This window comes from Hakea prostrata, chromosome 4 (genome assembly GCF_041222555.1).
Source record: "Hakea prostrata isolate BN-2017 chromosome 4, UWA_Hpros_2, whole genome shotgun sequence".
Classification (NCBI taxonomy): domain Eukaryota; kingdom Viridiplantae; phylum Streptophyta; class Magnoliopsida; order Proteales; family Proteaceae; genus Hakea; species Hakea prostrata.
In genome coordinates, this window is record NC_142603.1 from 37,245,986 (window position 1) to 37,318,074 (window position 72,089).

The window sequence follows — 72,089 nt, forward strand, 5'->3', positions numbered from 1 at the left end:
CGCTCGGGAGTTCCTCGACCCACATTGCCCGATTATCCTCCAACCTTTTTTTGATCCCATCGAGAAGCGTCTGTTGGTGACCTCCACTTGTCCATTGCTCTGGGGGTAGGCAACCGAAGCGAATCGATGTTCTATATGGTACCTCATACAAAAGGATTTGAACCCTGCGCCTTCAAATTGTTTGCCATTGTCCGTCACTAATATCCGGGGTACCCCGAACCTATATATTATCTTCTCTTCAAAAAACTTTTCCATCTTGTTTCTCCGGGGGGGGGGGAAAAGGGCCCCCCCCCCCCCCCTTTTTGGAGAAGATTTTTGCCCCCCCCTAAATCCCCCCTTTTTGGGTGGGTTTGGGGTGTTTCCCGGTCCCCCCCCCCCCCCCGCGGCGGGGGGGGGGGGGGGGGGGGGGGGGGGGGGGGGGGGGGGTGGGTGGGTTTTGGGGGTTTGGTGGTTTTTCCCTTTTTTTTTTTTTTATGTTTTTTTTTTTTCCTCCTTTTTTTTTTTGTGTGTTTTTTTCCTCTCTTTTTTATTTTTTTGTCCCTTCCTTCCCCTCCCTTTTGGGCCCCCTTTTGCTTTGTGGGGTTGTGGGGGGGGGGGTGTGGGGAGGAAGAGGAAGAAAAAAGGGGGTGGGGGCAAGTAATATAATGATAAAAGATCGATCCCTCGAAGACTATAGATTAAGTACCAAATTAATTATACCAATTTTATTTGAACAAATAATAAGAAAGATAATTATTCTAGACTATATTGCAAATTGAAAGTTAAATTGAGATTATTAATTGCTAAAGACCTAGGGGTCAGATTTCACCATAACTAAGCATTCCCACCCTTTTCTCCCTCTTTATAATTTGAGAAATATTTTCCTGATTGATAGTCGAGATTCCCTTTCCTATCTATTAGTCTCTCTCGAGTACTAATAGAAATTCCCTCAATTGCTAACCCACTATATTTCTATGTGGATTACAACAACTGAGAAATCATTAAATTCTGTGGATTCCCATGTAACAACTACACAAACCATGTAAGTATATCTCTATCCTACATGTAATTCATGGCTTTTACTCCAATGAACTAAACACATAAATCCCCTCTCAGTTCATTATGATTAACAAATCAGTTGATTAGTGGCCAATTAATCAAAAGCATAAAGAATAGAAGTAAAAACTCAATCAAAGGAAACAATATTCAAAATTATATTGATGAAGTCAAGAGTGAGAATTCAAAGATAGGCTACATCTGATCCCTAGAAAAACTAAATTAGTTCATACTAGAAACTAAAAACATTACAGAGGAGTTCAAGAACATTGAAAGAAGATGAAGAAAAACTTATTCCCAAGCTTCAGATCTCCAAAGCCATCCAAAGTCTTTTGGTTCAACCTCCACGCTCTTCCAAAGCTCCCAAAAACGTCCTCCTCCTCTTCCTGGAGTTTGATCTCCTTTTATAGATTAATTAAACTCAGAGTTTGAATCAAACTCAGAGTTCTTATCTGACTTAACCAAGGAGTGTTTCGACATATGAATCGGACTAACTTAGAGATCTCCAATGCATAATCCCACCGTTGGATTTGAAAACCAAGAAGTCGTGAAGCTCTCCTCCAAAAATCAGCTCGATCGGACACCATATGACCATCCGATGAAGATCTTGATCAAAACTGGACAGAGACACTCAAAATCGGGATTCTTCTATCCTTCTTATTTGAATTGGATTCTTCTTCCTCTTTTCCCTTCTTTGATCAAATCCTAAATAGGAAATAAAACATAGAAGCATGCAAAGACTCATTCTCTTTATGTTTTTGACTTGAGGTAGGACTCTTGCAATAATACCCGGATTTGATTGATAATTTCCTACATGTAAAAGTAATAAATCTTTATTAGAATTTGTTAGGAAATATATAAAATCACCAAAATTATAGAAATTAAAGGAAAGGGTGCAACATATTCATTTTCATATCATATTAGGGTAAATTGATATAAAACAATTGTAAATACATGGAAATATAATAAATTAATCATATAAAATAATATGTATGAAATCAACTTATCGGGGCCACAGGGGGGCCCCCCCCCGGCGGCCCCCCCCCCCCCCCACCCCCGCCCCCCCCCGATACTCGGGCTGTTTAATTCTTCAATGTAAACCGCCGAGTCCAAGTTTTTGTAGCTTGCCATTGACAATCGGGAGAGTTCATCTGCATTTTCATTCTCTTTTCTTGGTATCTGTCGGTATGTTACCCGTTCGAAGAAAGTTTGAAACTGTCCAACCTTGACTAAATACTTAGCCATTCTTTCATCCTTTGCTTCATACTCCCCCTTGATTTGGTTGACAACCAATTGAGAATCACTTCTTACTTCCAGCTCCCGAACCCTGAGGGCTCGGGCCACTCGCAAGCCTGCTATGACAGCCTCATACTCGGCTTCATTGTTTGAGGCTGGGAATTTAAACCTTATAGCATAGCTAATAGTGAAGTTTTCGGGACTACAGAGGGTCAAGCCTGCTCCCGACCCAGAAACATTGCTCGAACCATCAACATGCAGAATCCACAAGTCGGATACTCCAGCCGTTGGCATTTGGTCGTTCCTCTGTGGTATAGTGCTTTCGACAACAAAGTCGGCCAATACCTGGGCTTTTATGGCCGTCCTCGGTCTAAATTCGATCTGGTACTCGCTAAGTTCCACGGACCAGCCGACCATCCTCCCTGCTACATCAGGTCTTTGTAGTATTTTCTTTAATGGAAAATTAGTCGGGACTATTATCGGGTGTGATTGGAAGTAGGGCCTTAGCTTCCGTGATGCCACCAGGAGCGCCAACGCCTGTTTATCAATGTCCGGGTACTGCTTCTCAGCATCTATAAGCACATGGCTCACATAGTAGATCGGGTTCTGAATGGTATCACCCCGAACCAAAACTGCACTGACCGCCATTGGCGAAATTGCCAGATAGATCGTAAGGACTTCCCCAGCCAGGGGTCGGGCCAAAACAGGTGTTGTCCCGAGATAAGTTACAAGATGATCAAAAGCTTGTTGGCATTCTGATGTCCATGTGACTGTTCCCGAGCTTGACGTAGTCTTCAAGGCTTTGAAGAACGTGTTGCACTTTTCTCCAGCTCGGGATATGAACCGGTTTAAAGCGGCTACCCTCCCGGTTAAACACTGGATTTCTTTTATTGTAACAGGTGGTGTCATCTCGATCAGTGCTTGGATCTTTTCTGGATTAGCCTCGATTCCTCTTTGAGAAACCATGAACCCAAGAAACTTTCCCGAGGAAACCCCGAAGGCGCATTTTTCAGGGTTTAGGCGCATTCGATACGTTCTGAGCACATCAAATGTCTCTTCTAAGTCAGCCAAATGCCCTGCCCGAACCAAGCTTTTTACAAGCATGTCGTCTACATAAACCTCCATGTTTCGCCCGATCTGCCTTTGAAAAATTCTATTGACAGCTCTCTGATAAGTTGCCCCTGCATTTTTCAAACCGAACGGCATTACTCGGTAATAATAACTCTCCCGATCAGTCATAAAGGAAGTGTGTTTCTCATCCTCCCGACTCATCAAGATCTGGTTATATCCCGAGTATGCGTCCATGAAACTAAGGACTTCGTGACCAGCTAGTGGCATCGATCAGAAGATCAATCCTCGGGAGAGGGTAACAATCCTTAGGGCAGGCTTTGTTCAAGTCAGTGTAGTCGGTACACATTCTCCATTTCCCGTTTGCTTTCTTAACCATAACTACATTGGCCAGCCAGGTCGGGCATTCGATTGGTTCTATGAAACCCGACCTCTCCAATTTTTCAACCTCGACCCTGATTGCCTCATGCTTTTGAATCGCAAAATTTCTTCGTCTTTGGATGACCGGGGTTGCATCCTTCTGTATCCAGAGTTTGTGCTCTGCTACCCGTCTGTCTATCCCGGGCATATCATTTGCTGACCATGCGAAGATATCCGCATTATCACACAAGAACCGGGTAAGTTCCTCCTTGAAATCGTTTGGCTGCTCTGAGCCAATAAACGTTCCTCGGTCAGGAAGGGATTGACTAAGTTGGATCCTTTCCAGCTTTTCCACGCTGCTCGTGGCATGCTCTCCTCATCATGATCGTCCCGAACCTCAACGTTCATGGCTGTTCCCGAACTCTCTGGCTTACGCTTTTCCTTCAAGTAGTTGTATAACATTGGCGGGAAGCCGATTGATCTGAGCAACATTCCCCGACTCCTGATTCGGTCGGGAACTTCAACTTCATATGTCTGGGAGACACGACTGCTTCAAGTGCATTCAATGTTGGTCGTCCCAGAATAACATTATATGCCGACAGCTCCCTGACCACCATGAAGTTCACCCGAACCAAGGTATCTCGGGGCGACTTGCCAACTTTGAGATCCAGATGGATCGTTCCTTCCGCCACTGTAGATGATCCTGCGAAACCATATAGTGGCGTTGATGACGGTGTCAACAAATCATCAGCCAACTTCAATCTTCTGAAGGCATCATACGAGATGAGGTCAACAGAGGACCCGGTGTCCACCAGGACTCGGTGAACCTCCCGATTTGCTATTTTAACTTTTATGATAATCGCGTCGTCATGTGGCGACGTGACACCATCTAAGTCCGCGTCCGTAAAAGTTATTGGTTCGGGACATACCGGATTTTGCCTTTTCTTAGGCAAATGAACAGCCCCTACGAACTGAGCCTTTTGCTTTGCCTTTCTGATTGATTGCACAGTCGGTCCCCCCATAATCACGTACACAGGTGTTTCTTCCCGATCAACCTTTTCCTTTCCCTTGTCTGCTTTTTTGACAAGCTCTTTTGGACTTGGGGATCGGCCTCTTCTCTTTGGCGCTGGTGAATACGCTCGGCTCTTCCCCGATTGCTTTACATACTGTCCCAACTTTCCTTGCTGAATCAATTTCTCTATTTCAAACTTCAGATTCCGACAAGCATCCGTATGATGGCCGTAATCTTGGTGGAATCGGCAATATTTCGTCATATCTCGATCCTCTGGAGGTGCACGTATCTTCCCGGGCCATTTCAACTCCTTTTTATCACGAATATTCATCAGAATTTCTGACGGCTTCGAGTTTAAAGGAGTATAGTTCACTTGTTCACACTTCCAGTTACTTTTTGACCTCCGATGCTTGTCACTCGGGGATGGTTTATCCACGTCCCGATCTGATCTTCTGTCCCGATCTGCTTTGACTCTAGCATTTATCACTTCATAAACACTGGCTTGCTTTTGACACCTGCGTAACAGCATCCCGTACGTTCTTGGCTTGTCCGTCAGCAAGACTTCCAGAAGCCTTTGGTGGGTAATGCCACTCCAAAGCGCACTGTATGCAACTTGATCATCAAGCTCCTCGATCTCGATGGCAACTTCGTCGAATCTTTTCAGATAATCCCGAATGGACTCATTTCGTCCTTGTCGTATGCCAAAGAGACTGTCGGACGTCTTTTTACTCCCGATCGCGCTGCGAAATCGGGCTATGAATTTCTGGGCCAACTCCCGGAAATTATTTATTGATGCTGGTCGTAGACTACTAAACCATTTAATAGCCGGGCCCTTGAGTGACGCTGGAAAAGTTCTGCAGAGCAATTCATCCTCCCGACCTAGCACAGTCATCACTGATTTAAAGTAGCTGATATGCTCCTTTGGATTTGTTTTCCCTTCAAAAGGGGTGAAGGTCGGCATGATGAAATTTCTAGGGAGAGGCATGTTCATGATTTCATCCGAGAACGGCTCCCGATCTACTACGTCAAGATCCTCGTCATGATCCCGGTCTTCCAGCTTTCGTTCGACCTCGGCCACTCGCCTTCGCTGTCACATCCTCCCAGCCGGTACCCTAACTGGCATACCCGAGAGTGTGATCCACAGCCCTAAAGATCAAGTTTAGGAACGATCATATCCATTTCGCACAATAACATAATCAAAAGCAAGAACAAATCATACTGTTCAAGTAATTTATAATAAAAGTCAAGAAAGGATCTCAGAAGGATCACTAAGAATATCAGAGTGCAGAAAACAAGATACCAAATCAAAAGACAACTGTAGAGTATAGCGGAAATATACTCCACAACATATGTAGAAGGTAGATCGAAATCTAAGTAAAGCTCTAAGCTAATACAAGTAAAGTAAAAGATAAGTCTAGAAGAAACAAGAGAAATCTAATCCACATCTTCAGTCTGCTCTTCTTCATCTTCAGTCTTCATCTTCTTCACCTTGCCCTTCCTTATATGGACCGTCATCATATTTCAAACCTGCAGAGAAGTCTAACAAAAGATATGGTACAAAAGGAGTGAGTTTCGAAAGAAACCCAGTAAGGCAGTTAAATCCATAATAACATAAATGGCAGGATTTCAAAACAAACATAAATGCAATATGGTATGAGACAAACAATGAATGTATGAATCTAACTCTATGTATGCTGGTCTCTATTGGCAGACATGCTTTAAGTCATAGCACCATACTTCTTTGGGTAGGTCAATCACACAACGCCTTTCGGTAGTGGGTCCGGCATCCCTCGGGACATTCCATGGCTGGGGGTTAAGTCACCGCTCTCTCACATCACCGTTTGGTCTAAGTACTGGCGCATGTAAGGGTAAATCCTAGCCAAATGCAAGTCTTCTACTTAGTTATATCAAGTCAGATCCAGATACGTCCATTCCTCGTCCCTGACGATCCTTTCCGGTATCCTTCACACTAGAGTCCTCATAGTCCCCGAATACGGACTCATCAACCCTACCGGTTATCCACATATGGTAAACGGGAAGCTCTCACGTCCTCTCACGGGTTGGTTACCGGTCTTAAGCGCCCGTGAGCCCAAGTCTATCCATATGCAACCCTACCAATAAATGGCCCCCACAATGTGATTCCTGTCCTCTCACGGGTTGGTTACCGGTCTTGAGCGCCCATGAATCCCCATTGCTACCACGGGTCGTTCGGCCTCAATACCCTTCCGAATCGGGTCTGATATAACGGGTTATTCCTAGCCAACACTGCTAGACAGCCCTAGGTATGAAAATCAATAGTTCAAGAAGGTGTCAATGGGCATCTTAGGAGAATATCCCATACTATTCCCTTCGATGTCCAAGGACAGAAGTGTCAAAAGGAAACCTCTCCTTCCCAAACCATACTTAAGCATACACATGCATCAATTCATATCATCACATATATGGTAACTTCATATATGGAAAGAAATCAATAATTACAATCACTTGTATGTGATTGGTAAGTAAATCATACATGAATCAATTTAATATGAATAAGTAATGCTACTGTAATCAAAGTTATGCAACAGTAGTATATCATTGTAAGAATCTAATTTAGGAAACATATCAATGATATTCAAATATAGAAACTAGATTCATGCTATCTATGTAATTAAGGAAATAACCATCCTTACCTTTTATAACTCGCAAAGGAATCCTAAGAAATCAAGTAAGATCTTGGCAAACTTGAGAAGAAGGTCCTAAACAAGTGTATACAACATATTAGGAAAGATCCCTAACAGAAAAGATACCAAAACATCCAACACAGACCAATTCTGGAGTTGTTGTACTCATTGGTCGAGTGGATTGGTCGACTGGTCCAGTCGACCAATCAGTCGACCAATGCAGACAGTAGCCTAAAAAAAACAGAGTTTTAAGATATGAAATCCGAATTTGGTGGTTCAAAAGGGTACTAATCAAGGGGTAAACTACATCAGTAGTATTCTAACATATAGGGGACCTCAAAACACTAATTCAATGAAGACATCAAGATCCAAATTAGGAAACAAAAAGTTACCATAATTAGATCAACCATGGATCTTGATGAATTCGAAATAGAAATCAAAGACAAGAACAATAGGAGGATGTATCATTGCTTCAGGTAAAGGTATCATGAAAACATACTTAGATCTTCAAGGAAATAGGCTTAAAAGCATAAATCTAAATAAGGAAACAAAACCTACCATATATGTAACTACCATGATTCATGAAGAACACATAGTATGGTAGAAGAGAACAACTAGAGATTGATAGATCATGGATCATGAAGAAAACACAGCAATTAACTACTAACATGATCAATATTGAAGATCCAAGGAGATCAGAATTCAAATCAGAAGTTTAACAAGATTAGATCATGGTTTGATCATGATTCCTTCAAAAGCTTGCAATGATCATGGTTAAGATCATTGTTCTAGCCTCTAATCCTTAGGATGATCATGAGAGACAAGTCCAGAGATGTTTGCAACAGAGAATGCAGCATCTCCTCTCTGTCTCAACTCAAAAAGGAAAGAAAATAAGAGATAGAGGAGAAGAAGAGAGTGTAGACATACCTTTTGATGCAAAAGGAAGAGTTTCGACGAAGATCCGTCAAGAAAATCACCAAGGATGCAAGGGAGATGACTTGCAAAGGTCTTTGGTTCGTTCCAAAGAGTTTGGAGGCAGCAAATACGAAGTGGACTCGAGATTGGACTTAAATAGATCAAGAAAAACCTAATTGCCAAAGACAGCACTCATTGGTCGAGTGGATTGGTCGATTGGTCCAGTCGACCAATCAGTCGACCAATGCTGACAAGAAATCCAAAACAGGGAATTGAAGGCCCAGATCAAATCCAATCCTAAAGGGGTTTTGCACACATGTCAAATGACTTACCTAATAGGTAGAAATGCCTTCAAACCAAGATAGAGAGCACTCCAAGTCCATCAACTAATCCGATCTTCATCAAGATTCAGTTTCCATAAATAGAACTTCATCATCAACTTTCATGGATTCAAAGCCAGACACCAAGTCCTCCACTGGGATGGCCCAAAGCTGACTTCTTACTTTACTTCGGGTCATCGGACCTACAAATAACAAGGTTTCCGGGTCAAGGTTAGGGCTGGGTTTTACATTCGCAGCCGGTTTTGCCTTGTTCCATCTTCATCGGATTCGACACGCTCCCCCCTTGACCGAGGGGTTGTAGTCTCCTTCCTTTGGGATGGTGCCCGAGAGGTCGAAATTCTCGACCTTGAAGGTTGGGGTTGGCTTTCCCCTTCTTCCTCCTTATCCACGATCTCATCGACCTCTTCCAGACGATCCCTGGGGGGCAAGGATCCTGTTTTAGGCGGCAACGAAATGCGCTCTAAAGCACTGATCCTTGTCCCATTAGGCGTGGTTTGGCGCTTGCTACGATCGGGTTGTACTTCCCTTTGTTCCCGAGTATTTTTTGTTCTCGGGATGCGCCTTGGATGTCGGGCTCCTCGTACCGTCCTGAAGGCTTTCATTAGCCTTCCGGACTGGGTATTACGCCTTGGTCCTTGTTCGACCCCAATTTGATGCACTAAACCGCGTAATACCCCTTGCATTTCGAGCATACCTTTGCGTATCTCGTCCATATCTGCCATAATGGCCTGGTCCCGGGGACCTCGCGATGTTCCTTCTTCATTCGGATCGTCCAGAACCATGTTGTCTGGAAGTACCTCTTGTTCCTCGTGAACCGATGGATTAATCATTTCTTCGGGAATTACTCGATCATCCCCTGTACTTTCTTGTCGGGAACGTCCGTTAGTTCGTCGCACCATGACTTCCAAGCTTTGTCGTTCCCACAGACGGCGCCAAACTGATGCGGATCAATTATGCTTTTGGATCCGACTGAGCCTCCTCTCGTATCCGGGACGATGAGTCCTGCAAGAAAGGTTAGATGCGGGCCGGCTTGTGTACCGGGCAACCGCCTCCGATGGCAAAGTCAGATGACGAATAGAGTGAGGTCTCGAGCAAAAGCTACACAAGATTATGCTCAAAGTGTATTGGTTACCTACCGGAGGGGTAGATCCTTGTATTTATAGTGTGGGTGTTACCTTGTATGTATTTGGTAAGTCAGCCAGACAAGGGCTGATGTTTCTCCTCGGATCATGCTCCCTTGTTGTTAGTCCCATTCAATCAGCTGCTGAGTTGACCTTCTATAACAAGGATGATTGCCATATCTGTGGCGTACGTTATGCTTTTGGTCATGGATGATCGGCATCCTTCCCGATTAACTGTCATATGGAGCCCAATTCGGGCAAGACCCGATCAGGTTTTGTCCTGTTGAAACCGGGTGGAACCCGGCTAACATGACAATATATAACATTCGGGTTATACCCGTTTGGTGCTCATCTTTCCGTATCATCTATAATTTGAACAATTCAGAACTGGGGTATATCTTGGGTTGCTTACAGTTGTGATCCAGTTCAACACCCAATCTCCTCCACAAGTTGATGAACATGCCAGGCTTTACAAATGGAGTTGTCATCATCAGTAAGGTTTTCAGAGAATGTGATACCTGTAGGACTAGCTGATACTTGTTGTTGATATATTTTTGTCAGAGCTAGGTTGGCATACAAGTAGGACCAGATGATACCTGATGTTGATGTACATAAAAGAGAAACCTTCTTCCAAGGGGAAAAAATGTGAGTTTGTTAAACTTGCTCCTAAAGAATTTATCTGAACAAGAACTAAAGTTTATCAATGGAAGGTATATTAACTCCATACGGTCCATGGAAGATCTTCATAGACCACTGGCTGAACCATAGGTTAACTCTTATTCTGAGGGAATACCAAAGAACAGATAAACCAACCATAAATTAGAAACACTCTGGAAATTTTATGTGGATTTATCCACCTGTCTTGGGTGTGAAGCATCAGTCTAGGGCAGCATACAAGAAAGCTAGTTTGAAGAGATCTATGGGAGACATGCATGTCAGAAAAAAGCTACATATGTTAAAAAAAAATAAAAACCCCCCGGCAGATCCTTCAAACATTTAGGTAATTTGTCCTTTCTCTTACAATAACTCTGTTCACTCTTCTATTTTTCATCTGAATTCCACCCATTCCAGTCAGGAACCCTCTTCAACCCTGGAGTTTGGATGATAAGGCCATAGTAATCCAGGTTCTGGTAGCAAATCCTCTAAATAATTGGTTTGGATCATAAGAGATCGACTTCCCACATCCAGGTCCTGAAGCACTGCTTCCAAATGACCAGCTACCACAGCTGCAAGTAGATGGCCCTGATTAAAAACACTACACAGAAGTCTCAATTGACTCTGTGGATTAACCTGCAAACGTAAGCACTGGTCAGCCACTACAGGCCATTGAGGTTCAAAAATATTAAGCTGCATGTTACAGGTTTTAGCCAAAAGAAAAATGTAGAGAGTATAGTAGTAGGAGTTACCTTTATTGATTAAACAAAATTTTTTTTTTTATCTCTTTGAGTCCCAGATACAGTAGCAATTGATAACCAAAACAGTCATGAACCACTTCAAAAGCTTAGATCAGAGACAAGAAAGCAGCAGACCTGTAAAAACACATGAAACAAGGAACAAAAGAAACCTTACTTATTCTGTTAAATCAAACCATATAGGTGCAGCCAGGAACACCTACTTGTTCTCAGTTGGTTGATGGCTTCCCAATAAAATGCATGATAGAACAATGTCTAACCAACGCCAATTGACATCTTGATGGTATTCATGGAACCTGTTATTCCTGATGACCATATCAGAAAATTGTCACAAGAAACTTTGAATCTGTTAACCCTGATAGACAACATTATAGGTAGTGGAAATCTAATAAGATTTCCATTGCTAAAAAGAGCCAAGTGCCTCAGAGCATCATCTATCTTAACTTGCAAGAAGTCTCACAGAAAAGGATGCAAAGAGGGTTGGCCTAAGAGAGGGAAAGGGCTATACGTTATTCTAAAAGTTCTCAGTACAGAAAATAAAGTAAAAGTCAAAAGAAAAGAGCATCTGCAAGCAAAGAAGATGCAAATATCAAGGCAAGCTATACACAGTAACAAAGAATTTTGCAAAGTAATGATAATGTGTCTTTCATGAAAGAAATATTTAGAAAACAAAAATTTCATCCAACAACATTTTGGATAAAGCTATCAAATGTGATAATAAAATATTGTTCAAACGTACTCTGCTTCATCATCCGTTGAAGCCACAGACCAAAGAAAATGGCGTTTCAATTCATATTTTTTACTACCAAGTACCAACCCTGACTCCTATTAGCATATTGAAATGTAGAAACTGGAACAGAGTCCCATACACAATCAATCCGAGGAATCAAAGTCAATATAAGAACAAAAATACAACCCCGAAAACTAGCATTTTTTTTTTTACTTCGCAAGTACACTCTATATTATATCATTGAAAACCAAAAGAAAGGGAGAATATGCCTTTGAGCTGCAAACATTAAATTTTCTTGAAAGTATGCTATGGAGATGATAAAGCCTATGATTTTTGTGTGGCATACATACAGATTTCAAATCTTGGCACAGATTGTGATTTGCAAAGTAGGTCATAAGTTCCACATCAAATTGAGTCTACCTTTTATAGAAATATGTGTCGAACCAGTTATATTAAAAACAGATTGAGTGAGTCTGGAAAAGTTACATATTATTGAATTAAATTCCGAATTTCTTAAGCAGGGAAAAAGAAAAAGAAGAAGAAAACAATCCTCATAAGAGAATTACTAACTGACTTGGATCAGTTGGCATAGTATTTTCGACTTCATTCGGAATTCCTTCACTTAAATTTAACATGTAATTAATAAAGATATAAAATCAGAGAATAAAGGAACCAAAACCCAAATGCTTTCTGCTTTCTGCTTTCTGTTAGGAATAACCCATGTGGGAAGGGAAGGGAAGGGAAGGGAGTTCGTTGGGTCTCTGGGGCATGGGCCTATATAACGTCAGAAGGTAATTAAAAGGGAGAAGTGGGGAATGAGTTCAGCTTCTGGGGGCAAGCGTGGCTACATAACAACTTGTTTGGGATCTTAGAATTGACTCTCAAAAAACGAGAAGGAGAAATCTACAGAATTGATGAATCGATTTAAATGCAAATTAACAAAGTCAGATTTAGTTGAGGCAGAGGCAAAAGTACCTTGGATAAATTTGTCATGACAAAGCCACTTGGAACTTTGAGCACCCGCCATCAATCAAGAGTCTTATTCGATCGGTATCAGTTAGGTTCATGCAGGAAACACCATTTAGACGATCCAATCCCTTTGAGAATACATAATCTGGTACTTTTTCCAAGGATATACACCCCCTAACATCCAATGCTCTCAAATACTTCAATGGATTGTTACCAGCTTGAATTGCAGTCAGCTTTTTGCAGTCCTTGACTACTAGGCACTCTAGTATTTTCAAGTTTGAAAGATCGAGTGATATTATTTCTAAGGACTCACACCCAGTTACGTGCAACTCCTCCAATGCTTCCAATGCATCAACACCCTGAATCTCAGTAATATTCCCGCAGTCATTAATTTGTAGCAATTGCAACCTTTTAAGGTTAGACAGATCTGGTAATACTTTCAAGGACTCACACCCAATTATGAGCAAATCCTCCAAGGATTCCAATGTGTCAATACCCTGAATCTTGGTAAGATTCTTGGAGCCTTCAATTCTTAAGTTGATCAACTTTTTGAAGTTAGGCTGATTGGATAATATTTCCAAGGACTCACACCCAATTATGTCCAAAGAGCACAAGGATTCCAATGTCTCGACACCCTTAATCTTGGTAAGATTTTTACAACCTCCCATACGTAGCCTTGTCAATGTTTTAAGATTTGACACATCTGTTACGCTTTCTAAGGACTCACAGCCAACTATACCCACATCTTCTAAGTTTTCCAATCTATCAATTCCATGAATCTCTGTTAGAATCTTACAACCTTCAATTAGTAACTCCTTCAACCTTTTCAAATTTGACAGATCTGGTAATCTTGTTAAGGACCCACAGCCACTTATATCCAAATGCAATAAGGATTCCAATTCGCCAACACCGAGAATCTCGTTTAGATTGTGGCAGCCTTCAATCTCTAAATGCGTTAACTTGTTGCAGTTTGACAAATCAGGTAATCTCTCCAAGGATTTACAGCAACTGATATTCAATTTCTCCAAGTTCTCCCATGATCCATCGATGCCATGAATCTTTAGTAGATTCTTGCAACTTTTTATTGTCATTGTTCGCAAGGACCTCAATCTATCAAGGCCTGGAATTTCGGTTAACTCACCTAGATCTTCAATCATCAACTTTTGTAATGATTCACAGTTCCTAAGGCACCCAATCTCTAATATTTCTGGACAATTTGTGATTTCTAGTATCCTCAGCCTTTTCGAATCCTGCAGGTATGGTATTTTCCTTAATGAGTGGCAACAATGTATCTTCAACTTCCCAATCTCGAAGGACTCCAAGGATGCGTTAACGTCGTCAAAGCCTTCAATTTCTTCTAGGCTCTTGCAACTATAAACATTCAATGTCTTTAAATTTCTCAAGCCTCTTGATGTACTTGATACTTTTACCACTGACGAGCACTGTTTGACTTTTAGACTAATCAAACTTGAGGGAAGACCTGAGATATTCTGAATTGAAATGCAGCTTTCAACACAAAGGCTAGTCAAGCTTAGGGGAAGACTTGAGATATTTTTAAGTGAATTGCACAATTTAACAGAAAGGCTAGTTAGGCTTGGGGGAAGACTTGGGATATTTTCAAGTGAATTGCACCCACAAACAAAAAGTCTAGTCAAGCTTGGGGGAAGACTTGAGATATTTTTAAGTGAATTGCACCAAGAAACAGAGAGGCTGGTCAAGCTTGGGGGAAGACTTGAGATATTTTTAAGTGAATTGCACCAAGAAACAGAGAGGCTGGTCAAGCTTGGGGGAAGACTTGAGATATTTTTAAGTGAATTGCACCAAGAAACAGAGAGGCTGGTCAGGCTTGGAGAAAGACATGACATGCTCGTCAAACTAGTGCATGATGATAAATAAAGTCTTCTGAGAGCAGTCATCTGAGAAATTTCAACTAAGAGGTCCATTACACTCCCCTCATGCCACAATGATAAATCTAAATCAAGGTCTATCAAGGATACCATTCGGCCCAAATTCTCTAGCAGCTTTTCTAGAGTTATGCCATCTAAATCGAGTTCTTGGAGGTTAATCAAATTACTCATTTGATGTGGCAGAACTCTTAGCGCCTCGCAATGATGCATGTCTAATATGAGCAAATTTGTGAGATGACAGATGGATGTATCAATCTCTTCCAATTCCATACAACTCCCAAGATGCAGCTTCTCCAGAAGTTGATTTTCTGAAAGATCAGGAGTCCTAGATAATTGTTCACATTGTGACAAATCTAGAACTTTTAAATTTTTGGCCATTTGCAAAAATTGTGGGAAGAAAAATATATGAGTTAACTTCTCTAAATATAACTTAAAAAGGTATTTTTAATTTATATACACTTTTGATGTAAACAAAGAAACAAACAAATAAAAGAGAGAGAAGTTTCTGCCAGACCTTGATGCAGTCCCAACCCTTCCAATCGGCAGTGATATGACTATAAGATAGATCAAGAACCACCAATTTCCTTGGACAAAAAGTAATTTGGATGCATTGCTTGGGACATCCTTTCCAACTAAGCCACCTTAATTCTGATAAAGGATAGGAGAAATTCCCAGAAAACTTTGCATAGTCTATTTGGAGTAACCTTAAACATGGCATTTTAACAAATCCTTCACTCCTTAACCCTTCATTCTCAGAAATACTTCTAAAATCAGTGCCAAATCCAATGACACTGCTTGTTCCCTACACAAAAAAAGGGGGTGGGGAAAAAAACTTAAATTATTATCCATCCAACGCTTAAATCCATTAAAAAGAAAAATCACAAGGTCTTCATAGAAAAATTATTTAATTATATTCAATACCTACCGTTTGTGTATCCAATACTGTCAAGACATCCTCTTGATACCATATTCGTGTGCGTTTCCCTGGCTCATTAGCATTCTGTTGACAAACAATACTCCTTCCAAGATCCCGAAGCAGATCATGCATCCCTAGCATACCTTCTTCGGTAATCGTTATCAAAGACTTTTCAAAAAGAGATTCAAGCCCTACTAAAGGATGAAAACCACAACCTTTCCATATGTAAGAAACAATTTCCTTATTCATGCCAATGAAAAAACAAGCACTATCAAGAAACATTTGTTTCTCCTCATTATCTAATCCATCAAAACTTATTCTCAACCTCTCCATGACATCATTATTTGGAAGTTTATGCAGCTTCTCAAGCATGTCTTTCCACAGTGGTTTTCTCTTTAAAAATAAAGATGAACCTATAACTTTAAGCGCTAAGGGAAGTCCTCCAGTAGTTTCTACCATAGCATTTGATAGATCCAAAAAATCATATGGAGGTTGGTGGCTTTTGAATGCATAATGGTTAAAAAGTTGAAGAGAATCATTTAAGTCCATTGGTAATGGCTCATAAATTCCATCTGATTCCCAAAACTCTAAAATAGACTTGTCTCGGGTTGTGATAATGATTTTGCTTCCCACACCAAACCATTCACGGTCCCCTACAAAGTATTTTACATGATCTTTTTTATCCACATCATCTAGGACAATAAAGACCTTTTTGGAACACAACCTTTGGCGGATCACATCAGTCCCAACATCCACGCTAGTAATATCTTGAACTGCAGACTTCAATGTATCACGTAGAAGTTGTTTTTGCAAAACAACTAGTCCATTATGTTGTTTACTAGCTTCTCGAACATTTGCAATAAAGCTACATCCATCAAAGTGATTGAAGACATCATGATAGACAGCCTCAGCGATCGTCGTTTTTCCAATGCCTCCAAGGCCATGAATCCCAATAATTTTTTTGTTGTTAGATTCAATACTAAGAGCATCAACATTTCTCTTATGTGAGATTCTGCTCCAACTAGACTGTTATTTTCACTAAAACGTCTCTTGTTCACTTTATCATAAATTTCTTTAACAAGATGTTGTATCATCTGTCCTTCAGGCCTATATAATCCAAATAAATAAAAAATATCAATACTATACATAATAAATTGAATAAAAGAATTCAACTTAGAATGAAGCACTTGCGAGTTATGCTATGGAATGACTACTTTGCAGTTGTATATTATTATTATTATCATTACTTTTCTTTTTATAACTACTTTGTATTATCTCATGCCTTCATGATCACTTATAACCTAATGGCTCTCCAATTTGAAATCATTTCATTTGTTTGGATCGTCGCATGTAAGATTAATTGAAAACTCGCATGGAAACTCGGAAGTTATCATTATACAAATCTAAGACATCTTGGAACCTTGCATGGAAACTCAGAAGTTATCGAAACTCATATTGCATTATTTTCCCAATAATCCATTAAAATATATTCCTTTAAACTATCAACTAACGCAAATTTTACACATGAACAGAAATATATAAATAATCTAAGTTCCTTTGGTTGGTGATTAATCATGATATTGAGTAAATGTAACTATTGGACTTACGTTTTATCCGTGACATGCCAACCATTCAATTCTCCAACCTCTTTCTTGGCATCTCTCCACTTTTGTACATCTGCAGGTACCTTATTGGTAAGGTGTTGTTCAAAGGCTTCCTCATATTTCTTTTTCTGGCCTCGTACTTCCCTTGGCTCAACCTTAAAAAAGATGGGCATAACTATTTGCTTTAGTGTTCTTCTGCATTCACATATATAAGCTAGCTCTTTGAGACACCACTTACTGAATGCATAATTCTCCGACAATATGGGAATGGAGATCTTTGATTGTTGGATTGCAGTGAATAGATCCTCCTCAATGTTGTCTCCTTTGTGGAGTTCTTCAGAGTCCCTGAAGGTCGGAATTCCACCTTTAATTAAGACAGTGTAGAGGTGGTCGGCGAAATTGTTGCGAACATCTTTGCCATAGAAGCTTAAAAACACTTCATAATTGATCTTAGAACCAGCAGAAATGGTTGAAGAAGAAGAAGAAGAAGAGATCTGATGAGTTTGCTGCCATTGTTTCTATCAAATTGCTCGGAGAATGCTTTCCTTCAAATCTGAATATGGATGTATTTGCAAAGCAGCAGCGTTTACATCTAGAGCATATGAATATCAAAAAGAAATAAAAATGATAAGAAAGATGCTTTTTAATTTTCGGAAAGTTCCTGATAACCACTTTTGACTTCCTCACTTCTTCCCATATTCGAATATTCGCATGGCTTTTACTTTAGACACGCCATCACATTGCTTTCCTATTTTGCCAAGCACCATCACATGGTTCTCTCTATTGGATCAAAAAAAAGAAAAAAAGAAAGATTGTACATTTGTAAAAAATGAAAGAGAAAGGAAAATTGATAAGTCAAATAAATTTTCTTCATGTTAAAATTTTCAATTGGTGACTAACTAAGTATTTTGGATTTCAAACTCATGATAGAGTGGGGTTCATGATCGGTTAATCGACTAAAATTAAGGATGTAAAGTCGTATGGTATGATATGAGTTCGATGCAAAATTTTAGTGCCTAAGATCAAAATTGTACAGAAATATTTTGAACGAACATCTACATACCAATACCATAGCGATGTAATATGGTTTCAATATATTTTTTTGGTAAACATTTATGGTTTAATATTAAAAATCGTATGAAATAGATGATAAAACGGTACAAAAATATTTATCACATGGTTTTCTTAATTTTATTTCAAAAGAAAATTTTATCAAATTACTTTTCTAAAGAACCAAATAGTGATTTTGTCCGGAACCATCACATGGCGCTCTCTCGCTCTCCATTGATAAATGATTGATGCACAAAACTGATATTTTAAAATAACTCCAAGCGACTTTCTCACCCGTCACATGGGTTTGTCTGGTAGGCTCATTAAAAATAGGTTTTAGTGGACCACTATGTGTTTTTTTCTATTAAATTATTGACAAACTCTCCTAGTTGCAAGATAAAGAAAAAAAAATTCCACCAAAAATAAATAAGAAAGAAAAAAAAAAAATCTAAGAAACTCACACAATTCTCTGTAAATTGCTAAGCCTCGAAGTGTTCACTTTGGCTTTAGGTCAAGGTCTTGAATAAGCAAATGAATTGGCTGTGGGGTCATTAGGAAGTAAAAAAAAAAATTATACTTTTAGATACTCATAAAAATTTGTTGTTTTAGAAAAAAGGGTTAAAAATTTGTTGTTTTAGAAAAAAGGGTGAGAAAACAAAATGAGTGAACACGTACCATGTGTTTTGAGATTTCGTTGCATCATCCTAGCAAGTGCATGAGGTTGTGTAAGTAATATAGTGAAAATAGAAATATTGTCCACGATGATCAAATGAGACAATACACTTATAATTATCTAGATGAGCTAATTATCGAAATTAATTAGAAGTAATCTATTGACTAGCTTAGTTACTACTTTATCCTCTATATTTTTTGAAATCACTAATCCAACCGTGGACTTTTCTTGTAATGACTAATACCCTAATATATATATATATATATATATATATATATATATTAGTAATGACGCACGTGCAATAAGAAACTTTCATATGCAATTGAACTTTGTAAGCAGTGTCAAAACCAAATATCATTGCCATCTCCTGTTCATCTTGATAAAGTGAAGCATGATTAGTGCACAACACATCTTATAACCCTTCTTCTGAAAACATTGATTAATCCTCTCCCATCCCAACCAAAGTGGGTTGGAAAAAGGAACTACTTTCGTAGTTCATTTTTCTAGAGTGTATTTTAGGATATCAAATTGGGACTGGGAATTATCAAATAAAATGGTTAGCCACAAACTCGGCAAAATAACTCAAATTTCTATAGAAATCATGATGTACAAATTAAATTGATATCCTAAAATATATCAAGTCATACAAAATTCACTAAGTACAAAAATTACCTTAGGTTGAGCAAATTCAAGACTCTCGAACAATTTAGGATGTTTGATTGGAAGTTCAATGACCTACAAAATTCAAAGCAAAGAAAACATGCAATTTAAGTCATGGATTGTTTGAGGAACCCCCTTCATTTCAGTTCGTGTTTGGGATAACGATGGTGAGTTTCTTCTCATCGAAGCAGCTTTCTCTCTCCCCCGCTGGATTAAGCCGGATAACAGTTTGAATAGAGTTTTCGTAAGGCAGGGGGAACTTCACATAATTCCCAGAAAAAGGTTCCCTTCGAATCCGAGCTTGTCTGAGTCATTGTTCCACATCCTCTTCATACGGGATGGTTCCTTCATAGGAAACCAATTCATCTTCCTGTACAATTCCTTCTTCTGTGCAGGCTAATAAACATATACAAAATAAAGGAGTGAGTTCTAAAGAACTCAGTAAGAACAATTACAATTCCCATCAATTATCCAACAAAGCATAAATGCATAAATAATATGAATGAGTGCAAGGTATGAATAATACTATGATTTCTAACTATGCAGGTCTCTATCAGTTGACATGCTTTAAGATATACACCAACTCTCCTCTGAGTAAGTCTAGTCACTCTGATCCGGCAAGGACTAGTTACCTCTGTAGGGATCTTGGGCAAAAAGGAAAAGTCCCACCCTGGCTCTCAAACCATGGTTGGGGTTAAGTCAACACTCTCTCACCACGACCATTGGTAATGAGTACTAGCGCATGTCGGAGTTTCTAATCCAATGCAAGGTCATACTGGTAACATGTCTACATGAAGTCAAGATACATCCCCTATGGCACCAACCAACTCGGTTCAGTATCCTTCACAACCTAGGAATGAGAATCCTCACGGACCGCTATTGTACTCCACTCCTTAACCCCATGGTCATCCACATATTATTGGGGCGGAAGCTCTCATGACTCCTCACGACACCCGTCCGTTCCTTGGACGTCCATGAGCCCAACCCTAACATATGCAACCCTACCATTTATATGACTAACAGTGGACCAATGTCACATCACTGTCATCACGGGTCACTCGGTTTCAATCCCCCTACCGAAATGGTAGTACCATGTGGGGTACCTAGCCATGCAATTCTAGACTCTACCTAATAATGTCATCAAACATTCATGACAATGCTGGAGACATCAGCAGGCACGTGTCCCATTCCACAGTCTTCTGATATCCCAAGCTAAGATATCCCAAAGGAATACTTCATCCATCAGAACCTCACACTATGTATCATCAGTATATTACAATCATAACCAACAAAGTATATATGTAAACAAAACAAACAGCAGTAATATAACAAGGTTAATATATAAGACATGACTACAGCAACATATATAAAGAAATACTAATTCTAACAGACACTGGACTAGCATGTTCAAGTTTATTCATAAGATAGGATTGAATGTCCTTACCTGCATACAAGTAGATTGTCCGTAAAAAGAGATTCGTAAACTATTACAAGACTTTCTTTTCAAACAGAGTATACCTAAACACAGGATTACAATAATATATAAGTTAATTGAATCAAGGTGGATCAAAACCAAAAGTCAATTGGTCATTGTTTACCAGCCGGTCGCTTAGGTTGAGCGACCGCCACTAGTGACCGCCCCAAAAACAGAGAGTTTCAATCCGAAACTCAGGCTTCTGATCACCTTTTTTCAATCCGGATTTCAAGTGATCATGACCTAAATCTCGAATCTAACACTCCTAAAGCCAAAGCGTGAAGGAATCCTAACAATTACCATCATTGGATTACCTAGAACTCTCCCCTTGACTAGATTATCCTTTTCACGAAAGCAGGGTTTCATTTTCGGATGAATCACCTCAAGAAGATTGGAAAGAGAGTCACAATTGAATCAAAAGGGTAACCACAATGATGAGGGTATGGGTTAACACGAAATTGAAAGACAAAGACGATAAAGAATGAAGGGTGAATCCATTACCTCACTTCAGAACACCAGAAAAAGGGAAGGACTGATCTCCAGATCACTGCCAGCACTTCAGATCCACTTTCGGCACTTCTCCGCAGCCGTCTGACCTCCAAAAACGGTAACCACAAATAAAATATTCGTAAGTTGGGCGAGGGTTACCTTTTATAGAAGTCAAGGGGTAAAATAGGGCAAAACCCCGAAAACAAACCGGGCGGTCGCTTGGTTTAATCGACCGCCACTAGCAACCGCCCCCATGTAATTTTGCATACAAGGGTGATTTTGCTAGGGGGTTGATATCCAAGTACAACCTAGCCCTAAAGAAGAGATGGGGGAGATCTTACCTTCAATCCGGACATCTTCTGACAACACTTGACTTCCAGAAGACCAACTACCAAGCAAGGCAGACTCTTCAAACAGAGGATCCAGATCCATGGGTTCAGGGTATGGATCATGGACTTCTATCCGAACACTCCACAAACTTACCCGACTAGACCTTCGGGTTCTGGGACCTGCAATACGGATCTTGGGTTAGAAATACGGGGTTGTTACATGAGCCTTGTTTGATTTCACTGGCCGTTGAAGGTTTCTACGACGGTGACATTGATTCCATGAAGTATTCCGCTCGGATGGAGAAGTTTTTGAGTGGTGGTACTGGAGAAGAGCTTGTTCAGGTGTTGGTTAGGATGTCAAGGGCGATGTATGCACAGTTATTATAGCAGACGTTCCAGGCTCCCAAGTGTTACCCCATGCCTCCTAGAGCGGATACTCCTGCTTATATGGAAGCGGATCTAGGGATGAAGATCGCTTGTGGATTCGAGATGATTTATCAACAGAGGCGTCGTAAAGGGTCGGAGTTGATGGGGAGCACCTGGGATGTGTTCGGGAAGAGCTTAGAGCAAAGTGGGTACTTCAGAGAGCTTCTCCTTGGATCAAAAGAGTATCGCCAGCTCTTGGACCAGGTATATGGTCATCTTATCTGTCCTCTAGGACCAGGTATATACTTGACGTTTCTTCTTCTTCTTCCCTTCAAATTTTATGTTTTTTTTTCCTCGGTGAAAACATTTCTTCTCCTAGGTTGCCAACGACTATGGGTGTGGATTTCAGTTTATTTCAGTTTGGGTTTAACATTGAAATTTAACGGACGTTTCCTCTTCCTATCTAAATTTAATAAATTTTGGAACTCACTTTTTTATGTGAGAATACAATGAGACAATGAATAACGTATCAATCAAGCAATCAACGATTTATTGGAAAATGAAAAAGGGGAAATTTGATAATTAAAACTTAATTCAATAATTTAAATTTGTAATTTTAGACATCATTTATTACTAATTTACTTATCTAACTGGTTGAATACAAAAGGGTATTTGTGGAAAACGAAATGTAGCCATGTCCATTGAGTTCATACTTTTATAATAGTAGTATGATTTGGTAACTTTCCGTTATGAGTAACCAGTTTTATGCAAAATTATTTTTTAATGTTTTTATGTTAAAAGACCATTCTTTGTTTGAAAATGGGCGTTTGATAAATTCCTTCTGAAAATATTTTCAAAACACTTATAGAATAAGTTTGTGTTTGATAAACTCGTTCTAAGGTTTCAATCTGGACTAATTTTATCACTTATGTTTTTGTTCTTTGGTAAAAACATCTTTTCATGTTCTGCAAAAGGCTTTCTTTAGAACATTTTTTTGACTTGTCTATTCTTAAAGAATAGAAATGAACCATTTTAACAAATACCTCTAACCGTTCTCAAAGAACATAAAAACGTTAAAAATGTTTTTAAGAACGTTACCAAATGCACCCTTAGTTTCTTAGTACTTTCTAATCACTTTTCAATTTTTTGAATGAACAATACTCATCTGTCATTATTTACTCGACACTTTGTCTTGATTTGGAAAAGTTCAAAAAGAAGATCAAAAGCAAATCTATTGACTGGCCGACAAATCATTCAAAGCAGGATATTTTTAATTTGTTGTGGAGGGAGGAAAGACCCGAGGAGAGACTTGGAGTCAAGTCTTTAACCTCTTATTTTCACTTTTCTCATTTTGTTTTTTCTGTTGGAAAGAATCTGTATGCTTTTCTTTCCCTTCTTTTTTCATCATGGAAATGGGACGAAAAAGGCCCAAACACCACATAAACAATGCACATTGTCCAATACTTCACTTGCTCAAATTGATTATGTTGATGCAGAATTTGGCCCTCCGGCGAACGCCGAACCCGCAAATCGCTCGACCGGGGGGAGTTCGCCCGACGAACAAAAGTTCAAACGAACAAGAAAGCCAGCCAACCCAAAGTATTCAATAACTCAAGAGGCACGAAAGAGAGTATGTGGGTATTTATAGATCTTAGGAGAGGACCAACAGCAGAATGGAGTTCGAATAGAACCGCATGGCAGCTCCGAGGAGAGGAATCTTATCCGCCAGGATACTTGGATGTAGTTGAGAGTCCGATCTGGATTCTAAGACTAACCCGATTTGATCGCAACCTTATCCCTATCTTTAAGGAGGTTGGATATGATTCAAATTGTATACCTTGTTTAGTGCCTTCGTTTTATTCATGGTCCGGCCAAGGTTTGATCGGTCCAGTTCTTCTTTGGTCGGCCCAAACAGGTCTATTATAAAATATCCATAACAGATTAAACGAAAAATAACCCATTTTTCTCTAAGATTGAATTGATATTTTTGAGAATTTCATGAAATTTTATGGTCCCATGCTCTCTCTCTATATATATACATATTTATAAGCATGAAATAAAGAGAGATGATTACATTTTTTTGTCCTAAAATACCCTCATTTTCATTATCTAATTAAATGTTATTAATATGTTTACAATAGTAATATGATATATGAGAGTTAATAATCAATATTATCTATTCATTATATTATATATAAGAGTCATTTATTGAAGGATGCACATGCATTTTTCATCACCGCTCCCTATAGAAAAATATTTCTTTCATCCTAGATTAAAATGTTTAATTCATTAAAGGTATATAATTAATTCAAATATTATATAAAAATAAATAGTAAATAAAAGTAATAATCACTTAACGGATACTCCCTTGAAATTCAATCGTCATTTATCTTACATTAAATGAAATTAACTATCATTGAATTTGAATCATTTGATCACTTCTCCACTTAGATGTCGGATATGGAAATTGGGTAACAAGATAATAATAATCAAATGAAAGAATCTTGGGAATCTCAAAGTCTAAATCCATTCTCGCCTCATGAGACACACTCACACACCTCCCCTTTATTAACTTTTTTTGGCAGAGAGAAGAAACCTGATAGCAAAATGGAACCATAAAATTATGACCTGCAAGTTGGATTTTATAGGGGTAGATGTGGATTCACATATGCGGAGCAGATCGTAGAAAGAGTAGTCACTACTCAATTCATCAACCATGAACACTTCTCTGTTCTCAAGTTTGAGGATCGTCTCTACAATTTCCAGACCACAAAAAGCTTGATCTGACCATGAGCCCTTCTTTGATCTCAAATTTGAGGATCAGTTGCCCACAAAATGCATCCAAGAACAACATAGTTAATACTGATCAAAACTTGCCAAGTGCAAACCTGTTTGGCAATTCATTCTATGGACACTTGATGAGAAAGAGAGGGAATTCTACAAATAGATTAGGAGTTGGCTTTGGACCCTCAAATTGGAACTACATTGATGTCTCTAGCAAATGGAAATGGGTTCGGATTCCTTACCCCGCCTTCTCACAGGCGCTTGTGATATCCAAACTGTTGCTTCCCAGGCTTCTTTCTACTATCCCACTTCAAATGATGTAGAAATCCAATTCAGGGATACATTCTTTGACACAACAAGAACTAGAGTCTGCTCTAAACCACCCCCTTTCTTGTCTTCCCTATTTCTAATTGTTATATGTACCTTAATTGAATTATATTACTCGTTCCTTAAGCCTAGAAATATTGGCATTCCGATGCAATCAGTTTGGAGGGCAATAATTAATAGATCTTGGATTTTGCTTGTTTGGCTATTCAGCAAAAACAACCCAGTTTGCATTGCATTTGTTGTCGTAGAACATAAAAGAAACAATTTGAGATTTTATCTTTTTCATTCTTATTGTACTCTTGAGCTCCCTCGTATTGCGGACCGAAAAAAGAAGAAGGTTCTCCTTTATCAATGTCAAATTGTAATGGGTCGGGTCATAACCCATACCCAGATAGAGAGAATAAAGCAGTGATTGAATCTATATATTATTGTTCCTTTGAAAACCCTAAGAAATAATAAAATATGAATTGCCTCCTTTCTCTCATGGATGTAGTCTCTTGCCAAACCGCGTTACTTCTTCTTTCTCTTTGATTTCATATCGTGTTCTACAATCAACAATTAATGAGAGCATACCCATTTAAATTCTGGGGAATTATTAGATAAAGTTGCACCCAAAAAATCTTTTCATAACGATGCTTTCGATCTATGAAATTGAATAGCCTTATCTTCCTTGTGTTTTCTTTGTACAAAACCTGCAGAACTAAAGCCAAATATGAATGAATAAATATGCATGATACAATATGGTCATAATCTTCATAGAGTTGGTTGTGCATTATATTGAAACCCGTAGATCAGTATGCTTTTTTGAATCCTAATTGTTCATTATCCAGGAGTTATAAACAAATATGCAAGCTTAAATATGATGAATTAATATTGATTGGATGTTTAAGTCAAGGTTCACTATATCACTACTTCGGCTTTATAGTTAAGTTTGAAATTGAAGGTTGCCTCTCCTCCAAAGCCGTAGCGCCCTAAAGCCTCCTAGGTTTTCTCCGCCGCCACACCTTTTTGAGGTGGAGAGATTCTCTATCTCTCCACCTCCTCCTTTTCCTCCTTTCATCCTCATCTATCTTCCCCTTTTGGCCTCCTCTCCCTCTCTCCGCCTCCCTTTTTTTAGGTTTTTATTTTGTTCCTCCGTTCCCTCTCTCCGACTCTCTCTTTCCCTGGTTTTTGTTCTTTCCACCCCTTTTTTTTTCTGGTGGTTTTTTCACTGCTGCTCCCCTCCCTCTCTCCGACTATCTCTTTCTCTTTTTTCAGTTTTTCTTTTCTCTCCGATTCTCTTTTTTTTCTCTGTTTCCTTGGTTTTGTCTTCCGGTTTTCATTTTACTTTTAGTTGACTTCTTTTCAATTCTCTAATTAAAAGCTTCCGAGTTATTATAAAAAAAATTAAAAAAAAAAAAAAAAAAAGAAAGAAAAAAAGAGAAACAATAAAAGAGAAGAAGAAAACAAACAGGATGGTTGATGCAAGTCGTGGGCATGTTTTCTGCGGTTTTGGAGTTTTTTTTGGCTCTCTTTCTGCTGCTTGTGGTATGCTGAGTTGCGATTTCAAGTTGGGAGTTCGGAGACTAGTTCGGGTGCTTTTTGCCTCAACAACTTAGTTGGCGCCTTTGTGGCGTGTTCTGTCTTCGCCTCTGTGGTGTGCATTGTTGTGGCCCTTGTGGCATGTGATATGTATGCCCTTGGGGCGTGTAGTTTGTATGCCTTTGTGGCATGTTTTGTCTTTGCTTATGAGGCGTGTGGATTGTAAGCCCTTGGGGCGTGTGTTTTGTCAGCATTTGTGGCGTGCTCAGTTTTCGCCTTTGAGGCGTGTGGTATGTAAGCCCTTGGGGCGTGGTTATGTCTGCGTCAGTGTCTGCATATGTGGTGTGTCTCCGCAGGCGGTGGTAGTGGTTATGTTTATTATATCCATTATGTTTTTTTGGCTCTGTGGTTGTCACAACCAAGTTTCTGAGGGTTTATTGGGTTCGGCCCATCACTTAGTTCTTGTTTTTTTTCCCTTTGTTCGGTGTTTGTGTTTGTGTTTGTGTTTTATTTCAATTATGAATGAAATATTTGAACTTTTGACCCAAAAAAAAAATTGAAGGTTGACTTCATTATTCTTTAGGTCTATGGTTACCTTTTCAAGTTACAGATCTCCTCTATTATATTATATGCAATTAAAAGAAGATATTAGAAATTGATGCGTCCAAAATCTGCTCAGCCCTTAGATCTCCTCGTGATGACCTGCAAAACGAAAGCATCAGACGTGGCCCGACCGCTGGGGTCGGGAGTCCACCTCCGAAGGCTAAGTCAGTTGATGAACTTAATCACAAACGGCTCTGCTAAGAAGCACAGAGCAAAGGAATGAAGAACTGGGAAAGGTGATCTAGATCGTAAGCCTCTGATAGTTTACGTCTACAAGTGTGTATGTGAATCTGAGTCTTCTTACCTCGTAGGCAAGTAAGGTTTATATAGAATGTCTCTTCAAATCTCCTTCGTTGGATATACTAGAGCCTTCTTCGGGTAGTCGTTGGATCTTAACAGTTAGATCCGTTGAGCGGTAGACTTCTACTAGTTTGGACTAGTAGAGGACTCCTGAGATAACCTCTAGGTCATCCGATGATTATCCCTTCGATAATGATAGCCAATAGCCACCAATTTGTGCTTGCCATCATTAGGGTAATTAACCTAATCCATAAGTTGGATTAGGGCATGTTTGTAGCTAAATTAGTTTTCTTCCTCAGCAAGCTATCTTCTGGATCTGGTTCGCTCGGAAGCGAGTCGATTCCCTCCGTCTCGACCGGGGTCGAGGGTCAAACTGAGTATGAACCCGGTTCGATCATATTTTCTCCATATCACGAGCCCCCCAGACCAAGCGTTAGGTCGATCCCGAGGGCTTGGTTTTTAACTGGGTTCTTCGTCAGGCAATAGTCTCTGCGTGTTCCATTAAATGGCATATCACATTCAATGCGGTGGTCACTTTTCCTCGAGCGTTGTGAGGGCAATGCCACGTGTCTCATTGCAGTCGATCTATCGTGGCTCACGTATCCCAAGCGACGGTTTCCGAATGCCTGTTTTGGATTCGTGAGTTCAAACTTTCAAAACGTCTTCAAATCTCGACCGTCGATGCTGAATCAATCTTGATCGTTCAGATTCCCGAACACTCGTGCGAGTGTTTTAAAAGCGGTTCGTTGTCTTCGTAGGTTTCATTCTTCTTATCTGGAATTTGAACCTTCGTCGTCTGCTTCGTGCCTTCTTGCTCTCGAGCTTTTGCCTCACTAAATCAATAAGTTAACTGGTCCTTTTGCAAAGTTTAAACTTCCTGTCTCCAGTCTTTTTCTTTTTGTACCTTTCTGAAACTAGTAATGGCAGATAATAGGGTTTCTCTGGTACCTAGTGCCAGTAATAGTAGTGGTAACGAAGCTTTTGCTTCCCTTCCTTCCGAACAGTCGGATAGTGATAACAAAACCCTAATTGTCCTCTAGTGCGAATTTGCTGAAGTTTCCCAAAAAAGTTTAGGGAGAAAAGCTGAAACTTCCTCCGCCCTTCCTGAGTCCGGATCTTCCAAGACTCCTAGGGTGACTGTCAAGTCTTCTAGGCAGTCGAAACAAACCTCCAGGTCTAATGGCGGACCTGGCTCTGTCCCCTCCGTTTTCAAAGAGGAAACCCTTCTTTCAGCAATCCAAGATTTTGATTTTCCTTCCTCTTATCAGGTTAGGGCTCCCCATCTTGATGAGAGGGTTGACTCGATCCTTTCGGGCGAGTTTTCCCTATACATAGATGCCCTGGAAAGCGGGGTTCGCTTTCCTTTTTTCAATCCTTTATTCTCAGCCATTTTGAATCACTGGGACATTTGCCCTGGAATGCTCCTTCCCAATAGCTGGCGTCTCATCGTCGGCTTCTTGGGTTTGTGTTTTAAACTTGGCATTACGCCATCTCTAGCTCTTTTTGTGCACTTCCATCTTCTTTCTATCTCCCACCCTCCTGGATGGGTTTTTCTTTCCAAACGCAATAAGGCTGAACTCGATTGGAGGGGTAGCATTCTTGCCAAGGGAACTTGCCCTTCCAATCACAGAGGATGGCGCGAACGATACTTTTTCTGTCGAGCGCCTCCATCAGATCTCAACTTCCCGACTGTTTGGAAGCGGTGTACTTCTTATTCTGAGAATAACCGGGGCCTTCCCTTATCCAAAGGAGACGAAGCGGCCATTAGATTTGATTGATAATTTATAATCTCTGCCCTAGATCAAATTTGTTTTCTTTATCTCTTAAATATTTCAGAGTTGGCCCATAATCACATCTCTAGCCCATCATGCTCCAGATCAGACCCATTTTCGCATTTGAGAATTTGAATTGACTTCTTGATATGTAAAATTACATGATTCATACCCAAAAGTCCAAATATTTGTTTAAATCTTGAAAAGTCCTAAAATCTATAAAAATAAAAATAAAACCCAAGGTAACTCCACTCTAAGTGTGTAAAATGCATGATTTATGCCCTAAGATTTCACACATAAATGTGCTCATCACAAGGCTTCCTCTCTGTCAAGGACTATTTGATCACGTCACAGAGCACATCAATGAGCACATCACTAAAATAGGTTGGGTGATGCATTTGGCCTTTTGTGTAAACATGGTTTAAAACTTTAAAATAGTCAAGATTCAAAGTGGGAAACCCAAGTTCTGATTTCAAAGCCACAAAATTCAACGTGAAAGCCAAAATTCTGATTTTCTACTTTAAAATAATCAATTAAACGTGAAACCCAAAGTTCTGATTTTTTGAAACCCAAAGTTCTGATTTTTTACTTTAAAATAATCAATTCAACCGATTTTTTAAGCGACTGTAGAGAAGAATTTCTATCGGATAAAGAAAACTTCTGAAGCAGGGTGGTCCGATCTCTAAAGAGAGGAAGTTCATCGATGACGGTGGAGTTAGGCAAGAAGAATTTATTGATCAGTTGACAATGAAATGAAGCAAGACAAGGGAGGAGGAGAAGATAACGGAAAGTTAGTAGCAATTTAGGGCTTTGGTGCGATCAGAGATTTTTTTTTTTTTTTCTTCTTCTTATTGATCAGAAAATTTGAGAAATGAAAAGGGGTTTCTCCTAATCTGTTTTGATCTTTTAGATTTTATTTTTAGGGCTTTGTTGCACTAGAGCCATTTTCTTCTTCTTATCAAAAAATTGAGAAACAAAAATAAGTTCTTCTATAATTTGTTAGGTAACAAAAATTAGGGATTTTTTCTTACAGATTTCAAAGATAGAGATGGTTCGAATGAAGAAAGAGGTATTCGGCGAAATTTCAGCAATTTCCACCCATATTGTGCCAGAAAATCATCGACTTTCCGACGATATTTGGTAAATATCGTTTTCACCCCCAATTTCAGTCGTTGCCTTCCGAACTTGGCAAATTTAAGCCGAAATTCGCAAAAACTTCCCACCCCTTGTTCATTTCGTAAAAGGATTTGAGTTCAATTCTAACCTTAACATGTCCTAATTTGGCTATGAACTTGGTTGTACCACATTTGGGTCTTCAACCTCTATGAATAGTTCTAGTGGAAGATTTCGCTCCACCAATCTTCTCATCTACAGAACAATGAGAGCTGAAGTCTCAAAGTTAAGGGTGTCAATTGCATACCGAAACTGTTTAACCGTACCGAAATGCACCGTCTAAAACGCATCGTACCACACCATTCAAAGTTCGGTACGGTATGTACCGAAACTGAATTTCTTCGGTATGGTTCCGGTTTCAAGTACTTATACTATTGGTATGTACCGAAACCGTACCGAATTGGTACTATACCAAATTACGAGATATAAATGTAATTTTACAATTAAAACACTTTACCTTTAACCTATCCCTAATTCCCGGTTTCAATTTTTCATTTTGTCCTTCACTCCTCTTCTTAGATTTACTTGTTTAGTCTCAATTAATTAGATTTACTTACTTTTGTCTCTGTTAATATCAGATTCTATCGATTGTTTGATCGCAATTTCATTAGGATCTTAATGAACTAATAACAGAAGTACATGGGTTCGTTTATACTAAAATTGTACGGCACTAGATACCGTGTTTAAACCGTTTTCCCACACCAATTTAATACCAAAACCGTACCGAACTGTTTTTGCAAATACTGAAACCGTACCATACCACGTAAATTTGGTATGGTATGGTACGGTTCTGGTTTCAGTATTCAAAATTGGTACCATACCGAAACCGTATTAAATTACTGAAACCGTACCAATTGACACCCTTACTCCGAGTAGGATCTAAGGGAGCATCGTACGAGATAAAGGTTGTCATTGTGTCGGCCGCTCTCCATGGCCATTTGATCCATACACCATGGTCACAAGAAACTTCTTTGATGTCACTCTAATACATGCTTCCCAATGTAGGTTTTTTAAAAGCACTGGACAGCCAACAAAGCAATACCCCACATCGTCCATTCCTCGAATCGAAGCACTTATAGTTGTTAACCCAATTTCACTAAGGTAGGAAAGGGAAGACCATAATTGAGAGAAGTTTTCAAACCAAACCCACATCTCCATAACGCAAACAAACTCAACTTACTCTTAGACACCCAAACTAACACCGCATATCTCTTCCCCATATCATTTATACCTCAACAATTCCGACCTCCCACCAAATAAATCAGCATTAGATGATTTAGAGTTGGAAGAGGAGTTAGGAATTGGGATGCCCCAACTAGGGGTGTCAATAAAACCTTATTGGCCCACCCTTGGTAGGGTCTAATAGGGTTCGGATTTAGCCCTTGGACATCCGGCCTGGCCCTTACCCGACCATGTGTAACTGTGTTAATCTAGTCAAATTTATATATAGACTTAGTTTCAGTAACTACTTAATCAAGTATTCAACTATCTCAATGGATTAGGTTGGTCAACAAACCCTAAAACTTCATAATTAAGAGGTCTAAGAATTCTAATTTCCTTGGTGTCACTAACACATGCATTTTGTTTTGTTTCAAAGTGAAAAATCATGGCCAAATCAGGTGAAACAAGGCTAACCCAACCTTGTCAACGTGACAAAGGTAACTCAGGGAAGGTCAGGTTTAGAAGAACCCTTACAGCGCAGAGTTTGGTTTGGGGTTCTCAAACCCTTTACATGGTTGGTTAGAATGTGGGTTTGGGAGTTTAGGCCTCTAAAGTAGGATTTGGGATTCTCAAACTCAAAGTTTCTATCGTGTAGTTGGTCCATCATGAATGAGGTCTTCCTTTGTATTGGTTCTTCAATATCATGAATCAGGCAAGATACTACCTGGGCGTGGGAGGGTTTGACTATGCAGAACAAATAATAATCTCACTGTCAGTAATTTGACTAGTAAATCGAAAATTCTGAATCCTTTTTTCTTTTGCTTTTGTGTTTTCTATATGATTTCAACAACTCTTCCCTAGGATATGTCATAAACTTCTCCATGGTGAAACCGTTCAAGATACTCAAGAAGCAAAGGCTAGGGTTGTGAAGCTTGAAAATAAAGAACACAATATCTTCTGCTTACTTTCCATTTTAGGTAACACCCTAGTTAGAGATGATTTGAGTACAGATTTCAATCTGAAATTTGTTACAGCATCGACACACATGGCGTCCTTTATATTGGATGAGAGTTTATCAAGAAACTTTCTTTATCAAGAAACTCTCTTCATACAAAGCTAATAAAAATTCTTTACCACATTATCAATTATATTTCAACCAAACATTCTAGCAATATTCCATTTAAGGGTGTCAATTGCATACCAGAACCATTAGCCCCCCCCCCCGCCGGGGGGGGGGGGGGAGGATAGAAATATGATCTTACTGATAAAACACTTTCCTGTACGCGGGACCGCCAAGAATGGGAGCCGCTACACCCCGTAAGACTCTCTAATTTTTCATCACTCTTCCTTTTAGATTTACTTGTTACATCTTTGTAAAACCACCTTACCCACCCTAACCTTCTTCATTTCTATAACTCTTCTTTTTAGATTTAATTGTTTTGTCTTTAAATTAAATTTACTTGTTTTGTCTCCTATTAATATCAGGTTCTATCTTTTGTTTGATTGCAATTTCATTAAAATCTTAATGAACTAATTAGTAATAACAAAAGTGACACAGGTTCGATCATACCAGTGTTTAACCCATTTTCCACACTGATTTAATACTGAAACTGTATCAAACCATTTTTACAAATACCAAAATCGTACAATATCATGTAAATTCAGTTCGGTAAAATTATAATTTTCGGTATTCAAAGTTACCACCATACTGAATTACCAAAATCATACCGATTGACACCCTAACCTCGATTAAATGAAAGAGCAATCACTAGCCTGCAGATGACACTTCCGCAAAAGCTTATAAGCAACATCGCCTACACCAATTAGGCAACTGGAAGCACATTGTGGAATTGTTTTACCCAGCCGGTAGGAGAGAGGGCACAAAGATCCAATTTATTGGCCTAACAGCTGAACAAGAGACTATCAAATCTGTTTTTCATTATCAAAAAACATAAGAGAAGAGAAACCTGACGCCCCATTCTCTCTTCATATTCCACTTGGATTGTTATAATCTCTTATCCCATTCAATCTAAACTAACTTCCACAATAGCTGCTCACTCAATGAACAGAGAAACATGTTGAACTGAATTTAAGCATTCCACTTCCAATCATGACAAAATATTACTAGAGTTTACTGCCAATGGTTGCATGAAGACAGCTTACATGACTTAAAATCAAGACCATGAAACGGAACCACAATTATTTGAGCTTTATGGAAACAAGGCAGTTCTGAATGGGCAAACCTACATATCCATGCAAAGTCGTCTTTACTTTTTAAGATCATACTCCATCCATGCACATCCCACAAAGACACATGAATATCCGTGCTTCATCTGGATCACAATCATAGACTCTCTTATACCTGAAACAGAACAGAAACTATCGACACATTTAAGCTTTATAAGGATTAGACCAAGATTAGTATTAAGTCCACTTGATATTTCTAGTGGATTCACTCAATATCTCAATCAACCTGGAAGGACCAATTTCGTCCAAGCAAGTGAGACCTATGGAATCTGGGGTTCTAACGCCTGGTGCATATTGGCCTATGGAACCTTCTAAGAAACTATTGCAGAGGGTGGACCACCAAGTGATACTGGACGGACATCCAGCCATGGACAGGCTTTTTTTCCATGGAAGCTAAATAGTGTAGCCTAAAATAAATTAGATCATGTAATGAGGTTTTGATTTCAGAAACCAAGATAACTTACCTGAAATAATTAGCAGGGCTAAAGAGCACCATCATTTGTGGTCTTCACTTGGTGGCTTCTCTTCATCTTCCTTTTTCTGGGACAGTTGATCACATGTTCAATCAGCAATTACATAAAGATTAAATATCTAATACTGTAGGGGCATTTGATTTTTACAAGTAATGGTAGCCTTCAACAAATTTTGCAAATTAGAATAACTGCATATTTGAGTTTAGAGCAACAGTTCTTTAAGGTTTTCTTTCTTTCATTTCCCCCCCCCCCTACTTGATTGGATGAATACTTCAAGGGTTGATCGCTATTACAGCGATACCATTCCTCTTTTGGGGGTAGAAGAAAAAATAATTGAATAACAGCACAATTAACAGAAGCCCGACAGCCAGGAGCTCAACGTAGATAGCCAACCTGGCGAAGGATTACCAAAGAGGATCTCGGAACAGAGGAGAAACAGCAAGAATCAAAGAGGCTCTTGAGACGGAGAACATCCTGAACAGCAACAATCTCAATAGAAAAAGTGAGCCATCTTTGAATTGCTTAACTAACTCCAGGCAATCTGCTTCTACCACCAGATTTTTTAAAACAGACTTCAGTCTGCTAAGAAAACCTGCTCCCAAGGCCAAAGCTTCACAAAGAAGAGCAGAATCGCATCTAACTCCACTTGGATACGCTGAATATCGGAGTCCGTGATTATCTCTAAAAATGATTATTGTATTCAGAACTGTCACTATTCATTGATATATTGATGCTGTTCATAATGTGGTCGTCAATTCTACTTGTGGTTCAATTTCTTTTACTTTAATGGAACTAAAACTAGGGTTTCTACTTCTGATTCCTCCTTGTATCAGTTTTCTTGATGTTGAATTGGCCAAAGAAATTGGCCTCAAAGATCTTTTACTCATTGCCAAGGCACTAGCTACAGAGAAGGATGAAAATGAGCTATTCCCTTGGCTGCCTTGTGAGATTCCAGTAGGATTTGCAGGTGGATTCCTGCTCTATTAACATTTTCACTTTTCATCTTAATTCTATATATGCCAGTCAGTGACTCTCTTTCTCTAGCTTGAGGCATCACTTTCCTACTCAGTTTCTAGTTGGCATTCTGTGTTCCTTCTATTCTATTGCTAATAATCCATACTTAACATCCAGTATTTTTCTGTTTAATCCTAAATTGAACACTGAATTGCATTAAATTGGAAATTAGTGCTAGTCTCTATTTGTTGTCTTAGTGTCAGGGGAACATCCCTTGAGCATCAGATCCTGATCTCATATTTTTGGGATCTTCTGCCAACAAGTAGAACTATTTTATGAAGTCCTAGATTGAGATGGGAGGTCAACTAGGAGCCGATAAGCAGGATCTTATATGAATCAGTCAAGTTCAAGTAGGTCAGAACAGGGTGGGGGGTCCACTGAAGGGGTAAGATTAGGTCAAAATTAGAGCTTGACAATTAAGTTTGGTCAAGGTGATGCAGGGTACAATATATGCCGGACGTTACAGCTAAAACAGGTCAATAAATCTGGAGTTAAAAAATATTCCTAGTAGATACATGGCCGAAGGGTAAAGGGCAATTTCAGGCAAAAGGCTAGGTACATGGGTATGAACTTTGATGGTTTCCCCCAAGGGTAGGAGAAGATTTTATCAAAATTTCAGTGACTTTGGAAGGTTAAGATGTCTCTGGAAAGAATTCTCAAGAAAAACACCTTGTATACGACACAGAAGCAAAGAAGAAAAGTTGCAAGTTTTCAAAAGCAGTAGTTTAGCTCGTATATGAAACCTAAGGATGAATTAGAAAACTTTTCTGTGGTTGAACGGGTGCAGCCAAAGGAATAGTGTATGGATTGATGTAGGGAGGCTGTGGGATAGCTTTGAGTGGCTTCTAATGTTGAAATAAGGCTGTGGAAGGTTTTCAGTGGTTAGGGTTTATATAGGATGAAAATTAGAAGTAGCAGAGTTGGGTTCAGAAAATCAGAGGATTAGAAGAAGAATTGGGGTTGCATATGATTCAATACTTCAATTAACTATTGTCGAAATACGGCGACTGCAGGTTTAATGGGAATGTCCTTGAACTGGAATAAATCTCAGCAATTTGAAGTAGAAAAAAATCACATAAAGGGACAGGAAAGGGGGGGTGTTGGAAGAAGAAGAAGATGTCACACTACCATGCTATACCATTGTACATTTGCACCCCACCAGAACAAATGCAAAACCAAAATTCTATTAATCAATCCGTTTTCAAAACCCCCACCTATTACAACCTTATATAAAAGACTCAAAAATAGACTATAAAGTTAAAGAGGATAAGCATCAATTGACCTAACACAATAAACCAAGGTTTTGGGTGGGATAGGCATTTGAAGTCAAAACGTGATGGATGGCAGGTACTTTTCATCCATTTTATTAATTCTTTCACAAGTCCAGCTCTGACCCTCAAACTGTGGTAGCAACCAAGAAACTAAAACAGACACAACAAAATGAGGTCTTAATAGCCACTCGCATTAAACAATAAAAATACAACACTTAAAAAGATTCTCTTAGTCTAGCAAAGGGAGTATTCTTAAATTGTACCATCGGTTCAATCTAAAAATATTGTTTTGAGATCATTTACATTATTGAGTTCACTAAAATGATTGTGATTACTTTTAAGAATCAAATTAGGAATTTTGAAAGAACAGCACAATCATGTGCTAGAGTGAGAAATATGCCCATACACAGCAGCCTTAGGCACCCTAGAAATGACCACCTTGTCACCATGTACAGGTGGACTTTTCAGGGTGCACAAAGTAGTGAAGTGTTTCAGACTTTCAGCATGGTTACCATGAAAAATGACAGAGTATTGTTCTATTTCCCTTAGAAATGTTACATTCCCCCACATTAAGATGATTTGAGTAAAGAATTGAGTTTTTTTCTAAACTTTCTGGTGCTGTTGAGCAATCCATACAGGACTGGTATCTCAAACCTGGTTTTTTCTCGTCTTCTTCCTCCAAGAAGATTGATCTCATTTTTCTTCCTACCATTTCCATCAAATTACTTTCTTCCCTCATAACAGTTACAACATAGTAGCTTCCTTAAACTCAAAATCTGATCACAAAATCAATCATTCAGCATGTTTGCTTCTGAAATGCTAAATTTAGATTTTCATACTGCATCAGGAATGATTCACAGTCAGAAGTTATCAGGTTGTGATAGGTGTTCATGAAAAGGGTATGAAATAGAATAGAGGAAAGTAGTCAGCAGTTTAAGGACTGGGAATAGGATTGGTGTGGATGCTTACGTATAAAACAATATACCCGGTAATGCCAAAGGCCTACACATAATCAACAGGCTCACCTCTTCCTACCGATTTCATGAACTCAGCTTAGTTTGGGCAACCATTTGAGATGGGAATGGCCCAGCCTATATTTATCTTTTGATGAAAGCACTCTAGTCCAGACACCTCCATTTTCCCCTAAATCTGATCTGTTCCTTACCTACAGTTACAAATTTCTCCTGGTTATCTGAACCCAAACCCTATCAAGTGATTAAACCCCCATTACTCTCAAAACTGCATCAACCCTACTGGGATATTTAGGCGGTACAATGGCAAAACAAAATTTTGCTCTATGGACCCTTTCCTCATTACTGCTTTGAGTTCGTAATTTCTTCGATGTTTCACTCAATCAGCATTAACTTTACTGGCAATTGTCAGTTACCTAGGCAGTGCCTCGGTGTCAAGGTGCTCTGGTTGACCTGGGCGTCTATTGTCACTGATGCCTTGCTCACCTAATTGATTTCACCTGGTATGTTAAACTTTTCAGCACCTTGGTCGCCTAACGCCTCCACCCTCCACAACTCTCTGGTTTGCTTGCTCCAATCTGGTGAGATGATTCCAAATCTCAGATTAGCTCTTTAGATCTATTTGTTGATTGGGAATTTGATTTCTCCAAGGTGATTTCAGCCATTAAAAAAAGATTATATTCAACATCATTCACATTACTGTTTACATGTTACAGTATCATTGATTTGCATTTCTTTTTTCTTTACCTATAAAAAATGCCCATGATACACATGTTTAAATCCGGCTATGAAAGAATTTACTATTTGTTGTTTTGGGCAAGAATATGAGAGTATACATATATTATGCAATTACCTCTCATGATCATTCACTCCTCTACTATCCCTTAACAGAAACTGTATGGTGTGAACCCATTTTTACGGTTATAGTTTTGATGATGATTTCCCTAAAATTAAGGGCTGCCTAGAATGTTCTGGCAAAGAAATCTAATATTATAGGATCTCCAGGGTGGGTTTTAAGGTTCTCAAGGGCTTGATAGGGGTCTTGGAAGATCCAGCCAGGCTTGGGGTAGAAGGGACAGGCTTTAGAACTTGAAACCTTGCTGTAGTGCTAATTTCTGGTCTGATTTCAACAGTTAGGATTTGAAAACTAGGGCCTTAGGGTTTCGGTTAGGGTAGGAATAGGGTTGTTGGAGTTATTTTATAATTTCAGATTTGATTCCAATGGGTTGAGGTTTAGTTGGAGATTTCCTACTAGGGTGGGAGTCTTAAGGAAGTCAAACTAGCATTAAGGTTTGGAGGTTGAAGATGAACTGCAGAATATTAATGAAGAAAATGAAGTGCAGAATTTGAAGAAGTGTTAGGATTCTAGGTTTAACATAAGGTCTAGGGTAGGGATGGGCTGAGGGGTGACATGTGATCCAACTAGGGAAGAAAAGGGAGGCAACGGGGTGTGGATTCGGGGCTTAATAGGAGATGAATGCTATGGCTGGAGCAGGGAAGAAGAGATAGAGAGGAAGGGCTGAATGTGTTGGAGAAGGGACAAGGGGTGTCGCAGGGTAGGGGAAGGGTGGGGGTGAGCCTAGGAAGTATCATAGGAGGTGGGGGGAGAGGTGCAGGAGTGTCGCGGGGGTTGAGCAGGTTGCTGCCCGGTCACAGCAGCAAGGGAGAAGGGGAAATAGGGTTGTGCAGGACTGCAGGGACAGCGGAGGGATTGGGACTGAAGGGGATGGGGTGGGGGAGCCTTGCATGGGTAGGGAAGAAAGGGGAGAGAGCTGGGATTGTTTCACTTACTTGGATACTTGAAGGACACTTGCCGGAAATTCTAAAAGGCGCTGAATATTGAAGAACTCACCAAAATCCGCTGTGGCACCCTCAACAGGAAACCACAGTCCTTAACTCAAATAACTATTCATTCAATAATCAGACTTAACATACAAAGAAAGAGTAGGACTTAATTTATAGCCTACTAAAAGATCTTGACACTAGGTAGGATTCCTTTATAGATTAGGATCCCACCATATAATCTCAACAATTGAAATAAAATCTAAAACATCCAAAGGTCTCTAATGGACACATGCTGAAATAAAAGTTTAAATAACTTAATCTCTTATAAGCACATGCTAAATTTTTATTTAAGTAAAACTCTAATTGCCACATGCTAGAGTTTAAAAGAACTAAGGACTAGACAACTAACTCAACTACAAACTCAAACCAAGACTCTTTAACCAAATTATGATTGAACTAGAATTAAATTCCAGCAACTAATTAGGGCTGAAAATGCCCGAAATACCCCTCCTAGAGGGTTCGGTCAGCCTAGGGACGCTTTGTAGAGCCCTTTCGTGGGCCCCACTTAGGGTTTTGGCTAGGGGGCAAAACCGTGGTCACATCACCACAGAGCAGCAGCACCTCTTTCTACGGTCATGTCTATTCCTTCTCCTGGGTTCTGTTATATTTCAGCCATGTAAATCAAAGCAAACGGCAATTATTGAAGTCCTTCAAATTTACAGACGAATAAGTTCACTTGTACCTTGAAACCATAGGCTGACAGGAATCAATTTTATTCCATGGAGAAGGCACCATTCATCTTGAAAAGAAATTATAAGAAGAAAGTAATAATGCAAAAGTTTACTTTCATCATGGTTGCTGGTAATAAAATAAAAGAATACCGATACATGTTGTAACTAAAAGATGAAGTTAATATGGAATCATATCGATCATGATAAACAAAAATTAAAAAAAAAGAGCTGAAAAATAAATTACAGAGACCACAAGGAACCAACATTATTTAATGAAAAGATCAGTCAGATTCCCGAGGCTAAAGCAGGTTACCTCTGACTGCCCCTGCAGCGATGCAAGCAAATCTTTCACAGAAGGATCATTTGGGTCAACTCCTGGAAGCTGAGAAAGAAAAGTACCATGACATTAGCAAGTTAATACTAATCGCTTTCTAGAGTTGGTTAAGTTTAAGAGGCATACCGAACCAAGTATAGATGACAGAAATGACTGATCTCCCAACACCTTGCTCATATCTGACTGAGTTGCTGAATCTTTTGCACCGTCTTGGACAGACATTTGGAGAGCTTCATGCAGCAGAAAAAGAGTGATGGATAAGCAAATAATAGAACTAAATCCCTCATGAGAGACAACATTGCTCAGTCTTCCCTTTCACATATCCAAGACACCCATTATTACAAATAAAAAATGAATAAAGCAGATACGCAAGCTCCTAGGTACCCCCATGAGATCATTGTACAAAATCTCACAAGATCTCAACAATCTTGAGGCAGGACAAGACAAAATTAGGGGTGAAACGAGATTCAGTCTTGATTTAAAAAAATTATAAAATTATAAAATTATAAATAAAATAAATAAAAATAAAAAGTAAATTACAATTTACTGTACAACACTTACCGAAACTTCACTGAAAATCCATGCACATAACAAGTGGTCTTAGAGGCAGGTCGATTCAACTATTATGGACTTGAAGATGGAGATCATCGAGATTATACGATCGTCTATTCGAGAAATGATGGCAGTCTCTAATGAAATGGTTGAAATTTATCATGTTTAACAATTTGGCCGAATTGGAGTTGGAGAAAAAGAAAGAAGCACAACATCAAATTCATGAAACTATGGATGAGGATGAGGAAGAAGAAAAAGCAATGGAATTTCCAGAACCGCCTACAAATAAAAAGAAAATGAAGAGAAAGAAGATGATGACAAGGGGCTCAAGAAGAAAAAGATGAAACAGAGAGAGCAAGAAGAAGATGATGATTAAAAAGAATCAAAGTAATGCAAATCAAGCATCACATCCTTCAAACGATACATGTTCCTTGAACAACATTTTCTTCTCGCAAGAACTCCATACCAATTCAGTGTATTGGAATTTTACCTTTTATGATCTGGGATCCTAGTGGGGTTATTTAATTTTTATTTGTAATTAATAGTATATTTAGTTTTCATTTATTTTTAATGTTCTTGAGGACAAGACCATTTTAGGGTACAGACTGTTGTTGTAGAATAATAATTAGTTAGTTATTTAAGTTTTAGCCATTAAAAATCAATAAATATTTATTATTAAGTAGGTATTATCCTTAAGTTAGCTAGTTATTGATAATGCATAGCAGTTATTAGTGGTTAAGTAACTTCCATCGTGAATTTGTGGGTTGAAGAGTTGGTTATTGTAAACTCTATTTAAGAGGAGAATTTTATGGAATACAGGACTTTCTAAAAATTAAAAATTAGAGTGAAAGGTGGGGTTCCACCATAAGCCAGAAGTCAAGCTTCATCAGTAAAGCTACTTATTTTAGCTTCCCAATCTTATCACTCCCTACAAGATCCCTTCCTTTTTCCTTTTTATTCTATGTTCATTTATATTTTAGTTGGAAAATCAGTGCACATAACGTAAGGATAGAATCTAATGAGGACTAGACAAAAAACTAAATATTGGGAATTTTAGTACCCAGCTCATGTACCCATGTTTTAGGTACATTAAGTTGGCCAATTACATAGGTAGCACGTCAGATGAAGGCCCAATAACTATATGACCCAACCCTAGAACTATTCCTAGGAAAAAGAACCTAACTTGGGGCTGGATCTGCATCACCCTACTTCCCTATTTGTGTCCCCTATTCTAGTTTTAATCACCCTGCAAATCTGGGAGCAACTGAGGCTCCAAACTGCTGCTGGGATTCATTATATCAATAGATCTCATGCCGTATTACTACCATATTGCCAACTGAGGGTGATCTCAAAATACCCTGTAGATGCTGCTATTCGTTGAAGAATTTGCTATCTTCCTCTAAAATTGGTTGCGGCCTAGCTATTCTACATCATTTGGTATCAGGAAGCAAAGGAGGAATAATAAATAAAATCAATGGCTGCAGACTTCAAATTTTCCATGGAAGGATGACCGTGCAAGTCAGAATCAACATCTCTAAAAAACATGGACAGCTTCCCCCCCCCCCCTCCCTCCTCCTTATTCCCCTGCAAAAAAACCCAAGGAAACGATGGAGAAAGTTGATGGATCTATGGTGATTAAAGGATCCAAAAATATGCCACATGTTCACTCCATCAACACCATTCACCTCCCCCCCCCCCCCCAACCCCACAAAAAAAAGGGGGGGTGATAAAACACACTGACTACCTCAGTCTATCCTAGACGCCTCTCTAACCTCACTGCCTATATCACTAGATAGCACAGGTAAGCCTCCAATTCTGAGCCAATGTAGATGGCCAGAAGTACAAACATGAATAGATCACCAAAGTAGATGTAAGCATAAAACAGAGCAAAATTGTAACTGCAAATCAGCCAAAAGAATGGATCACAAGTCGGATCTAGTCAAGGGCATGGTGAGGGGATCTTGTGCTCCAAATTTCAGCCTGCTGTGATGGCTGGTTGTTGAATTATGAACTTGATTCAAAATTAGAAGTTTAGGGTAGATCTCCAAAACTAGGAATTGCAGGGGCCTCTAGTAGTTCTGATCAGTTCTGATCAGGTCTGCAAATACCAATGTCATGTTTTTGAGGAGACATTAAGATCAGGTTTGAAATATCGGTCATCTTTGAAATTCGGAAATTTCGGAATCTTCTTTTAAAATTTCGACCCTTCATCTCGTTGCATTTTTGAGGTCATTATGACCTGGTTTTCGGAGTCCAACTTAATTTGAGGCCAATAAACACACTGGGAGTGTTATATTTACCTAAAAATCTAACCCAAAGTAGTATTCTTGATCAGCACAAGCCCAACAATAAGCGTGCGAAACTAGAAGTCTGGAGCATAAATTTTAACCAAGGTTGTCAAGGCAACTAAAGCTGTTGGGGTACCGCTGGGTGATTAGGCAATAAAGCGCCACCTAGGCGGCAATAAGGAGACCAAAGCAGTTGGGTCAAAATTCTTTTTACTACAAATACTTTTAAACTGATAGGCGACTAGGCGATAAGGCAACACCTACGTGGCAATAAGGCAACCAAAGCAGTTGGGTGAAAAAAAATCACTACAAATACATTAAAACTGATAAATTTTTATAATAAGCTAAACAAACATTCAAGAATCACATTTATCCAAAAAAAAAATTCAAGAATCATGATAATAAAGATGATCCCCCCTCCCAAAAAAAAGTATATAAATAAATAAATAAAATAAAACAAAACAAAAGAACAAAAACACAAACATAAGTTCATCTCATCAAGCATCATAAAGTATGACCATGAACTACATCAATTTATAAATATGAAAATGAAAGTACTAATTCTACATTTTACTTACCTCTATGATAGTATGATACCAAATAAGTGCCTAATGCATAGATCCGCCTGAATTGCTTTTTACACGACTTTTTTGAAGTAAACGAATAATTTTCAAACCCGAATTGGAATTGATGTCTGTTTTTTACTACTTTTTCGACCAAGCATGATCATTAATAGATCACATTATTCCTCTTTCCAAATCATTCTCCATTTAATGATACATTGATTCCCGATCCCGAAATGAATAACTATTAAATCAATATATGGCTTTGTAGAATAAAATTTGATTTTAAAAAGAATCAAGAAAAAATATTATGTACTAAATGTCAAAAAAACAACTGCTTTAGCGCCTAGGAGGCAAAACGGTGGTGCATCGGTGATAAAGTAGCCAAAAATCTGCAGGTTAACAAAGTGGTTGCAAATAAGACGGTTCAAAAACCACATTACCGCCTAAGCAAACGCTTTGATAACCATGATTTAAACCAATGTGAATATGGACACGATGCAAAAGAACACTAAGATTTTCATTAAAATGCAACCAAAAGGACAACTAAAATTTAATATAACAGTAGGCAAGTATAAGTGTAGAAGTCAGTAGTCAGTAGTATACAGCTAAAACAGTATAGTGCATAACATAACAATATATGAAAGAATTACAATTACAAATTTACAATACACATCGTACCTATGAATAACCTAATACTAGCTATTATGCCATGGTGGCTCCATCGTCTCAACCCCATGGACTTGCTTTCACGCCATGATGGGCATACTCAACTCATGTCATCGAAATCATATAATGCTCCGTATAGTCCAACACTTCCCTTTTGTAAGTAGCATCATCGTCATAAAACAGCCAACCCATCTTAAAGTAAGTGTCATAAAGGTAAGGACTGCTGCGAAATTTCAGTGAAATCTCGGTGAGTTATTGGGAATTTTTGTGAGTTTTTGGAAATTTTACTGAGATTCCATTTCGACCCATGTTTCGTTTTGATCTCTACTGAAACACCAAAATCTCAGCGACGTTTTGCCAAGATTTGTGAAATTTAAAACATTGGTTGAGAGCAAAATTTCGAAATACTTTTCCATTTCGATTCATATTTCGTTTTGATGTCTACTGAAACACCAAAATCTCGGCGAAGTTTTGCCAAGATTCGCAAAATTTAAAACATTGGTTGAGATCCAGTCACTCATTGTAGCAGCAGCAGAAGTAGAATAGAAACAAGTGTGGGAATGAAGGTTTTGACCTCTAATCAGCAACTTCTCGAGTGTCTTCTTGTCCTTCTCAAGCAAAGGTAGTTATAGGTGACAGTCACAATAGTAGCACAGCAAGGGATTGAGCAGGAGATGGTCCTGTGATAATGTTCAGGTGAACAGTGTTTTGAGTTCATTTTTATTTATCCCGATCTGCATCACCTATCTTCTCCCCTATTATATTTTTTTACTTCCTGCATATCTGGACCAAGGTTCCAAACTACTTACGGGCATTATTTAATTCAATAGAAAATAACAGGCAGTTCTGCTAAAAAGTTGCCATTTTGCTAATTGAAGGCAGCCTCCAAGTACCCTTTAAATGTTGCTGTTCATTGAAGAGTTTACAAACCACCTCTAGAGTTGACAGCAGCCTTAGCTATTCTATGTTACCAGGAGCTCATATCCCTTAGCCACCTTTTTAAGTACTGAAGAACTGATGTCAGCCAAGGAGGAGAGGGCCAAATTTACTAGGATCCTTGATGAATAGCATACCTGATTAGGGTTTCTGGAGCCTGTGACTATGGTAAACAGGATTCTAAACCCAGCTAGGGTTTCTAGGCGTTTGGGGTGTTTTAGGGTTGAAGGGAATGCTGTCCAGGCTTGGCAAGTAGGTTCTACAATGATAATAGACCAAAAGAATCAGAACATCGTATTTTACAGTTTTAGATTCAATTCTAGGGTTCAGGGTTTTGTGGGGAACAAAGAGATGAAATTATAGAGTTTCCAGGGTCAGATTAGATCTGCAACTGAGGTCAAAGGTCAGTGGAGATGGGGCAATATAAATTCCAAGAGGGATTGGGGTTTGGTGGAGAGGGAATAGGTGGTTCCAGAATTGTAGGGTTTCAGTAAAACTCCAAAGCGCCGCAAGAGAGAGGAAGGGTTTAGAGAGGTCAGGGACAAAATGAAGGATGAGGAATGGCAGTGGGATGATTACTTGCTGTCCGTTTTAACATATCGTCCAGTTCGATACTGGTCCATTGCGACTAACCAGTCTGAGACCCCTATATTGATTAAGGGGTTCTCAGCTTCCATAAAAGTTAGGGACCTCTATGCTAATCTTCACAAGGACTCCACTTCCTTAAGTATCTATGCACCTCCTACTGCTTGCACCACATAAGGATTCTTCTAGGCTCTAGTGGACAACACGGGAATGACCTCTGTCTATCTTCTTTGAGAATGTTATGCTTATCCACAACAATAGGGAAGAATTCTTGAGAAGAAAACCCCACAGAGCTGCCACAAGTCTTTCTTCAACTTGGAAACCCTACACAGCCAATTGCACTCTCCTTGGCTATAAACTCCTCGCAAATTTTATTTATCAAGGAAAACTGAATTGATTGCAAGCCTTGGCCTTGAATTTATAGCCAGAAATAAAGTACTCCTAATAGGACTCAACCAACAAGGAGCTCTGCTTTAAATAAACTTACAATTTTGAAGACTCCTATCCCAAGCAGAACTAGAATTAAATAGCCCATAATGCTGATTACTAATCACAACTGAATCAAACAAACACAAGTAAGATAAGAATGGTTTCCTAAATAAACTTGGACATTAACTACAGGAGTCCTATAATTAGGAATCCTAATTGGACTAGGACTCTATCATATCCATAGTTGTCAAAGCGGCAAAGCGACTAGGGCTCCGTCTAGGCGAATAGGCAGCAATAAAGCAACTAAAGCGATTGGGTCAAAAATTTTAATACAACTACTTTTTAATACAAATATTTTTTATAATAAGCTAAACAAACATTCAACAATATTATTCATATATAGTTTAGTGAAATTATTTTACAAATTATTTTTAACATGACTTTTTTCTTAAATATACATGAATAATATTTGAATTGGAATCATAGTTGATGTATCCATTTTTTCCTTTTTTTATTACCAAACAGTGCTGACATGATAAATTAATAGATCTCATTATTCCGATTTCTAGGTCATTGTTTATTTAATGACTCATTGATTATCGATGTTGAGTATGGCCCATGCTTCACATTCTGTTGTCGACAGGCACTTTGGGCCTTGAAGTTCATTTGCAAATTGGGCCTCGATTCCGAAATGACTCACCTATTTAAATTTATATACGGCTTAGTAGAATAAAGTATGATTAAAAAAAAGTAAGAAAAAATATATTTACAAATTACAAAATATAAAAAAAACAGCTGCTTTAACATCTAGGCGGCAATAAGGTGCACAAGGCGGCAAAGCTGTAGCGCCTAGGTGAAAAAGCGGCCAAAAATCAGCCCGTCAATTAAGTGGTCGAAAATTAGGCGGCTTAAAAATCGCTTTGCTGCCTAGGCGGATGCTTTGACAACAATGATCATATCTTAGCAAGGACTAATCCAAACAGCAAAATAAGATTAGAACTGGAGTCCTTATGAGCCTCTGATTCTTCTACCCAAAAAAATGACCCTTTGATTTTAGTAAGGCCAAACTGGCAGATCTAGGGCACATCCAAAAAAACAAAAGTACCCCAGCATGGTTCGGTTCTTCTTTTGGCTCTCCTGAGGTTGTCCTGGTGGTTCACATCAAAAATAAAGAAATAAAGCCCCTCATTGAAGCCGAAGGAGTCAACCTGAGACCCATCAAAAGCCCATGTAAAGCACAGTAGAGTGACCAAATCAATGCTTAAGAGCAAAGGAACAGCACAGGACAACTCCTGGCCCAGTTGTTTTATGGTATTTCTGCTTTCTACTGAGACCCGATAGTCTACATTAATTTGATGACAAAAATAAACTCAGCTTCCATAGAAAAATGTTATAGATAGTAGCAATGAATACATAAGCAGATTGAAAAGTATTTGAAAAATAATAATAATAACAACAACAAAAAACAAAGCACGTTATCAAATATAAGTGCTTTTTCTTCTTTTGGGTACTCTACACATAAAAGTGCATGCACAAGCATATAAATGCAAGGAAGATGCATACAAATATGTAAATGTATAATTAAAATAAATGGTCACTTCAGATAAACTAATACTCCAAACCTTTGTCGTAACTTATAATTAGAATATAATTCTACTATATGAACGACGTAAGAACAAGTATTGACTAAATAGACATCAGAATTGAACAATAAACAGATGGTAGAAGCTAATTGTGTGAGAGACATACTCCCAAAAAATAAGTCTTTAACAGGAAATAAGAAGAGCTTACCAAAAGCCAAATCATGATCCTCTCTAGTTGCCTCCAACATATCTGTGTCCACAGAGGGACCATCCTTAGCATCATCCATTGACATTGCAATAGCCTGCTCCAGTAATGCAGCCTCATCATCCTATTACCAGTAAAAGAGCAGTTAGAGAGAGAGAGAGAGTGAAAAAAAGATAAAAAGATTAAAAATTAAAAAATTAAAAAATTAAAAAAAAAGTTGCACATCTAAAGCCAGATAGGACTTGTAACTGCAGTTGCCCCACAACTTATGAGAAATTCTATTGCTAATAAATGCACCATTATATAAAAGGGTCTAGAAAAATAAAATCTGGAACTTGCGAATTAACAGCATATAATAATTGTAACACCCAAGATTTAAGTTGCATAAATAGCATCCTAGTTTTTTCCTGACGTTTTATTTCGCTTTTGAAAACGTCAGCGAAAATACTATGAGGATGTCGCAAAACATGTAAGGGGGAAAAGGAAAAGGTCTGATGCCCCTGCTGCTACAGTGATGTCCATCCAGGTTGTTGAATCTGCAACCATTTACCGAGGATTACTGATTTGTACAATCTGATCTTCTACCGTTTGCCGGAGTCATAGTTTTGACGTGATGCAGATCCAGCACCAAATTAGGTTAATTTCCTTTGAAATCAACCTAGGGTTTGTTGGGCCTTTGTCCCATAGGTTTGTTTGATCATGAACTCATTCTATGGGCCTAAAGTTCAGCATCTAGGCTAAAAATGAAATTATTTTAATTTATCAATTTTGTTATGAAAATTATACCTAAATTATAAGAGCAAAATAGTCTTTTCTTATGTTCTATTTCTGTTTCAACTATCCAACTCATGGTATAGGACTAATAAGTTTAAAAGTTCTATTTCCATTAGGAGATCACTCCCTATTTCTATTATGAGTTGTAAGGCTGTTTAGCTGTATTTATACCGTTTTGAAGGAAGAATGAAGGATAGTTCAGACTATTTGATAGTTTATATCAAGCCTTGAGTGTTTTTATGTGTTTGCTAAAGCTCGTTTCGTTTCAGTGTTTCAACTAGGAAAATAGTACTATGATTATATCTATTAAACCTGAAATTGCATTCTAATACAAGCTATTCTAAGGAAACAGAACACAAATCCTAATTGAGTTCAAAATCAAAATTCAAACCAAATTCTAACTCTTATGTAGGCATTCTAAAACAACTATTAAAAGACTAAAATTTGAAACTAAAATAAATATTCAACTGGTCTATATGATGTAAACCAAAATTCTAAGGTTTACCTTGTAATGATGTTGCCCTAGATTTAGGTTCATTCCAAGATCCTCTTCAACAGAATCAGCAGTCAATTAGGGTTTAGAATACCCTACAGTTGAAGGGAATGGGTTGGTTATGAGTAAATTTGATCACTTATGGCTTTGAAATTTTACGGCAAGAGTTTCAAGGGTTTTGGAAATTCAGAGAATACGGAGTTCCTTCGTGATATTGGTTGTTAAAGGATAATTTACTAGGGAAAACGTTAGGTTAATGTTTTGTAGTAAATATGTTTTTATGATATCTTTAATATGAATCTTAAAGATACGAAACACATCCCAAGGGAGATATGGGATAAATTGCTTGAGATGGGAAACTGGGGTCGGTGTCAGAATGGGTTGAAGCTTTGAGTTAATGTAGGTAATAATGAGGATATGATTCCCAAATTTCGTAGGGTTCGAATGGCTAAATTAAAAGATATGAAGGTTGTTGTTTTTAGGGCTTGAGAAGTAAGAAAGTTCAAGAAAATAATTATATCTTGAAATTGAATGGTCAAAATGCAGTCTAATTTGAGGATATGAGGCTCCTAAAGTTTGGGACAGATCTAATAATTAGATTGATGTAGATCCAACCTTGAAATATGGGCCTTTAGAAAAATCAAAAAATTCAAGAAAAATCAAGAAAATAAAATCGAAGGGGTGTAAATGTGTAATGGGTGGGGGAAAAGAGGGAAGGCTAGGGATGAAGTTGGGGATGCAGTACTTACTTGTAGATGGAAAAAGATTGCTGGTATTGTCGAATTGCAGCTAGAATTGAAGAACAATGGCAGTATTTTGCAGAAGATGCATCCATCGTGGCCCTCCCAAGGAAGCCCACGACTTGTTTTCTCCAAACTCTCAATTTTATTAATCAATTTAACTTAATGATTGCATGGTTTGGAGGCTTTATTTACAACCCAAAATAAAGAAATCATAAAGGACTAAAATTGAAAAACCAATTAGAAGTCTAACTGGCTAACCACTTCTAACTCAACTACAACTTGACTAAGACTTTGACTCAAACAAGAAAACTCCATAACTGATTCTAGAGGACTCCAATCAAAATTCTAACAGTAGCTATGAAGTCTTAAAGGAAAGGAGAACTAAAATGTGACCAATTTAGAGAACCCCACCATATCCAGGATTCTCTCCCAGACTAGGACTCTTACATAACTTGCAAAATACCAATTAGAAAAATAAAATAAAAATAGATCTAGGGTCCAAACAACACCGTGGATTCAATGGGACCAAGACCTGGTTGTCAAAATTTTGGATAAAATTACTAAAATACCCCTGGATCAAGCTAGGGTCCTAGGGCTTGGGGAAACAACCCAAGACTTTATGGAACCCAGGAAAATATTACATCACCATATGATTGGCACCTGCAAATGTTGACTTTTGATGAGGCAACAATCCAACACATCTAAGAGTCAATCAGCTTATAGTCTCCAGGAATGATGTTTCTATATTGGAAATCTTCTCATGGGCTTTCACAATTGAAATCAAACTGCCAACCAGTTCTTCAATTTCAACTTCAATCGAACCATGCACATCAATTTGATTGTTGCTTTCATGGTCTCAATGTCTTCCATAACTGATTCATCTTCTGCCTTCTTTAGAACAGTTTATAATGCTTTTCTTTCTTTCTTTTTTTAAAATGATATTTTGGATAAAGAATGAAATTTTCTTCACGCTCATTGGCATTTGCAACTTCTATATATGTTAAAGACCAATGTTATCGTTAAGTTTTGTTTTTCCAAGTGCAAAAGCTTTTTGACATATATGCTCAAACTTGTGATGTATCCCCCAAATTGAGGGCCATCTTCAGGATCCATTAAAGTGAATTCGGCAGTAAATTAGCGTCCTAAACCCTGCAGTTATGGTGCAGGGCCTGTTTTGAAAGGTCTAGGGTTTGAGAATAGGGTAAACCAAGTTAGGTAACGGTTTAGAGGCCCTCGCGATGTATCCCCCAATGAATTAAAGTGAATTCAGCAGTAAATTAGCATCCTAAAACCCTGCAGTTATGATGCAGGGACTGTTTTGAAAGATCCAGGGTTTGAGAATAGGGTAAACCAGGTTAGGTTACAGTTTAGAAGCTAGGGTTCATTGAAATTTAAATAGTGATTTTTATAGTTTTCAAATTCAGATTCAGGTTTCAGGGTTTTGGGAATTTAGAAATTAGGTTTTCTAATTCCAGGGTTTCTAGGGGTGGGTAGAGTTAGGGTTAGGGTTGAAGGTAGAACATGGATAGGGATAATGAAATCAAAAGGAAATTGGATTCCGGTAAAGGGTTTGAAAGATCTAGGTCATAGAAGGTTAGGTTACTAGGGTTTTGGGGAAGAATATGAAGCGCAGAAACTTAAGGGTTTTGATAGAGATATGAACGGGGATTGAGAGAAAGGAAAGGGAAGGGGTGATTGTGCCAAAAGAGGTTGGGATTTGGGAGAGGGACTGGGACTGGGAGACCTAGGATTTATGATTTGGGGGAAAAACAATGGCTCCACAAGAGAGAAGAGGGGGGAAAGGGAAAGGTACAATAGAAGTGGGGTTAGGGGATAAGGAGGTTTTGGTTTAGGGCTGTGATGGATGATAGGGATTGTGGAATGGGGAAGAGATGAGTTAGAGTTAGGGGATGGGAGAAGGTAAGCAGCAGGCTAGGGGAGGAGGAAAAAAGAGAGGGGAAGGGGAAGGGGAGGGATGGCGGTGTATACTTGTTATGGGGGAAGAGAGGTGGAAGAATTGCAGCAAAATCAAAGAGCACCAAGCAACCGGAGGCTTCCTCCTTGGAAACCCTTCAGAACAATATTTATCCAATAATTCATAAGCTGCCTTGTGTACAAGTGTGGGGCTATATTTATAGCCTTGCATTGAAGGATTCAGACTAGGACTTAAAATCAGAAAATAAATCAAACTAAGACTTCTACTTATGACTCTCGTTCTACTGAGGATTCTACTTATCTCAACCTAGGATGATTCAAATTACAAAACAATAGGACTACCCTTCCAGTAGAATATGGACTACAACTAAAGGAATCCTTTTCTAAGTAGGACTCCTAACTAGACTAGGACTATTCCATAACTTGACCAAAAGTAAATCAAATACCAAAATAAAAATAGAGTTGGACTCCCACTAACATGTTGAATCTAACAACACTAATTGGACTAGTTTAGGATAGTCCAAATTACCAAAATGCCCCTCAGTACAATTTCCCTTCAGGGCCATAAAGGAATCCTTTTCTAAGTAGGACTCCTAACTAGACTAGGACTATTCCATAACTTAACCAAAAGTAAATCAAATACCAAAATAAAAATAGAGTTGGGACTCCCACTAACATGTTGAGTGTAACAACATTAATTGGACTTGTTTAGGACAGTCCAAATTACCAAAATGACCCTCAGTACAATTTCCCTTCAGGGCCATAGGGGCTGGTCAGCAACCCTAGGCCCTGTTTCGGCCCTTGGGATGACCCAGGGTCTAGTTCAGATCAACTTGTGGGAGTGTGCAAGAGAGATCCAGGTCCAGTGCTTAGTTGGACTTCTCCCTACGAATAAACCTAGTGTTAGGTCATGGTTGTGCCACTCATTCATGGGTTTACTTGGCAATGGACCTTCACGATGAGCCTAAAATGCAAGTACCAAAGTGATACATGAATTTCAGTCTATTTAATTAAAAAATTGTTTTGGAATATTTTACAGGTCATGCGACCATTTAAAAGTCACACGAGTTAATTACCTAATAATTTGGATTATAGTTCTACTTTGTTTTGAGTTAGTTTTAAGTTAGCTTAATGTTAGGTGTTAGCGATTTCTATTCCTAATAGGAGTTCTCTTCGTAATTGGCATCTTATAGACCCCTATTTAAACCACCATTCTGGATGAGTAAAGTGGACTTGATTACTGAAATTCAAAATTGCTTATGGGTTCTTCGTAATTCAAGAGAGTATTGCGTTAGTGATTTTGACTCAAGTTGCTGGGTGGTTGAAAGTCCAGGAGGCTCAATTGGAACTAGAGGTTTGGAACCCCGGTTCGTAGCTTGATTGTAGGACAGTCCTCACTCTCAATCTGCCAAGAAAGTTGCTGCCTCAAAATGTCAGCATATTTGGTAAGGGGACTAGGCTCCGCATCCCCTCTTCTTCCCCTTTAATTTATGCTGTTTGAAGCCTACATCGAACCCATCAATAAACCACAAGCCTAACTAATTTCAGCTCAATTCCAGCCCGTCCCAGCATCAGAAACCTCTCATAACTTGACAATGACATCCCTACCATCCCCCTCTCCTTTGATGCCATTCTCGGTCCAATCTGCCAACTGAAATCCTAATCACCCAAAGTCCAAAAACCATCTTTTAAGCCTAAAACCCGCCACTACAGTTTTCTCCTATTCTGTCCGACTAATTCAATAGATTTATGAGGTAATCACCACTTAAAGTACCAAGTGTAGATCCAAATCCCAGCTCCAAAAGCTCCTTGGAACTCGGGTTTCCAAATAGCGAGGATCAGGGTCTCGATTGAGTCAGAATCAAGTAGTCTTCGAAAATATGTTATTTGGAGAATAATGTCTCTGTTTATTTTATTCTAATTATTTTAGAAACTAGATTCTTAGGATTTTGATTTTTTACTTCCTATTAGTTTTGTTGTTTAAATAAGAATCCTAAGTTAAAGAGTTAGTCTTATTTTAGGATCTGTAAATTTCCTTGCAGTAATCCCCTTATCAGTTGTGTGTGGTCTGGTTCGCCACTGCGCACGGGGGCCGAGGGGGGGTCCACCCCCCTGAAGTTACATCCCCATCCAATCCAAGACCTAAAAAACTCATTCTGCTTTGATAATCAATATCCCTAATTAGTGTTGCTTTTGCTTTTAAATCATGACCCCCCCCCCCCCAAAAAAAAAAAAGAAGTCTATTATGACTATGATAGGCGAAGTTTGTGATAAGTTGAGAGCAGAGATCTATGTCGAGTCATATTTTATGTTTAGTTGTGTCAAGTCATTGCTATTTACTTTAATTATTAATTAGTCATTGTTTGTTATTTGATCATCATTAGGACTCTATAACGCATTAAAAGCAAGGACCTAGGCCACAATAGTGATAACTATGAACCCTTGATAGCTATAGGGTTTCTACTTCTCTTCATATCTTTGTAGATTTAGGTCAGGGATATCTGATTTTTGTTACAGTCACTTACTTAAACCACATGCATATCAACACAACAACTAAATTGAAATCTCACATGAAAATTTGGTTTTATGTAGAAATCATTAGCAATTTGAAAGAAACGGAAAAAATAAGAGTGCAGAACAAATCAGGTGTGCCTAACTTGAGGAATAAGTGGTCTTTTTTTTTCTTTTTTTTGGTTGGGGGGGGGGCAAAAGAAGGATAAAGATGGAAATTAAAGAGGACGAGAAAAAAAATCAGCTGCAGAGAGATCATAGACCCCTCAAGAGAACAAGAAAAATAATGAAACAGAAGGATTTTGCAATAAAAATCTCATTCCGCTTTGATTATCAGAATCCCTAATTATTGTTGGTTCTGATTTTAGATCACGATTCTGATCTCCCAAGCCTACTGTGACTATGATAGGAGAGTTTTTGTCAAGTTGAGAATGAGTTTTTGCTACGTTGAGAGTGCGGATCTATGTTGAGTCATAATTTATGTTTAGTTGTGTCAAGTCATTGCTATTTACTTTAATTACTAATTAGTCTTTGTTTCTCATTTGATCGTCAGTAGGACTCTTTAATGCATTAGAAATTTAAAAGCAAGGAAGTAGGCCACAATGGTGATAATTATGAATCCTATCATGGCTATAGGATTTCTCCCTTCCATCATTTTCTTTGTAGATTTAGGTTGAGATATCTGATTTTGTTACAAGTCACTTACAAAAAACATATGCATATCAACACAAGTAAATTGAAATCTCTCACAAAAAAATGGTTTCATGTAGAAATCATAAACCAATTTAAAGGTAAGAAGAAATGAAAAGGAAAAAATTTCTAATGGTAAAAAACAGAGTGCAGATACCCAAATCAGGTATGGATAACTTGAGGAACAAGTGGTCTTTTTCTTTTTTCTTTTCTTCTTTTTTGGAGGGGCAGCGCAGAAGGAGTTAAAGAAGGAAATTAAAAAAGGAGGAAAAAAACGCAGCTGCAGAGAGGTCATAGACCCCTCAGGGGAAAAAGAAAAATAATGAACCAGAAGGATTTCACTAAGAAAATCCAAAGGGTGCACAAACGTGGAGGCTCGAGCTGTAACTTTTTACAGGAAGAAGAGAAAAGAGGAAACATTAAACCATTTAAAGAACTGTCAGAATGGTATATAAAGAGGACAGAAAGCTGAAGCAGCAACTATCTCCTCAACATGAAAGAACAGAATTAGCTGAAACAAGAGAAGAGTAACACCAAAAGAAATAATGTGAAAAATATCGATACAAAGAGAAGACAGATTCTCTCACTATACAAGTGGCATAGATTTATAATTAAATATATATAAATAGCATAAACAACTTGTGCTAGTATGTTTAATATATTGATGTCTACAGTCTACAAGATAGGGGAAAAAAACACATGTAAAGATAGAAACTACAACGAGACCAACCATTAGATCATTTCTTTTGTTTTCAGCTTCAGGAGCTGTAACACTACCAACTTCAGTCATATTTGCATCCTGTGACTTTAATGGTTGCTCTCCCATTTCATTTCTTGCAGTTTCCTCAGCAGCCCTTTTTGCAGCAGCTTCTTGCCTTGCCCTTTCCTCTTCCATTGAAACCCGAAGGGCAAGTGCAAGCTCAGGATCTAAATTGGGATCCACACCAAAATCAATGCCTGAAACACCACCTGCTGCAGCTGCTGCCGCTGCAAAACTGCTCCCTCCTTCCCCATCTCCAGTGAAAATCGGTGTGCTACGAAAAGGATAACTAAACTTGATCACTAGACATGCGTTAACTGGACTAGATAACAAAATGCAAAAGGCAGAAAACTTCTTCACACCTTATAAGCACATCAGCGAGGGCATCCGAACCAGGAGGAACATGAACCATGTGACTGCTGTCATTATTATTAACAGAAGAAAGGAGAGCTTCCAGCTTCTCCGGCTTATTACCATCATCATCACCAAAGTCAACAATATCAAGAGCCACGCTGTTCTTCTTTAACTTCCTTCCAATTGCTTCCAGGACTTTCTTCTCATATTTGACTGGACTGAATGCATTAATCAATTCAATAATGACAAAAATAAGAACTTAAAAGTAAAATACAAAACAAATCACCTTCCAGTAAAAACAATGATTCTTTGCTGCTGCTTTTTGTTTTGGCGATGCTTAAGAGTGAGCTGCGCAACTTGGATGCCAGCCGCTAAATTCATTTCACCACCTATTTCTAAACCTGCTTAGATAATGAATTGGATCTTTAGCAAGTAACATAAGTCAACATGTAATGAATTTGATATTGCTGCACCTTTCCTTCTCTAAAAAATACTGTTTGCGACTATTTAGCACAGATGCAGTTATTCTACAAGAAATAAAATTGTTTGTTCATCAATTGGCCAACAATACAATTTAGTTTAGGGGCTGTAGAGGAAGTTGTTTTCTCAGAGAATCAATATGTGCATCAAGAAAGAAAGAAATAGAGTAAACAGAAAAAACGTGCAGAAAAACTTGAAAAGTGAGCAGAAATGCAGAACAAGTCTAGATTTTACAGTTAAACTCACAATTGTCAACACATTGCCTTGGTCACCCACGCAAGCTCCTAGGAACCTTGTTGGTCTCACCTTGCACCTAGGTCCCTTCCACCACCTTGCATAGCCTAGACACCATGAAAACTATGGTTCAAACACTGGTGCCTAGGACTTGACTCTAACTGAAAGTTCAAATCTGAGGAGTACATCAAGTTGCTAGATCTTTGTTGGAATTAAATGAATTAAGACTTCCCTCAGTATTCTGAGCACCAGTAGAAACATCCATCCTACTTCCCAAAAAAGGAAAAAAGAGTGGACATGCTCAGTGCACAAGGATTCATCCCCTGCAAGGTCTCAAGAGGGTCACAATGTATGCAGTCTTACCGCCACTTCATGGAGAGTTTGTTTCCTAACTTGAACCCAAAACCGCTAGGGCCAAATGGAGCAACCTACTCACTAAACCAAGATCCGCCCTCTATTGGGATTCTGAGCTTTAACAGAAATACCGCCCATAGTCCAAGTTGGCCTAAATCCTTAGCCTCATCCTATTGGGATTATGACAAACTATCGCCTTCCTATTGGAACCACTATTCCTTATAAGTCAGCATTCATCCAACGTTACCATAGCCCAACATACAAGCTAGTTTAGCATACATAGTAGCATCCAAGAATTTGAATATTAGAAGGGGAAAAAAAGAAAAAAAACATGAAGAGAACAACCAAAGGGTCTAACTGCAACAGATAGCAGTAGAAGTAACAAGCATAGAAAACAAATTGAAGCTCAACTGTAGTAAAAGAAGTTCCCAAATTCCTAGAATAAACCAATAATCATCCCCGCCTGTAACAAAAATGAAAAACTCAATGTAGTATAGTAGCTACTAAGTTCCTATACCAAACCATTAATCTTCAATCGCATAACCAAAAGCCGGTACAAATTAATGTGCCTCCCATAGGATATGTTTATATAACTAGAACTATTCCCACTTGTACAAAGACAAAAGAAAAACAAAATAGAAGGGAAAAAAATTCAAACATTTCACTTCTTAGTTCTTGACTTGAGATTCATTTATTTGAATGAGTGCTTCACCCTGTTTCATAATCACATAAACCCCCCCCCCCCCCCCAAAAAAAAAAAAATTTGAAAAATCAATTAAGGAATGAACTCTATATTAATTGCTCACCAATCATATCATTTACAAGAAAACATCCATCATAGAAACTACAACAACAACAAGAAAGACACAAGCCGCTAACTGAAACACTAAGAACCTGTAAGTAAATTGACCAAACTCTCCCAATAGAACTTCAATAGAAATCCCCAAATGGAAGTAAATGACAATAATAATTCATATAATATTTATCAATGACGATTACAAATTGAATAACGACTAAACTCAGAAAGAATAATTGCCTATGCAAATCCACATAAGCATAACTACCCCAGAACTGAATATAAACCTCATAGAAAAGAAACATCAACAATGTGAGAGGGAGGTCCTCCTTCATCATGAATTGTACAAAATTTCAAAATATAAAGCAATTAATAAAAACAGCAAGTTTAATATGTTCTTTTAGAAGATGTAACAAACCGTTCCCAGCCCCATCTTTAATAAATGGACTGAAACCAAGTTTAGCAGATGGCAGCAGCCCAAATTGTAACAGTAAAGAAGTTTAGCGGTTGGAGTTCAACATCAATTAACCTCAAAAGAAACTAAGAAATCTTACTGTGCATGCAAGCCAAGATCTTGCCAAGATCGCTAGTCGGAGTAACCAACACACGAACTCCTTTCCCAGCCATTGTTAAAATTCCCACGGTATTCTCCGGATTAGACTGTGAACCAACCAAGCCTACTTTCACTTCATAAAATACATAAACCCTAAAATAAACGGAATATCGAAACGGGAGAAGAAAAAAACAAAAATTGCAAATCCACACAAGAACAAAACTAAATTAGATAGTTCATTGCCTGTGTTTTAGCTCCACAAATGAGATTAACTGCATCGGCTTGGGCCTGAAACCGGGTAGGAGAATAATCACCGTTTCTCATCCATTCAGAGTTATCAATACAGATCATGGTAGCCTGAAAAACAGAAAAACAGAAAAATCGATCTGATGAAACTCTAACCTAAACTATGATAGCATAAACAAATCCAACAGAGCAAAAACATATCAAGTTCCAAAGCAAACCTCGAGCACCATGGCGGAAGATTGGAATAACTCAAACTAATCAATTGCAGAAAGCCTCCGTTATAGTCTTGTGGAAGAAGCATACACTCTTCCGCATTTTATCAACCAATTTCTTAGTTTCCAAATATACCCCTTACATTTTTCATTAAGAAAGCGAAGGTGTTTGGATATTTATTTATTTATTTATTTCTTCATTTATTTTTTAACTGTTGTTTGGTTATATGAATCCAAAGATTTCATATTCACAAATGGATACTCATTTGGTTGTGTGAATTCTTTGATTCATGAAATCTAGAGATTCATATTTTTACACTAAAAACATGAATCTGTAGAACATGAATCTGTAGATTTATGCGTATGAGGTGAAATCTAGAGATTTCATCTCTACTATAAAAGTGCTAAACATTTGAACCATAACTCTATAGATGTTTTTTCAAGATGAATCTACATATTTCATTTTAAAGTTTCAAGCTAACCAAACAGTTAATTTTATGAACCATGACTCCAATGGGACAAGGTCCTATTGACTTGGCTTTGTTCGGTGGTTTATATTTACTTTTAAAGCAAGAACTGACTGTACATAGAAAGGGTAAGATGCCAATGGAGGGTTAAAATGATGGTTAAGAACTTGACTTCTCAATGGAATGGTCATAGGTTCAATCCTTGTCAGCCAGATACGTAATATCTCCAACCCTAATTTTCATATATATAAAGGGTGTCCTTGTACCGAAAAAAAAGTGTAAGACTGTTGATCAAGGTAAAGTGTTGCATGTCATTTTGTTTTGGTTGCGGGAAATGTCCATTTCCCCACTTAGTGTTGTTAATTTGATGCAAGATTGCAAGGGCATGAACTCCCTGAATTGTAGATTCCAAAACCATTAGTTTTGTTTGATGATTGGCGGCATGTACTAAGATACGACTCTAGTGGTTGCAGGTATCTAGACCAAGTCAATGAAAAGTTGGAGGTGGGGTTTTTTGTTGGTCCATGAAGAATGTTCTATACATACTCAAGTGGGCAAGGAGGAGTTTGAAACTCTATTGGAAGTTGTCGTTGATGGGGTGTCTAAAGTTGAGCTGCTCCATATAAGGCTACAGGAAGTTTGGTCAAATTGCCAACATATGGGGAATTTGTTGTAGTACCCCAAGGAAGTTTGGCCTTGCTACCTTGTACCAACTTTGTTGAGTTTATCCTAGAAACTAGTAAATGTTTTGGTTTGTAACTTCCCTTGGCATGCTTTACTGGGTAGTCTTGAGTCATGTATACTCTAGGAAGTACAACAGTAGGGTTAAGCAATTGTTGTACTCCAAGAATGTGCTACACTGCTACTTCAATCTATAAATATAGTGTGATGTTTGAATGAGTTTTTTTTTTTTTTTTTCGATAAAAAAAATAATATAGACATCCCAAGATTATGTCAAATTGGCATGCACACCCCAAAATGTTACTTGAAAATTGCACACTAGCACACTCCCTTTGTAATCCCTAAACTACCCCTATATTGTTGTTATCATTTTACCCTTAATAAAAAATTTAAAAACATATTAAAAAAAAATCTTGATGCAGAAGACTTGGACCTCAACCTCCCTCAAAGTGATATGAAGCCACCTTCTAAGCACTCAAGAACTCATTCCACAAGATTACCAAAAAAAAAAAGGGAAAAAAGAAGAAGAAAGAACTCATCCCCCATGGAGCTCACTCACAAACCCTCACAATGATCGAGCTCATCTCCCTCTTTGGGGGGGGGGGGGGGGACACAGAGCTTTTTTGCGCTTAGACACCATGGTAGCAACGACAGCAGAGGCCATCCATTGCCTTGCTAATAGATTATAGCCTTGACATAAAGAGCAATACAAAGGAATGTCCTTATTGGCTAATACTTAAATAGAGGATGAAAAGGAAGAATAACAAATTGTGACTAAACCTTAGTTTTGTTGACCACTGATATTGATTTTCTCGAAATAGTAATAGAAATCTTCGTTCGAATAACCTGAAACCAAAATCTTATTTCGATTGTAAACCTTTTTCAATGAAACTAAATTTGTTCCGATAGATTCTAGACCTTCTACTATGAAACTGAATTTCTCTATGATTGATCTCAATCAAGTCAAGCTATTTGGTTGTTTAAAAATGGAAAATTTGATAATTTTAGTTAGGCCGACCTAAATGATTCTCTAAGTGGTGTGTTTATTCGACAACTGATTCATCCTAGAGTTTCTTGGCAGTGCTTACTTATGGGATTCCGCCTCTTTTCAAGTTCAATCCTATGTAGACCCAATCACATCTAAAAGAAATTATGACAAGGGTGATTAATGGGTGGCGAATGTTGGGCTTTAGGAGATCTTAATCAAGTTGCAAAATATCGCTGGGTTTCGTACCCAGCGAACCGGGCGATATGGCAAAATCTCGGCGAGATTTTGCCCATAGTTAAGTAAGTTTCGCCCCCCCTCCAATTTCAGGGGGTATTTTTGGTCATTTTGAGCCCAAATTTGATACTACCCTAATTTGATGCCAATATGTGGTAAATTTGAATTATTTCCTATAGATTCTTCCATTTAAATTCTCCTGCCTAGCCACATTTAACATGTTACCTTCTGAGGCCTAAATCATTCAGATGTAATTGGAATGATTACACATTCACTCTAAAGATTCTATTACAAAATCTCTTCATAATTTAAATTGTTTCCATAAATTAGTTCATTATATACTCTTCCCTAACCACATTTGGCATGTTGACTTTTGAAGCCTAAATCACTAGAATATAACTGGTAAGATTGCTCATTAATCTTGAAGATTTTGCTATAAAATGTCTTCCTAATTTGAATTATTTCTAAAAATTTTTCTATGTAGATTCTCCTCCTAATTACATTTAACACATTATCTTTTGAGTCTTGAATCATTGGGATAGAATTGGTAAGATTGTCCATTGATCCTAAAGATTTTGCTATAGAATTGTGAGAGAAATTGCCTAAAAAAATAGCATAAAAATCGCAAAAAAAGAAGCAAATATCGATATTTTTCGATATATCGTGAAAAATAGCGAAATATCGCAATATCTCGCTGAATCGCATATCAATGCTGGCTTCGTTTCACCCAGCATCGAAATCACCGAATTTTGAAGATATATCGCAGAAATTCGGCAATTTTGCGCACCTTGATCTTAATTGCAATTTGCAAATCATGGGGAAAATGATCCTAAGGCAATCGTGGTGAAACTTAAAAAGAAGAGTTTCTTTTTATTTTACCCACTTAACTGGCGAATATTCCAGTTTGCCCAATCTAGAGAACTTGGAATATTACAAAAAAAAAAAACCCAATTGTTTTTTCTTGTAAGAAAAAAACCTAATTGTTAATACAACATAGGGGGTGATTAGGTTGTATCTAGTGGATTGTCCCAATTTCTTGGTTTAATTGCAATTTTAATATAAATTGAAGATTTAAATGAAATTAGACAATATCATACAATCATAACACAACAATTTATAATGGTTCGACTTTACAAGTTTACGTCCACTCCTCTCTTGGCTTCAAGAGAGTATTTCACTAATGATTCTCTTTAATATGGAGGGTAGAGAATCAAACCCTTAAGATCTTTGTTACGGAACAAGAATACCCTTTTACAATCTTTGTTTATTAAGTAGGGTAAGAACACCCTTTGCTAAATAGGGGAAGAGCACCCTCTACAAATTCTAATCAACCTAGACTAGAATTGAACAATCAATACAAGTTTAAGAAGTAATGGATATTACCTAACAAGGAGAGTGACACTTTACCCCTTGTGTGAATGTGATGCAATGAATGAATGCTTCAAAGATGCAATGCACCAACAAGAAGTCCCAATGACTTTCAATAACTCCAAGCTTGACTCCAATGAGCTTGCTTGAAAACTTTGGAATGTTCTTCAAAGTTGGGTGGAGTGTGAAGACTAGTAATCAAAGCTAGATCACTCAAGTAATTGCTTTAAGACTTGTGAGGGAGTAATAGCTCAATTGGCAAGGTAGAACCCCTCAAATGGGGGTGGTTGGGCTTATAAAGAAGTCATCTAATTGCTTAGCCCAAACTCCCAACGGATATAAAATTTCAGTGAATTTTTACTTCAGATGGACATTTATCTCAAAAAAGATCTCTTTAAATATAGCCGTTAAACTTGAGTCAGGGCTAGACAGACTACAAGCCAGACGGAATTCCGTCTGGCCTATTGTGACTAGGTGGATGTCCGTCTGGACCAAATGGACGACCGTCTAGTGCACAGTAGCCTATTAACTTTGGGACTTGGACTTGGCTTGGGTTTTTGGTCTTTTTGGTCAAACCTAAGCCACATACACCTTCCTACTATGCCCTAGGTTAGTCTAGTGACATGAAATGCACATGGTTGATGTGATTACATATTTGTGTATGTGAAAATGTCCTAAGTCCTAAATTCATCTAAGTCTTGATTCTTGACTTGATCTTCGCATCTTCTTGTGCATTGAACTTGATACTCATCTTGACTTTGGTTCTTTGTCCAATATTGCTTGACTTGACTTAGGCTTGAGTATCCGGTGAGTTTGGTCCAACGAGATGGAATCGATCCACTTTACTAATGAGCTGGACAAAAACACAGCTTAATGTAGACATTAGTAAATTGTATTTGTTATCATCAAAACTAATGGAGGCAGATGTGGCAATGCTGACATGACATTTCCCAACACCAATGTTAGTTTTCTTTTAATTTTTGAATTTGAAATTACCATTTTGTCCATTAGGTGAAAGAAAATAGGAATATTTTATTTTACAAAAACCTCACTTAGTTTTCTTTTTTAATAAAGGAAGAATTAAAAGAAAACTAAAAAAAAACAATTACACAGCTTACTTAGGTCCACTACATTCCAATCTTTCAGAAATTCTATCGATGATCTATATGCTAAATAGGTGAACCATAGCTGGATGTGGGGTTCTTAAAACCATTGATGTCTATCTTTTGAATACAAGAAGCTAGACTTGCCAAATGGGACATGTTCAAGCGGCCACTATTTGTTCTTCGGGTTTCGAATTAGATCAATCACTTTTTGCATGTTGCACCAAAAGTTAGTAATCTTGGCTTGTGAGTTTCAAGCTTGATCTATTACGGTACGAAGTCCAACAATGTAATCCTCAATAATATTTCCATTTCTTATGCCGGCTGTATCGATGTAGTTGACCTAACCTTCTGAAAACAAACCCACACTCCCTCTCGCAAAGTTTAGTTGTGAGTTTTGTACCCCTGCACACAACAAAATGAGAGATTGAAACAAGTTAGTGAAACACATATTTTGGCAAAACTAGGCCGAACTTTGCATATAGTCCATTGTATTGTTTATTAGATTCTTGATGAATCCATAATCCCTTTAGGAGTGAGATTTAAGATATTACTCCATAAGGAGATATTGTGCAATACTTTGGTGGGGTTGGGTGTCTGTTTATTAAACATTTTTTGGTTGCATTCTTGCCACACATAGTATCAAGTGATTCTAAACATAAAGATTAACCACCGCTTTGAATTTTTATCAAGAGTATTGATTGAGAGAAATATGTGCATAAGTGTAGGATGGATTGGTGTGTAAATCCTTTCGTTCGTAGATTTATAGGGTCTGTTGCCCAAATTCTCTTAGTCCAATCACATGAAATGAAAGTATGCCAACATGATTCTTCACCATTTCCACATAATTCACAGTCGCCAGACGATGTTGTCCATTGAGCAAGTACTACTTTTACCAGAAGTCCTGCATTCAACAGACACCACTTAGCTAGTTTTCTTAAATTAAAGGGGAAAAAAAATCTCTAGGTTCATTGATTCAGCTAATGATGCCATCAGTGAGAGATGGAAATTTTTGCTCACGTCGCTCACCACTGTCCCTGGCTGGAAAAATTAGCTGAAAAAGTTCTGTCTTTCTTTGCAAACCAGACAATGGGGAAGGGTCTGCGAAGTTCAAATGTTCCTAACTGCCCCACCAATGTGAGAAGTTGAATATGTCTCCTTCAATTCTTTTGGGGTTTTCATCTCCGAATCAAAACCCTAGTTTAATTCCTCTGATTGAACACAAAATATCTCCTCTTTTCAATGGAGAAAAAAGCACACAAATCAACACTGAATGGCCTATCGCATTGGAGATTCAATTGAAATTTATAGCGAAGAAGAAGGGTTTGAGGGTTCTTACTATGTAGTGAGGTCTGTTAGAAAAAAGAAGTGAGTTTTTGTGGAAGACAAGTCATTTCTGACAGATTAAACATCGTGTTGGCTAAGAGAAATGATTCATCATAATCAAGTAAGGTCTTGCCCTCCTAAAATTAGTGTATCAATTTCTTCTTATTTTTCTTCTTCTTCAACATTAAGGGCTTCCAATCTTTAAGTTATTTTGGTCTTTGACATTAACAATTAGATTTAAGTATGTTTCTTTTAGAAAGTTCATATGAAGATCACTCCTTCATTAGTTTCAAAGAATAAGTTCATCTGTGGCTTTGATCTTTAAAGGCATATATGAAAACATCTTTTACACTTCCATCATCACCAAAAAAGGAATAACTGTTGTTCAAATTTAAATAGGTTTGTTGTTTGAACTTCTCATCATCTTTTAACTCAAAAAGGGTTTTTGGATTTGTTTTAGAGTCGATTAGAGAAAGAGATACCATTTGAAGGAAGAAATCAACATGGCCCTCTCTTTCTGATTCTAAACCCAGGGGGTTTGTTTTGTTAGTTTGAAAAAAATCAAGTAAAGTTTGACAAAATAGGTAAGGGCATTTAGATCACAACATATTTCAAAATTTGAAAACTTAATAGTCATGGTTAAAAAACTACGTTGGTTTTTTTTTTGTAATATTTCAAGGGTGCGCAAAATCGCCGAATTCAACGAGGTTTCGGTTCAGGGCGAACGGAAACCAAGGTTGATATGCGAACCTGCAAGATTTCTAGGTGATATCTCGCTATTTCGTTTTTTTTATTTTTGTGACTAAGTTATCTTTGGCATTTGAGCCACATACGTGGCTCTTGTTAAACCATGAAATTGTAAAAAAAAAAAGAGACGTAAACATGAGTACATGATTTGACAAGTTGAATTGTTTTATTATTTTTTAAAATTTTATACTGATGTTTTTCAAGTACATGAATTGACTAGTTGAGTTGCTTTGTTATTTTTTTTCAAATTTTATACTGATGTTTTGCAAGAGAAATGTCGATTAAGATTATTTTATATTTTTAAGACCCATTGACTGATGTGTTGCATATATGTGATAACGGTTTCAACTGATATTTATATGTATGTGTCGGCGAAATCTCGCCAAGTATCAAACCGGCGAAATCAGGTGAGATTCCGTACCTTGGATATTTCAAGTTCACCAGATTGGGCAAAGTAAAATATAGATGTTGGGGTAATTGTATTACAAATTCTTCAAACATATAAAAGTGAAATTGCAATACAATTGAGAGATGAAGATCTTTAGCAAATTTGAAGAGCTTGAACTAGCAACCGAACGAACCACTGATTGATGAGGTTGAGTCACACCTTGATGCTGTCTTTAAGGTAATTGATGCACCCTACTACCAAGGGTTCTTCGCACCAACCTCCAACTAGAAGATGAGGTAGTTCTTCTAGTCCCTTAAAGGAGCCAAAAGCTAGAGCACAACACTTAGACAACTCAAGAAAGAAATGAACTTTGTAAAACAAATAATGTGAGTGAGGAGAGTCACAATAGCACACAATATGCAAGGAAGGGTTGGGTTTATATAGGCCCAAACCACACCTCCCCACAAAGGGAGAATCAATTCTCCACTAATGGAGAATCAATGGTTTGTCCCTCCTCCACTAATGTGAATAAAACCCCCTTGACCTAACCTCCCCACTACTTGGGGAAGTAACTCTCATATTCACTTCTTTGGAATGAATAGGCTTTAACCCATTCAAAGACCTTAACCCCCACTCATGGTAATGGCCATGAATGGTCATGAAGTTGAAATGAGAAATAAAGGTCAAGAGTTAGAATTTGAGTAATTCCACCATTCAAGTAAGTCCACCTCATCCTAAGACCCATGACTAATTTCATGAAGAGCCTCATAACCAAGGTCATGAAGGGCCTCCTTTACTCATGGTGCCTCATTACCACCCTTACCTCATGTGCCTCATTACCACCCTTACCTCAAGGGTCCCACACACAAACAAAACAATTAAATAAAAGAAATGCAAAAGCTAATTTTGAAACTTAATATATAGATAATATAGATTTTAATAAAAAACCTAACAATAGGCCACTTTAGTGGGACTAATATCTACTCCATTTTTGACAAGGAAATGGATCATCCATTGTGGATGTGAGAGACATGTGTCCTAACATCACATCAAAGGGTTAATAACCATTTACAAGTCACATCAAGGGTTGTGATTAAATTAAAAAAAAATGATGTGACTTATAAATAGATCTCAACTCTTTGATGTGATGTTAGGACACATGTCACACATCTACAATATTAGAAATGGACCGAATAAAATTCCCACTTAAGTGGGCAAACAAGAGTTTGGGCCCAACTTAAGTTGGGTAAATGAGAAAAAAAAAAAAAACCTCTCTAAAAAGAATGGTGATGAGGCAAAATCAAGAAACTAAAGAGGAGAGAAAGGAGGGATATTATATATATTCCTTTCTTTTTTTTTTTCCCACATTGAAGACTTATAATCAAAGGGTATAGTAATCATTTTAAGCTAGGAGATTCACACAAGGACATGACAGTGATCTTGACACATCAAGGCTATAATGGTCTTTTTCTTTATCCAACTGGTGGTTCTACTAGAAAAGAGGGTAATTACCAATTTGGCATTATTGTTGGGTGACTGTTTTTCGCAAAATATCTTGGGGTGTCCCTGAAATTATTATTATTATCTTTTTTAACCTAAGCTTCATTCCTATTAGTTTAGATGCACCTTGACTACATTTTCAAGGTAGCTTTGATATATAATTTAAGCATATAGTAGAGCTTCTCCCCTAGCCTCAAAGAGATTGAACTGTTGACATCATACCATGAGGCATTGGTCTTTTGCTAACTGAGCCAAAATTTTGAGGATAAACTATTGGATCTCCCTTTATTGAGTCGCACAAAGTCCTCTTGAGTTTCCTTTTATGCAATTCCAACTTCTTGAACCAAAAGCCTTAGACATACAAGATATTTTGTAGAAGATTGGGGGGGGGGGGGGGGGGGAGGACTTGTTGAGGGGAGCAAAATCATAGCAAGAGAAAAGCTTGTAGTGTTTCCCCCCTCTTGTTGATGTCCATGGCTGCACTTTGCAACCCTAGTGTGATCGGTTTTCCTTTCTCCAAGCTTGGTTCGATTTTCCAATTCCTGACTTAACTCAAATAATGAAGAAGTATAATTTAAAGAGAGATTAATAATTACTAATTATCATGTAATTAATTAGTTAATAATTTAAATTTGTTATCAACCTAATCGGTATATTCTTATATTTGTAAATACTCTCTTACAATTTTTCTTAATTACATAAAAAACCATCCAGTATCCAATTTACAACATAGACCTTAGGGCGCTTGATAATTTACTGTCAATGCCAACACCTTAAGATCCATTCCAGACCCATTTAAAGAAGTCCAAGTGCACATTCAATTTGTGAAAACCCAAATAAAGCATATGTACATAAGATAATATGCTTTTTAATTATATAAATAATTTAAGTAAAATATCAATTTTCAAATCCATTTGTAGTAGGCCAATAGTTTCATAAGGAGTCTTATATGCATACCCAGAGTTATTTATTTCAAGTTCGGGAATTATTAAGAATAATTCGATCAATCAATGTTCTGATTTGGTCAACAAAGTGGTTAAAAAAGCATAGAAATTCAAATTCAAATTTGGGTATGGGTTCGAGAATTATTTGTTTGCCAAAAGAAAGATCGCATAAAAAATTCGAATGTTTAAGTCAAGCAAATATTAAAGAAATTCAAAATAGGAGTAGAATCGTAGAGATAAGAGAGAAGCCAATATACTTAGTATCTTGTGTGTGGTCAAAGAATTCAAGTTTAAGAGAAATTAATTATAAAAATAGTCAAAATTGTTATAAATAATATTTATTTATGGATGTCCATTACCCCCAAAGAGATTGTACTTCCAATTGAAGATCTCAACTACCTTAAGATGCAATATTGGTGAATATCATAGCCATCTCATTACACAATGTTGGCAGTCAATATTTCCATTATATGCACCTTCTATCTTAGGTGACAATCTATCATTCTATATCAAGATTATCTTATTGTGTGTGAGAATCATATATTGTATTTCATTGTAAACTCTGATATTACCATATCAGAAAATATGCTAGTTCCATTATAAATATGTAATGACTAACTCAATAGAAGAGTTGAACTGATCTTGTCTTTCTTCTTTGTATTCAATATCTTTTTATTTCATAACAAAAATACTATTGTTTATTAAACAAGCACAATCAATACTCAATAATTTATCAAAGTCTAAAACTAATATTGACACCCAACAGAGAAGCTACTTATACAAAAATAAATAAATAAAAACTATGGTTTTGGATTTTTTAGGTTCAAAAAGTGATGAAAGGACAGAGACCTCAGCCTCTTGACTTCGTTTGTCATTCTCAAGTTAAGAACCTTAATCAATCGTAGAGGAATGTGCATAAATTATTTGTAGAAAGAAAAATTATAGAGAAACCCATGAATGTGTAGAAATTGTTTGCAAAAGAAATAAAAGAAAGATTAACACTATATGTATTGGCAGTAAAAAATCAATGATTTTCATATTTTTTCATATCGTTATTAACTAGAATTATTCGCATATAATTTGGTTTGGCCATAATTAATCGTGAATTTTAATCCTAAGTAGTAAAAGTCGAGAATTTTACTGAATCAATGGGAAAAACGTAGATTCAGGAGAATAAATCATATTATTCGGATTCAAAGAATAATTCGCGATTTATTCGCAGAATTAAACAACTATGCGCATACCCTCAAAAAACATGTAAAACTTGTGTTTAGTCCCTCATAAAATCACACATTGCATTTAGATCCTTCAAAATTCACGACGTTAAACTCTTAGTTAAGGGTCATTGTGAAATGACCTATATATCCTTGATTGTTATGAATATAGGTAATTACAATTTTTCCTTACAAAAGTTTTTTTTTTATTTAAAAAAAAAATCCTAATTTCTTTGTCTTCCTTCTCTTTTTGGATCTTCTTACCTTCCTTAGATTGCTTGCTTTACTCTGGCACAACCATCTCTTCCTCCAATTGCTCGCCTCACTTTGGCACAACTGAATTGATCAAATTTTCCTATTTGATGGTGAAACATCAAACCCTACCCTACTCCTAACCTCTTTCTTCTTCTTCACCGTCTCTCCTCTGATTCCTTGCCTTACTCCAATACTATCGAAATGATCAATTTTCCTTGTTTAATGGTGAAATGTGAAACCTTGTGCTGGTCCTAACCCTTTTCTTCTTCTTACTACACCATCCCTATCCATTGCATAAATGAACATTCCTATCAATTATAGAAAGATTAATGATAGATGGAAGGGAAGTGACATAGAGTTCATCGAAAGGATCTAAATTTTCCTAAATTAGATCGAGGATTGGATGGGATTGTAAACAAAGAAATCTTCAAGCTTCTTATAAGGGTCATTAGACGTAAGAGCTTTTCAAGGTTTTAATCAGATTGGATTACCAAGCACCCTTCAAGGTGGTTTGGGCTGATACTAGAGTACACATTTCCAGGGGTGGAGTTAGAACTTAACAACACAAGCACTCCATGGGGGGGGGGGTTGCACGTACTGATATTTCACATGTGGAAAGAGAGCTTGAGGGGAACTTTTGAAAATTTAGAAGGGGGGGGGGGATTTTAGAAAAATAGAGCGGGGAGGGATGGGCTAGTGCTAATATTTCACACATGGAAGGAAGGCCAGAGCGGAAATTTTCAAAAAATTGGAAAGAGGAGGAGGGGAACTTTCAAATAATGGTTTTTTGGGGGAGGTTGAGGGTTGGGGGGGGGGGAGTGGGCATGGCACTTTTGGCCCTGGGTAGTTCTACCTCTACATATCTTCTGACAAAACCCGAGTTTTAACATGTCAAAATCCACCTTCTCCTTAGACTAGCCAAAACCTTAATTTTAATTTTAATTATTAGGTTTGAGACTCATTCAAACTAGCTTACATACACCTTGACTACATCGTTAGGGTAGATTTTATATATAAATTATACCACTAGAGAGCCTCCAACCTATGACCTCATTTGTTTTATAAGAGGCATTAGTCATTGCCAACTAAGCAACCCTTTGATGGTGCCACAACCTTAGTTGAAATTGCTTGG

At 38.0% G+C, this 72,089-nt stretch overlaps 3 protein-coding genes and 1 pseudogene across 7 annotated transcripts; all 4 read right to left on the reverse strand.

The window, feature by feature from the left end:
- Window positions 1-4,142: 4,142 nt before the first annotated feature.
- LOC149018782 (uncharacterized) lies at window positions 4,143-5,240 on the reverse strand. The gene has a single exon (XM_089153967.1). The coding sequence runs from the start codon at window positions 5,238-5,240 to the stop codon at window positions 4,143-4,145; it is 1,098 nt and encodes a 365-aa protein (XP_089010093.1).
- A 4,863-nt stretch (window positions 5,241-10,103) lies between these two features.
- LOC149018783 (uncharacterized) lies at window positions 10,104-15,227 on the reverse strand. Of its 3 annotated transcripts, none has more exons than XR_016172985.1 (4): window positions 12,244-12,530; window positions 11,367-11,468; window positions 11,158-11,280; window positions 10,104-11,041 (listed from the first exon to the last, which is right to left on the reverse strand). XR_016172985.1 is itself a non-coding variant. In XM_089152928.1 (4 exons), exon 1 carries the CDS (start codon window positions 15,145-15,147, stop codon window positions 12,883-12,885), a length of 2,265 nt encoding a protein of 754 aa, XP_089009054.1. In that variant the 5' UTR covers window positions 15,148-15,227; the 3' UTR covers window positions 10,104-11,041; window positions 11,158-11,280; window positions 11,367-11,459; window positions 12,869-12,882. The 3 variants fall into 3 exon arrangements, 1 of the variants encoding a protein (XP_089009054.1); XR_016172984.1 differs by having other exon boundaries at window positions 11,903-12,530; XM_089152928.1 differs by lacking the exon at window positions 12,244-12,530 and adding an exon at window positions 12,869-15,227 and having other exon boundaries at window positions 11,367-11,459.
- Window positions 15,125-34,587, reverse strand: LOC149018784 (disease resistance protein RPV1-like; annotated as a pseudogene). The gene is made up of 6 exons (XR_016173146.1): window positions 34,445-34,587; window positions 34,258-34,333; window positions 19,685-19,747; window positions 17,293-17,807; window positions 15,695-16,792; window positions 15,125-15,571 (listed from the first exon to the last, which is right to left on the reverse strand). The product of XR_016173146.1 is annotated as a disease resistance protein RPV1-like (transcript).
- On the reverse strand, window positions 33,444-59,855 carry LOC149018785 (26S proteasome non-ATPase regulatory subunit 4 homolog). 2 transcript variants are annotated; one of them, XM_089152929.1, is made up of 11 exons: window positions 59,749-59,855; window positions 59,528-59,641; window positions 59,286-59,391; window positions 57,154-57,268; window positions 56,876-57,085; window positions 56,484-56,787; window positions 48,611-48,731; window positions 40,924-41,027; window positions 40,777-40,845; window positions 34,683-34,758; window positions 33,444-34,333 (listed from the first exon to the last, which is right to left on the reverse strand). In XM_089152929.1, the coding sequence occupies exons 1-10, from the start codon at window positions 59,758-59,760 to the stop codon at window positions 34,714-34,716; spliced, it is 1,200 nt and encodes a 399-aa protein (XP_089009055.1). In that variant the 5' UTR covers window positions 59,761-59,855; the 3' UTR covers window positions 33,444-34,333; window positions 34,683-34,713. The 2 variants fall into 2 exon arrangements, with proteins under 2 accessions (XP_089009055.1, XP_089009056.1); XM_089152930.1 differs by having other exon boundaries at window positions 33,444-34,350.
- Between the last annotated feature and the right edge of the window lie 12,234 nt (window positions 59,856-72,089).

Coding starts and splice junctions, on each gene's coding strand:
- LOC149018783 (XM_089152928.1), bottom strand. CDS start 15,147: ATGGCCAAAAATTTAAAAGTTCTAGATTTGTCACAATGTGAACAATTA.
- LOC149018785 (XM_089152929.1), bottom strand. Junction 48,732..56,483: donor ACAAAAGAAATGATCTAATG/GTTGGTCTCGTT, acceptor TACTGGTAATAG/GATGATGAGGCTGCATTACT. Junction 34,759..40,776: donor CGCTGCAGGGGCAGTCAGAG/GTAACCTGCTTT, acceptor CAACTGTCCCAG/AAAAAGGAAGATGAAGAGAA.
- LOC149018782 (XM_089153967.1), bottom strand. CDS start 5,240: ATGCTGTTACGCAGGTGTCAAAAGCAAGCCAGTGTTTATGAAGTGATA.